Genomic DNA, 63,238 nt, shown 5'->3' on the forward strand with positions numbered 1-63,238 from the left:
CAATGATCCACAATTTTAGTAGGAGCGACGAGTAATTACCAACGAGATTAGATCAATATACGTACTCGGCCCCCCCTATACTCGAATCCTGGCTCCGCCACTGACCTCGGCGGCATTCCGACCACCACACGAGGAGAGGGAGATGACCGCCGCCCCCTGGCCACGGCCACGACCTCCCAGGAAGATGAGCCCCCGCAGGGTAGGGGGTGCAAAATGGTGCACCACCAGGATCCAGTGGCCGATGCATACGCAGCCGGGGCCTCCGCCCGCCGGGACGGCCGGATTTGGATCCGCGCAACACATCGAGGGAGAAAGAACCGGAGATTGAAAGACGAGATGAACATCTTACAATTGTGGCAATCAAGAAAAGTACTCCTACAAGATGTAATAGTAGCTTCAAGGAATAACATTAATATATTACGTAGTAAACAAAGAAGAAGCAAGCCAGCCATGCCATCCTAGACTACTCTTCGCGCTGGGAGTAGATGACGGTGTACATAGTCTTGGCCAGGCTTTGCACGACAGAGTAGGAAAGACTGCCTCGACGTGCAATAATCATCAGCGCACTCCCGATCAGATCCCACGGGTATGACCATCCTCATCTCCACCACGAACTCCAAGTCCCCCGATCGCAGTTCCGACGCCAAGCGGCGGCGCAACGTGTCGGTCAGCAGCACGTCCGTGTGAGACAGCTTGACATTCACGTCCGTCGATGACCGCTTGCCGACGCAGAAGTCCGGCACATCCGCCCATCCGACAACCATGTCGCCATAGAACACGGTGACCGTGATCTCCTCCTTGCAGGTCCTGTCGACGCCCTTGTTGTCGACACGCAGCTCGAGGTTGAAGTCGGGGCGGATCACCGGGCTGCGCGCTGGGTCGAGGCCGTGCACCTCCGTCAGTCTGACGGAATAACTGGGATCAAGGTGAATGCTTGAGTCCCACTTTTGAAGCCCTACTATCAGAACGCCGACGCATAGTGTGATGATGATCGCAAGGATCGCAGCTCGTAGCAGCTTAGGCTTGGACTCCGGCTCCTCGCTGCCTGCTGCAGTGGCCATGACGGCGCCGCCGCGAGTCGCAACTTACAAGATGTGCCGTAAGAATCTAGTCTAGCTAGGCAAACAGTTGTGTAGCAGAACAAGGCAAGGGCCAAATATAAAAGTCGTAAGAATCCTTTGAGTTAGACTAGAATTCGGCTCAGAACGTAAGAATCCAAGTCGGTTTTTACATGGAGTTTGAGAGGAAGTCGGTTCGCACACGTTACATGGAGTTTGAGAGAAAGTCGGTTCAGCTCAGAAACGTAACACGAATCCAAATATAAGTCGGCTTTTACATGGAGTTTGAGAGGAAGTCGGTTCACACACGTTGCATTGGGTACCTCGTCAGGTCCTACAAATAAATATACCCCGCCGTTAGTCCAACCGTCTGCCTAATAAACCACAAAACAAACCAGGGGTTCCTGATGAAGGTCCTTGGCCTAGACATGGATCCCGAAGCTGCTCCTTCGAAGCCCCCGTCCAAGCACAGAGACAGAGGCCACCAATGCCAATGTGTCATTCTAATAATTGTCGCATGTCTGACCTTGGCAGCTTTTGTCTATGTCGCCGTTCGCCAGCTCATCGTCGATCCCGACCTGAATTTCGGGAGCGCAAAGTTCAGCATGGAGCCCGTGTCCCACGCCGGGATATATCGCAACGACTCGTCGCCGGCTTTCAACGTCACGCTGCACGCCAGGAGCTCCTACAAGCACAGCTTCTGCAGCGACGACAGAGGCGGGGACGTGCAGGCGGTGTACTCGGGCATCACCGTCGCCATGGGCCACGTGCCGCCCTTCTGCGTGGAGCCCAAAGGTTCGATCGCCATGACGGCGGCTGCCTCGTCAGGCTGGCTGGCTATGCCAGCTTCGCTGCAAGAGCGTATCGACCATGACAGGAGGAACGGCGGGGTGGAACTGGAGGTCGATCTCAGCTTCGCCAACGATATCAAGGGCTTAGTATGGGTGCGCTGCCGTGCCAAGTTGGATGCCACGACCACATCACCATGCAAATCTTTTGGTCTGGGATACATTTGTTTGTGAAACATGATGAAACGCAACTAGCAGATTGACGCTCCTCCAACTCTTCTCTGTCGTACGTATTGCTGTAATAATAACAGTTTATGCTACTTTTCTCACATCTCGCATGTAAAAGTATATTTTGTTTCCTCTGTAAACTAAACTGGTTACAGATTGCGGTGAAAGTAGGCTCTGGTAAGGGAAGTTATGAGAAACTGTTTTCCTTTTCCTTCTTCTTTCGGCTCATGGAATTTGGGTTTATTTTCTGTGTTGAATTGTCTATAAAGTCTGTAATAACTTAGACTCTAATTTTGCCCTGGTTAATACATACTCCCTCCGTTTCATAATGTAGTGCGCCCGCATTTTTCGAGATTTAAATTTGATCATAAATTTAACTAACGTGGGCGACTGCGGTGGGAGCAAAAGCTATATCATTTTTTTAGGGTCTCTCTAAGGCTCATCTAGGTGACGTCATCTGTTTGGTGAGGCCGGTTCCCCTTTGTTGGCCGACCTCATCTTCATGTGTACTCCGTCCGGGTTTTTTTCTTCGCATATAAGATTTGTCTTAAGTCAAATTTTATAAAGTTTGGCCAAGTTTATATATAAAATTATCAAAATCTACAATACTAGATATATGCAATATGAAAGTTAATTCAATGATGCATCTAATGATATCGATTTTATATTGTGAGTGTTGATATTTTTTCCTATAATCTTAGTCAAACTCTACAATGTTTGGCTTAATACAAATTTTATATGCGGACTAAAAAGAAATGGAAGGAGTCACCTGTGTGCTCCACACCGCTACATGTTTAAGATCAGAAAAATACCGGGAAATTTCAGAAAAAACTGGGATTTGGGGATATGAAACTTGGGTGCCCAATTTACTTTTGTGTGAAATTTCAGCAAAAAAATACCAGGAAACGTACCGTGGCTAAAAAATACAAAATTCCTATGTATAGAACAAAAATGGTTTGGATGGATTTTAGTTCGGACTGTATTTTCTTCGCCATGGATATATTTTTTGGCATTTTTCTACGAAACTTCATATGGAGGTAGGTTAAGCACCCAAGTTTGATATCCCAATATTTCAGATTTTTTAAATATTCCTGGTATTTTTTGGATTTTATTTTCGCAAAGGGGGGTGGAGCCCTGACTGTATCCCCATTGAGGTGTGGAAAGGCCTCAAGGACATAGCGATAGTATGGCTAACCAAACTTTTCAACCTCAGTTTTCGGGCAAACAAGATGCCAGAAGAATGGAGACGGAGTGTATTAGTACCAATCTTCAAGACCAAGGGGCATGTTCAAAAATTGTACTAATTACTGTAATTAAGCTGATGAGCCATACAATCCCTGTTCAAGAATTCATCCGATTAACCAGTTAACTTGCCGATTAATCCCGACTCGTAGGGTCACCAAGTAGTGTGAAATTGTAGGATGCCTAGAATTATGTGTTGTATTGATCTGACCCTTGTATAGGGTATATATAGGAGTACAAGAGGGGTAGTGACTTGGAGTACAAGACAAGTTACACGTGGTTTAAACTAATTCTATCTCTATCTCCTTATCTCTAACTTAAACCCAATTATATTTCTAACATTCCCCCTCAGTCGTAGCGGGAGTGAAGCGGACTAGTACGACTGGATTTGAAGTCTTGCGCTTTCGTCGTCTTCTCTGTTGCGCCATCATCAACTACGTCTCTGATGGGTTGGCACCTAGGGCGGTGACTGCGTCCCTTTCTGGTGCCTTCATGCCTTCTCCTCTATTCCCTCCCGCAGTCACAGCGGAAGTGGCGTGGACGCTAGTGACGACGCGGATGCTGTTGACTGGAGTTGTTGCCGATGAGTTGCTGTAGACGTAGCCGTGTGGTCGATGTCGAGGTAGCCGGTCAGGGTGATGTAGCCATGGTCGATGGTGTGGTCGTCGTGGATGATGAAGCCGCACAAAGCTGGAGGCGCAAAAAAATGCGCTATGACGGGGCTGCAGACGTGACGGTGCACCTTGCGGATGTCAGAGGATGTCGTCGGCGATGAGTCCACCAGTTTTGCCAAGACCGAAGGAAGCCCATCGAGCACACATCGTTTTTGCCAGAACCGTGTGGCCGTGTAGGGTCGTCACTGTAGTGACGCCGTGTCGATGCAGTCGTGCCGTCGTGGATGACGCGGTCGATGCCGTCGTCGTGACGCGGTCATTGCCGTCGTCGAGGTTGCGTCTTGCAGAAAAGTCTGTCAGAGGACGCCAGGTGTCCATCTTGTGGACTAGGCGGCGGCGGTGTGTTTTGACGAGGATGTTTAGTGAAGACCACGTTGATGAAGACCTTGACGATGAAGTGTCGGTAATGACATTGCAGCGACGTGTCAACGATGATGCCGCTTCTCGTGTATTTGCTCGACGATGATCCTAACTCGTAGTCTGTTGTGGCCGTACAGCTTGATGTCGTGGTTCGGCCTGGTGTAGTTCGGCTTGACGCAGTGCAGATCGGTCGATGTAGATGGCATGTCGGCGCAGGTACATGCGATGCAAGAGGTGGTGTAGCTCCGCTCGGTGTAGTTCATCGTTCGTACGAGGCGCTGGACGGCTGGAGTCGATGGAGTTTGGGAGTCTGCCCTCCCGTGATCCAAGTCGTGCACCTCGGCAGACCTGGGAAGACGCATGGACGCGCATGTGTGCAAGCCATGCACGCAGATATGTCATGCGGCACGTATGAACATGCGATTGATCTCCTTGGATCCATCCGATGCATGCACGGGTGCCGATCTGGCTGGCCGCACGGGTGCAAATCATACACCCGCTGGAGGGCTTGAGGCGATCGTGCTTCTAGCGGTGACTGTGTCGCATGGCTAGGTAGATTGTCGATGTAGAACCCGTGCTCACATGCCGCTGGTTGTCCTTGGGGGCTGGAATCCCGCACGGCGACGCTGACGATCTAGCGATGTCCCTCGCGCCCCGCGCTTGCCGTAGCGGCGCACCACAGATGTACGTCGATCTGATGTCGAGTATGCACTGCTTTTCACCGGAATTGGATCTGATCATGGAGTTTATTTGTGCCTAATAAGATCGATCTACTGGATGGACAATGGAATTTCGAAAACTGGAATTTATGGAATTTGATCTAATCTAAAAAAAAATCTATCTAATATCACGCCCCCGGGGAGAGAAGATTAATCTCTCCGGGGGCGGCACGCTGCGGAGGTGGTGAAGGAACCTAGGATCGACGTCGTGAGACTAACCGCTCTAATACCATGTGAAATTGTAGGATGCCTAGAATTATGTGTTGTATTGATCTGACCCTTGTGTAGGGTATATATAGGAGTACAAGAGGGGTAGAGACTTGGAGTACAAGACAAGTTACATGTGGTTTAAACTAATTCTATCTCTATCTCCTTATCTCTAACTTAAACCCAATTATATTTCTAACAAGTAGCCGATTAACTGATTAATCACCCGAGTAATTGATTAAATGGCCAATTAACTTGCCGATTAGCCTATTAATCCCCTACCCGTCAGCCAACCGAGCAGCTACCAGTTAACGATTTCCTCAACAATGCATACAATGAAGCTATGTAGAGAGTCATTGAGCACCACTTAAGAAGAATGACAAGCGTGACCAAAAGTCGGTTCGGTTTCATGCTTGGGAGGTCGACCATGAAAGCCATTTTTTTTGATACGACAACTTATGGAGAGATACAGGGAGCAAAAGAAGGACTTACATATGATGTCCATTGTGGCGTTATGTGTGTCTTGGTTATTTTCCTTTTTTTTTCTTTTGTGTTATTGAGAAAAGGTTGTATGAAAAGAAGATGCCAAAAAGTTTATGTATTAAAAAAATCTTAATCTTGTATTTGAAAAATGTTAATTAGGCATTTGAAGATGTTTGAAATATGTATAGAAAAAATATTGACCACGTATTAGAACAATGTTAATCCTCTATTTGAAAAATGCTAAACGTCTTTTAGGAAAATGTTATTAATGTATACGAAAATAGAATGAAAACCAAAATAAATAAGCAAAAACAGAAAAACCAGCAAAATGGAAAAAGAAACCATAGGAAAAAGAATACGAAAATAATGCAAAAAGAATTGAAAACTATGAAAACCAATAAAGGAACAAAGGAAAACAAAAAAACACTGAAGACCAAGAACGAAAACAAAATCAAAGAAAATTGATAAATAAAAGAAGAACGGATAAAAATATGAAAGAAACAAAAAAACAAAAAACAAAGTATAACGACCAAATAACCAGAGAAGAAATAAGAAAATCAAACAAAAAACAAAAAGGGAAAGAAACTAGAGAAAACAAAAAATTGCATGTTTTACCTCAAATTGTTCGCGCCTCCTTTCTTGACATGAACCTAACCTTGCGCAATGTCCAGAAGCACCAGGCATCACCTGGGCACCTGGGATCGATTTCGTGGGAGCTCCTTTTTTTTTGAGCCTGTAAACCACACTTTATTGAAATATAACAAGATTTACATGAATAATTAAAGGATCATGGGGATCCCCAAGCCAAACATGGCGACCAGTTTCAAGAGAACTAGCAAATTTTGCTAAATTATGAGCCTCCCAGTTTGAAGACCGACCCTCGAAAATAAATTCACTTTTGGAGAAATCAGCTGAGCGCCTAATAATCTCCTTCACAATCACTGCATTTCTTCCTTCTGTCCCCCTTTCAATATCTTTAACAACTGACTTCGAGTCGCATGCGATAACCAGCTTATCCACCATAAGATCAAGTGCTAGCGAAAGGCCTTCCCGGCAGGCCAAGGTTTCCAACACTGCCACGTCCGTTATATCCTCGAACACCAGTGCTGAAGATCCCAGAAATAGACCAGTATGATCTCTACATACAGCAACAGCTGCACTTCTCTCCCCGTTCCTTGAGAAGCCACCGTCCACATGGATTTTCACTGCATCAGCTCCTGGGGGATTCCAAGACTGGCGGTTGACAGTTTGTCCACCCCTTGCGTCTTGAGGGTGTGCACTAGCGTGAGCTTCTCCTGATCTCAGCGTGTTCAGCTCGGCAATGAAGTTCGTGACGAACGAGTGTGTTGCATGTGGACTTTGCAGTATACCCTCATTGCAAGGATCCAGCTTTTTGCACTAGGCTCTCTAGTGGTCTCCAGATGATCTACGATTTCTCCGTCCACTAGAGCCCAAACACACCTTGATGCCGAACATTCCAGGAGGGAGTGCCTCCACGAATCTCGAGCTCCACATAAGTGGCATCTGTCATTATCGGCCATGTTTCGATTGTGTCGCACATCTTTTGTCGGAATAGAACATCTAGCAAGTCTCCACAAAAAGTTTTTTATTTTCCCCGGCACCTCAACAGACCACAAAGATGTCCATTCTCTGGATTCCTCTTCATAGTTTGATCTAGCAGCATTGTTCTCAAGCCAGTCTTCCCTCCTCCTCTTTGTATCCGCAAGCATACGGTATGCCGATCTTACTGTAAAGAGACCATTTTTTCATAGTTCCAGGCCCAAGTGTCCTCCAAATTACAAGTGCTTAGGGGAATGCTGAGGATACTATTTATGTCCGGCATCAGGAACGTTTGCTGCAACAAATTTCTGCGCCAAGTAGCACTAGTTACATCTATTAGTTCCTCAACTAGTCTCGGAGGGTCATTTGACAGGCACGCTATATGCCTCATCATAACATTATTGGGGAGCCAATTATGTTCCCAAATTAGTGTTGAATTTCCATTCCCTATTCTGCGGATTAGACCTTGTGCTAGAACATCTCTTCCTTCAATTATAGCCCGCCATACCTGCGACGGCCTTCCTCCCAATTCTGCCAACAAAATGGTTCCATCCGGGTAATAAATTGCTTTGAGCATACGAGAACTCAACGAATCTGTATTTTGTAACAAACGCCATGCCTGTTTTGCAAGAAGAGACAAATTGAAAAGTTCAAAGTCTCGGAATCCTAGACCTCCCATGAATTTGGGTTGGGTCATAGTCTTCCAAGATACCCAGTGAGGTTTACGTTTCCCTTCCTTGCTCCTCCACCAAAACTGCCTGATCAACTTGTTCAAATGTTCACATAGTCCCCTAGGAAGTTTAAAACATGACATTGAGAACACCGGCACTGACTGCGCAACAGATTTGACTAGAACTTCCTTTCCTTGGAAGGATAAGGTTCTCTGTATCCACCCCTTCACCTTACTCCATAATCCGTCTTTCAAGTACTTAAAAGCCCCAGATTTTGATGTGCCTACATCACTTGGCATACCCAAGTACTTTTCATTCAGTGTCTCATTGGGGACATGCAAGATACCTTTGATTTCCTCCTTTATATCTGCTGGGCAGCCCTTGCTAAAAAAATAGATGATTTACTTGGATTTACTCGCTGGCCGGATGCTTGACAGTACCTTTCTAACAGGTTTGATACCTCTCTTGCCCCATCACCACATGCTTTGAAGAACAGTAGGCTATCATCAGCAAACAAAATATGATTAACAGCTGGTGCCGATGGCGCCACTTGTAACCCACCAATTTGCGATGACTGGTCTACACTTTTTAGGAGGCACGAAAGGCCCTCCGCTGCCAAGAAAAACAAGTAAGGAGAAATCGGATCTCCCTGCCAAATGCCTCTGCTCGGCTTAAACTCATCCAGCTTCCTTCCATTGAACAGGACTGAATAAGAAACAGAAGTGACCATATTCATGATATTATTTACCCACCTCTGAGAGAATCCCATCTTGGTCATAATGGCTTTCAGATAATCCCACTCGACCCTATCATAAGCCTTCATCATATCAAGCTTTAGTGCACAATGACGATGCTTAATGGCTTTGTTCCTTTTCATGAAATGAAGACATTCATGTGCAGCAATGATGTTATCCGTTATCAGTCTTCCCGGGACAAAAGCGGACTGCTCCGCTGATATGACATCAGGTAGCACCAATTTTAGACGATTCGCAACCACCTTCGAAGCTATTTTATATAACACATTACAGAGACTTATTGGGCGAAATTGCGAGAGCGATGTCGGATTTTTTACCTTTGGGATCAGTACCAAATGGGTCTTGTTTAGAATTTCAGCACTTTCTCGTCCCTCAATAATTTTTAGGACCACAGCTGTCACCTCTTCTCCACAAACAGCCCAATGTTTCTGAAAAAAATGAGCGGGGAATCCATCGGGGCCAGGTGTTTTAGTCGGAAACATTTGGTATAGGGCTGTTTTAACCTCTGCCTCCGTATAAGTAGCATCAAGAAGTGACTGCATGTCTTCTGTTAACTTTCTGGGTACTGCATCAATCACATGCTGCATATTGTTGCACCCCTCTGAGGTGTACAGATTCTTATAGAAGTTCGTCACCATCTCTTCCAGTTCAGCCACTTCCTCGATCACTTGCCCGTCCTCTCTGGTCAGGGCTTTGATTCTGTTCTTCCTGCGTCGCATCGAAGCTCTCATCTGAAAATAGTGAGTGTTTTTATCCCCGTAGGTGAGCCAGTCTACCCTGCAAAATTTCTTCTCTGTGACATAGCTCGACTAGGCGATCCGTTATTTTAATCTCCAGCCTACTCGGGCCAGTACGTCCCTGAGTATTTTTCAGAGCATCTAGCTGTCGTTTCAATTGCTTAATCTCCCTCTTCACGTTACCAAAAGTGTGCTTATCCCAATGCATCAGATTTTCACCCAAAGCTTTTAGCTTGTCATGTATATCATGAACAGAGGCTGCCCGAGGTCCTTCCTCCCATTCTGAATGAACAAAGGGTTCGAAATCAGTGTGTCGTTCCCACATCATCTCATATTTGAACTTTCTAGTACCTTGAGTACTCTCCCCATCTGCTAGTTTGAGCAATATCGGGCCGTGGTCCGAGCACACCGATGATAAGTTTTCTACCTCTGCAAACGGAAATATCGTGTTCCAAACCACATCAGCAACTGCACGGTCTAGACGAACTCTTGTGTAAGACCCTCCAGCAACTCTCTTTTCAAATGTCCACATTCTTCCCTTATATCCCAGGTCCGCCAACCCGCACGTATCCAGAGCATCTCTGAACCCCTGCATTTGAATGGGCGCCCTTTGGTTCACTCCTTCATGTTCAGCTTGTACCAAGACTTCATTAAAATCTCCTAGCGCCACCCAAGGTAGGCCAGAAGTACCTGCAATAGAGCATAGGGTGTCCCACGTTTTGTACGGATCGGCCACCCGGGCCTCGCCATATATGCAGGTTAGTCTCCAAGGTGAGGTACCTAAGTTACTTATTGTGCAGTCAATATGATACCTAGAATACCCAATAACTTCCAATTTTATTTCATCATTCCAGTAGATTACAAGACCCCCGCTCCTACCAGAGCTAGCAACTGCAAAAACCTTATCATACCCGAAAGATTGAGCCAGAAGTTCGGCACGCGCCCTCGGAAGTTGTGTTTCAACCAGGCATAGCACGGCCGGGGTAAATTTGGTGGTGAATTCACGCACCTCTCGAACTGTCGCGGGGTTACCCAAACCACGACAGTTCCAACATAGTGAGTTCATTGGGACCGGCGGTCCTCCGGCATGGAGGCCGCCTCATTCATCATATCGACATCAGTATCATCTCCCTGCAGTACCACCTCACTCCCATCTTGCCGCCTCCGCTTGACCACTGGAACCTTTCCCGGTGTGACTTGGCCCGGGTTAGAGCTCGTCGAAGTTCCCTCAATCATCAGCACTGTATTGCCTACTTTGCCAAGCAAGTTTAGAACCGGCTGCCCCCTTATATTCAGCGTGCCATCAGGTGAGACCAATCTCTTCCTCACATTATTATTGCCCCTGACTCCTCCACACCTAGCTTCATAGCATCCATAGCAGCTGGTTCTTCCCACACACCTCCTCGACCACCTGGTGCTCTCCCTCCTCTTCCCCTGCCTTCCGCTGCCTGCCATCCCGATCCTCCCCCTCTCTCTCCTCTGCCCCCCATTCTTCCACGTCCCCTCCCTGTACCTCCCCTCCTACTCGCTGTCGAGCTGCCAAAAATCGGTTCAGGTTCCCATAGCAACCAGTCACCCCACTCTAGCGACGAAGGATCATGAATTCCATCGCCACATTCCTCCACTAGATGACCCATCAAGCCACAGGCAAAGCAAAAGTCAGGCAACTTCTCATAAAAGACTGGGTACTTGATCATCTCCTTCAAAGTAATTGGCACAAAACGAACTAAGGGTTTGTTAACATCCAGAAACACCCGGGCACGAAGTGTGCTCATTGGGTTTATCCTCCCTTCATTAACCAGCACTGTGAACGGCGGTTCGCCCACCTTAGCTGCAACTCTCTCTGCTAACTGTTTCCTCCTTGTAAGTCCATCTGGGAGTCCTTTTATTCTTACCCACACCGGAATCTTGTGAAGATCATAGCTGTTTACATCCGAGTAACCATCATATTCCTGAATGACTATCGGTGCTCTTCGGAAAAGCCACGGACCCCCATCCATAATTCTTCTCCAATCTCCCAAACAATGGCATTGTACCAAAAAAAGATTGGGGCCCTTGATGTTGAAGGTCACCCCCTGCGCCGCCGACCAAGCATTACGCATCTGATTTAACAGCGCCGAGTGGCTAAAAGGCCTTGTGGTATGCACTCTAAACAGCCCCGGCCACCTTACATCTTGGATAAGATCTTCCACTTCCCCTGAAAAATCCAAAGCTTCCTCTTCTTCTACCTGCAGCTTCATCCCCGCGAAACGATCAGCGAGCTCTGGCTCCGGCCCCCCATAATAGTCATACTCTTCCTCGTCTTCCGATCTGACCAGCGGATTCGGTTCTTCTTCCTCATCTACCACCGTATCAATACTTCCTCTCCCTCCGCCTGTACCTCCACTAGCCACCTCGCCCAGGGCGGGCGCGATAGTGGATCCTGCCGCTGCAGCCGCCGCCGTTCTCGCCTCTTCTCTGTTCGCCTTCTCAATCGCTTCCCCTTCCGTCTCCCTTCTCGCCTTACCATTACCCGGTTCCGCCATGCTGCCTTGCTCCCGCGCCCCAGAAAAGATAGGACTTGCTAGCGATCGTGAGGGCCACGACCACCAGCAAGGATTCAAGGTGACTCCGGCTAGGTTGCCGGAGGAGATCGGGTACCCTAGAAAACCCTAGGGGAAAACTAGAGGGTAACGTGAGAGTTGGGCTGGCTATCGGGAACAAACACAATGATGTGGGCTCCTAACGGGCGCCTTCTGCGCCGGTTACCATACCTGGCGCCTACAGGGATGGTTAGTGGGCTGCTGTTTTGAAGCCCAGTTGAAAGCTGAATGTCGAATAGAATTCAAAAAAATACGCTCCCGTTAGGAATCGAACTCGTGCCCTTCGCTACCTACAGCGTTCGGCTAACCCCTACGGCACGTCGTTACTAGTGATAGAATGCAGCTCCGACACCTTAAAAACTACCATCCCATACATGATTTTCTTTTAAAAATAATTGAAACTTCATAGATTTCGGAAAAAAGTTTGTGAACATGCAAAAAATGTTACCCCTATTCAACGAAAGTCCATTGAATTTGAAAAACGTTCATCAATTTGAAAAACGTTTTTACTAAATGTTGAATGCGTATTCAAAAATTGTTCGACACATATATTCATATTGTTTCAAAAATGTTCATCATACATTATTTAAAATGTTCAATGGATATAAAAAATGTTCAGGATACATAATTGGTTTTGGTTATTCAATGGATATAAAAAATGGTCATCGTGTATTATTTAAAATGTTCAATGGATATAAATAATGTTCATCGTGTATTCTATTTTGGTTTTGGTTATTCAATGAGTATACAATTGTTCAGTATGTTTTTTTAATTTTGTTCAGTATATATTACACAATGTTCAATGTGTATTCGCAAATTGTTCAACGTATTTTCACAAAATGTTCAGTATGTGTCCGAAAATTCTGAGTATGGTGAACAATATTCAAATACACGTAGAACATTTTTTTTAAATACGATGAACTCATTTTGAATGCACGCTGAACAAAATTTCTATACATGATGAACATTTTTTATACACACTGAATATTTTTCAAAGTTCATCAAATTTGACAATAGTTCATCAATTTTGAAAAATGTTCATCAATTTTGAAAAATGTTCATCATTTGAAAAATGGTCATCAACTTTGAAAGAAAGTTCATCGATATGAAATAAAGTTACCAAATTGGAAAATAAATCTCGCGCTTAGCAAAAAAGAAACATAGTTCATCGATTTTGATTAAAGTTCATTGAATCTGAAAAGTTCACAAATTTGATAAAGAGTTTGCACGTTTAAGGAAAGAAAGAAAAGGAAATGAGAAAAGAAAAAGGAACAAGGAACAAGAAGAAAAACATCCAGAAAATGACCAACGAACAACATAGGTAAAGATTAAATGAAAGGAAAGAAGTTTACTAGCACAAGTGTGTCGTTGTCCTGGTGGTTAGGGCGCTGCACTCTCAATCCAGCGGCCCTGTGTTCGATCCCTGCCTCTCGCACGGAGATTTTTTGCTTTGATGATATTATTGGGCGGCCCAGGGCAGCGAGAAGGTGCGGCGGGGGGTGTGCGCCCGTTTGCGCCGATGCCTGGAACGGGCGCAACGGGCGCCGTTTAGGAAATGCCCTCTTCTCCTCCCTATTTCTCATGTTTTACTATGCGCTAATGGGCCGGCCCATTACTTCGGACTCTTCAGCGAGAGCTTCTTAATACGAGATATAGCTTCCGCGCGGAACTCAGCTCGATCAAAGTTTGCACGAATATTTCAGCATTTCTATTGTATGGTAGAAACATCGAATCCAGTCGTGTGTTGAGGGTTAACTTACAACTGGAGGAAAAAAGTTGGGCCCGGTCGCAAGTTAATAGTGACCTTCCAACTGAGGCAAAAATAAAAATAATTGTTGGTCGCGGTTGAAAGTTGTGGGTGAAGTTGCCACTATAAATTTTTTTAGCAAACTTTAAAATATATTTGAATAAATAAAAAATATTAAAACTCTTGATAATTTTTCAAAAATATTAAATCTAATAACTGTTGATAAATTTTAACAATGTTCAAGAGAAACCCCAAACCCCAAACCCCAAAATTGATGGTGTCCTTTTGCAAGCAGAAAAAAATACAAAAAGAAAAAAAAATCTAGTTACACTCTCCTGTAGCTTCGACTACAGTATGTACCTTGCCTCTTTGTTTCCAAAAGGAAAATAATTCACGAATGGTCCGTTGCAAGGTGCGGGAAATAAATAGACCTGAGTTTTATTAATAATGAGGGTAAAGGTTTGAATTCCTCGTGGAGATCTAAAAGTTGGATCACTAATTTGGGGTTAGTAGCAAAAGGGCCCATGCATTGCAATGGGAGAAAAAAAATCATAATCTTCAATGGACAATATCACATTTTGTTGCATCATCGAATTTCATGAAATCATGAATATTTTTTAAAACTTGTGAACATATTTGGAATCATGAGCATTTTTTAAATTCATGAACACTATTACAAATTTTAGACATTTTCTAAAATCAAGAATATTTTTTTATTCAATAAAATTATATACTATTTGCATAAAAAAAATAAAAATTGTGAATATTTTTTTAAACAATTCTTAAATCAGTGAACATTTCTAGAATGGACGAACATTTGTTTTCTTTTTGTATTTGAGGTAGCGGCCAGGTATGGCCCAGAGTAGGCAAGGACCGATTATTTGACCATGTGAATTGTCTATTTAGGAGCGGCAGTTCAACAAGTTCAAGATGGTCAATACTGTTGTTGAAGGCATCCGCATTTTCCCTGTGAAAATTAGGGTTGTTTTTTTGCGGGAGAAGCGGATTAGGTTTAAATCTCCTGTGAGTAGCCAGGGTGTATCTATTGGTGGCTCTCAGTTTTTTAGTTCATCTAGAAATTCAGTTTCTAGTTGTCTGGATGTGGGGGGTGTGGGGGCATAGACATTGGTCACTAGGACATTTGTTTGAGGGCAGGCAGGATAGTGTCAAGCTTGAGGCAAGTCGATGATGAGTGTAGTCAAGTAGGAAGAACAAACAGGAGTTTGTAGTGGAGTAAGCCTCCTGCAGAGGCAAATTGTTTAGTTCAGAGATGATCGAGTAGGAAGCGTTTTGTCATCATCTAAATAAGAGTGCACTGATTACATTACCATAGCCCAATGACTGGATTAGAAGAACTAGCCTACCATGCAAGCTAGTGTTACATTCAGACAGAGACGGACTACACCTAGCACTAGTGACGAAACTGAAAACGGGCACCGAGCAAAAACGTGGCAACGGGAGCAGCTTGCTTGACGAATTTCGAGGATGCAGGGCACAAATATATTGTGTGATAATAGAACAAGTCAATTTTTTGGTCCGCTGAAAAACGCTGAAACTTTTCTCACGACAATAATCATCTCTCTTCATCGCTAAAACCAATTTTTAGTCGCTAAATTATCTTTCTGCTTTTAGAGATGCTTCAAGGAGCACAGTGAATTTTAGGACGGGTCACGTCTGTAACCCAGATTCATAGGGTCAGGATTTCCTGACATTGTAGTATCACAATAGCAACTTCTTTCAGGAGTTTCCTGCAACAAACTGAGAACACGATCTCGCAGAATCAAGAGAAGCAAGTCCCAAATTAAGGGCTGAAAAAACACCGATAGAATTGGAGGGATTCGTCCATGCCATTGTGGAAGTTGCAGACATGGATTTGAGTTGTGATCACATTATTTACAGGGTCTAACTTTGTTACTGGGTTTAGTTAGGTCCTTGTTATCATTATTAGGGGAGTCATTATAGGTTGGTCCCAGGGAATTATCGTACACCCATGCATATAACTACCATACCGACTCACTTGATGACGAGGTACCAGTTGTTAAAACTAGAGGTAAATACACCACTGGTGCTTGAATTTGCCATGAATGTGCACTTTAGTGTCTGAACTTGCAAAATACATTGAACTGGTTCCGTAACTTGGCATAGACGTGCATATACGGTTCAAATCTCGTTTCTATACGTTCGCGATGGTGACGAGTCGCGCCGTCATGGCATGGGACTCGCTGTCAGGGACAGGGTGTATGGCCTGGTTTTTTTTCGGAGAACCCTCTAGTAAAAATATATTAATAATTTAAAACGGGTATGGGGTTCAAAACAGCAACCTGACGCGCGCAGGTGAGTGTGGCTAGCCAGTAAGCTGGCTCAAATTTAGCGTCATAAAAGGATTCATACACTATATATATAATAAAGCTGAACAACATAAATTTAAAAATTTATTCCAGCAATATAGCCCTGTTGATTTGAACCTGCAAAATCTTGAGTTGCTCCTTTTAAAACCCAGTGACTTGCACGTACTCGCTTTCAAATTAAGGGCCTGTTCGGCAATCCTCTACTTCAGAAAAAACCAGTCGCTCCCTCAAAAAAAAAAAAAACAGTCGCTCCGCTCCGAACCGCGCACGAAGCGCTCTCCCGATCGAACGCCTTGTGAAAGGACCGTTCGGCTGGCTCTCCGGCAGAGCGTTAAATAGACTCGTACCGTTTCGTTGGTGGCACTTGGCGGTGGCACTTTCTGTAATTTCGACCAGCTCCTGATTCTGCTGAAACGAGGAGCGAGGGTTATGCTGCTCCGTGAAATTGCATTGTGCGCCGCTCCGTTCCCAGTATCAGATTTTGAGACCTGATGCGTTCGGCACCGCTCCACCCGCTTCAGTCGTGGAGTTCGGAGCTGGAGTGTTGCCGAACAGGCTCTAAGTTGCAATGAACATCACACACCTCCCACATGGCCAAGCACCTGCAATTTGCATTCGGATGACAAAATCGTTAGCTTTTTTTCTTTATAATAAAGGACATTTTTGTTGGGGCATTTGTGGCATATCTCTTATACTAAAACTGACAAAATTGCTCACCATCCTACTTTATCAATTCTTATATAATTTAACTAGTAGTTACCGGCGTGTTTTTATGTGTATGCTTTGGTGTTGGCCGTGTGCATCCCAGCTGTGTGCACATTGTCTTTGTATCCTTTTAATGCTTCACTTTAAGCGAATTCTTTTAGGAAAATCACTGTTCTGCGGCTAGCAGATGCCCTACCCTGAAAAAAATGGTTTCACAAATTTCCAAACTTAGGGAACATGAAAATGAAAAACTTGTACAAGGAAGTGCACACAATTTGAATACATAACACTTTAACGCTCTCGAACATAAACTGTTTTTTTGCGGGGAACGAACATAAACCATTTGACATGGATGGTAAGCTATCTAAAAAACCAGGAACATAAACCATTCAAATTCAAACACAACATACGTTTCAAATGAACTAAGAATTCATATAGACATGATTAAAGCACAAAAATCAAGTGCTTCGGAACCGCCAATGATGCTCAATAGGATCTTCTTGAAGTCGGTTGTAAGCTTGACTGTTCTTGATCCTTTGGTGTGCTTGGGGGAAGACTTCAATCATGTGAGGGTTACGCGTTGGCTCAACTTGTTGGCCATTGAACAGATACCAAAAGTTCTCCAAGTCCTCTCTCTCATCCTCGATGACCATGTTGTTCAAGGTAATACATGTTGTCATGATCTTTCATAGGGTCTCGGGCTTCCAATACTCAGCAGGGCCACATACAATCACAAATTATCGTTGACGCACACCAAAAGGTTTCTCAACATACTTTCTAGCAGATTCAGTGATATCTCTTGTTACCTTTTGGTTTGTGAATAGTCTTAAAAAATGTGGCCCATGGAGGATAGATGCCACTAGTAAGGTAATAGACCATGTTGTACTCATTGCCATTGACAACATAGTTGAAAGGTGAACTATCACCAGCTGAAGGAAATATGTCCTAGAGGCAATAATAAAGTTATTATTTATATTTCCTTATATCATGATAAATGTTTATTATTCATGCTAGAATTGTATTAACCGTAAACTTGATACATATGCGAATACATAGACAAAATAGAGTGTCCCTAGTATGCCTCTACTTGACTAGCTCATTAATCAAAGATGGTTAAGTTTCCTAGCCATAGACATGTGTTGTCATTTGATGAACGGGATCACATCATTAGAGAATGATGTGATGGACAAGACCCATCCGTTAGCTTAGCATAATGATCATTTAGTTTTATTGCTATTGCTTTCTTCATGACTTATACATGTCCTCTGACTATGAGATTATGCAACTCCCGAATACCGGAGGAACACCTTGTGTGCTATCAAACGTCACAACGTAACTGGGTGATTATAAAGATGCTCTACAGGTGTCTTCGAAGGTGCTTGTTGGGTTGGCATAGATCGAGATTAGGATTTGTCACTCCGTGTATCGGAGAGGTATCTCTGGGCCCTCTCGGTAATGCACATCACTATAAGCCTTGCAAGCAAAGTGACTAATGAGTTAGTCACGGGATGATGCATTACAGAACGAGTAAAGAGACTTGCCGGTAACGAGATTGAACTAGGTATGATGATACTGACGATCGAATCTCGGGCAAGTAACATATCGATGACAAAGGGAACAACGTATGTTGTTATGCGGTTTGACCGATAAAGATCTTCATAGAATATGTGGGAGCCAATATGAGCATACAGGTTCCGCTGTTGGTTATTGACCGGAGATGTGTCTCAGTCATGTTTACATAGTTCTCGAACCCGTAGGGTCCGCACGCTTAACGTTCGATGACGATTTGTATTATGAGTATGTGATTTGATGACCGAAGTTTGTTCAGAGTCCCGGACGAGATCACGGACATGACGAGGAGTCTCGAAATGGTCGAGAGGTAAAGATTCATATATTGGAAGGTTGCATTCGGACATCGGAATGGTTCCGAGTGATTCGGGCATTTTTCCAGAGTACCGGGAGGTTATCGGAACCCCCGGGGGAAAGATATGGGCCTTATGGGCCATAGGAGGGAGGCTAACCAGCCCACAAGGGGCTGGTGCACCCCCCTGCAAGGGAGGAGGCCGAATTGGACTTGGGAAGGGGGCGCCACCCCCCTTTCCTTCTCCTACTCCCTCTCCTTCCCCTTTTCCTCCTTCGGTAGAAGGAAAAACGGGTGGGGCCGAATCCTACTAGGATTGGAGTCCTAGTAGGACTCCCCTCTCCCTGGCGCGCCCCTTGTTGGTCGGCCTCCTTCCCTCCTCCTTTATATACGAGGGCAGGGGGCACCCCAAAGGCACAATAGACAATCTCTTAGCCGTGTGCGGTGCCCCCCTCCACAGTTTTACACCTCGGTCATATCGTCGTAGTGCTTAGGCAAAGCCCTACGCCGGTAACTTCATCATCATCGTCACCACACCGTCGTGCTGACGAAACTCTCCCTCGGCCTCAGTTGGATCTAGAATTTGAGGGACGTCACCGAGCTGAACGTGTGCAGATTGCGGAGGTGTCGTGCGTTCGGTACTTGAACGGTTGGATCGCGAAGACGTTCGACTACATCAACCTCGTTACTAAACGCTTCCGCTTTCGGTATACGAGGGTACGTAGAGACACTCTCCCCGCTCATTTCTATGCTTCTCCTAGATAGATCTTGCATGATCGTAGGACTTTTTTTGAAATACTACGTTCCCCAACAGTGGCATCCGAGCCAGGTCTATGCGTAGATGTTATATGCACGAGTAGACCACAAAGAGTTGTGGGCGATAATAGTCATACTTCTACCAGCATGTCATAATTTGATTCGGCGGTATTGTTGGATGAAGCGGCCCAAACCGACATTACATGACCGCGTTCATGAGACTAGCTCTACCGCCATGCTTCGCACACAGGTGTCTAGTGGGTGTATGTTTCTCCAACTTTAGTTGAATCGAGTGTGACTACTCCTGGTCCTTGTAGAAGGTTAAAACAGCACACTTGACAAAAAAATGTTGTGGTTTCTGATGCGTAGGTAAGAACGGTTCTTGCTAAGCCCGTAACAGCCACGTAAAACTTGCAACAACAAAGTAGAGGACGTCTAACTTGTTTTTGCAGGGCATGTTGTGATGTGATATGGTTAAGACGTGATGATATATAAATTATTGTATGAGATGATCATGTTTTGTAAAAGTTATCGGCAACTGGCAAGAGCCTTATAGTTGTCGCTTTATTGTATGAAATGCAATCGCGATGTAATTGATTTACTTTATCACTAAGCGGTAGCGATAGTCATAGAAGCAATAGTTGGCAAGACGACAACGATGCTACGATGGAGATCAAGGTGTCAAGCCGGTGACGATGGTGATCATGACGGTGCTTTGGAGATGGAGATCAAAGGCACAAGATGATGATGGCATATCATATCACTTATATTGATTGCATGTGATGTTTATCCTTTATGCATCTTATTTTGATTAGTATGGCGGTAGCATTATAAGATGATCTCTCACTAAATTTCAAGGTATAAGTGTTCTCCCTAAGTATGCACCGCTGCGACAGTTCGTCGTGCCGAGACACCACGTGATGATCGGGTGTGATAAGCTCTATGTTGACATACAACGGGTGCAAGCCAGTTTTGCACACGCAGAATACTCGGGTTAAACTTGACGAGCCTAGCATATGCAGATATGGCCTCGAAACACTGAGACCGAAAGGTCGAGCGTGAATCATATAGTAGATATGATCAACATAGTGATGTTCACCATTCAAAACTAGTCCATCTCACGTGATGATCGGACATGGTTTAGTTGATATGGATCATGTGATCATTTAGATCACTAGAGGGATGTCTATCTAAGTGGGAGTTCTTAAGTAATATGAATAATTGAACTTTAATTTATCATGAACTTAGTCCTGATAGTATTTGCATAACTATGTTGTATATCAATAGCTCGCGATCTAGCTCCCCATTTTTTTGATATGTTCTTAGAGAAAAATAAGTTGAAAGATGATAGTAGCAATTATGCGGACTTGGTCCGTGATCTGAGGATTATCCTCATTGCTGCATAGAAGAATTATGTTCTTGATGCACCGCTAGGTGACGGACCTATTACAGGAGCAGATGCATACATTATGAACATTTGATAAGCTCGGTATGATGACTACTTGATAGTTTAGTGCACCATGTTTTACGGCTTAGAACCAGGACTTCAAAAATGTTTTGAACGCCATGGAGCATATGAGATGTTCCAAGAGTTGAAATTTGTATTTCAGACTCATGCCCGTGTTAAGAGGTATGAGACCTCAGAAAAGTACTTTGCCTACAAGATGGAGGAGAATAGCTCAACCAGTGAGCATGTGCTCAGAATGTCTGAGTACTACAATCACTTGAATCTAGTGGGAGTTAATCTTCCAGATAAGATAGTGATTGACAGAGTTCTCTAGTCACTATCACTAAGTTACTAAAACTTCGTGATGAACACAATATGCAAGGGATAACAGAAACAATTCCCAAGCTCTTCGTGATGCTGAAATAGGCAAAGGTAGAAATCAAAAGCATCAAGTGTTGATGGTTGACAAGACCACTAGTTTCAAGTAAAAGGGCAAGGAAAAGAAAGGGAACTTCAAGAAGAATGGAAAGCAAGTTGCCACTCCCATGAAGAAGCCCAAAGCTAGACCTAAGCCTGAAACTGAGTCCTTCTACTGCAAAGGGAACGGTCACTGGAAGTGGAACTACCCTAGATACTTGGCGGATAAGAAGGATGACAAAGTGAACAAAGGTATATTCGATATACATGTTATTGATGTATACTTTACTAGTGTTTATAGCAACCCCTCAGTATTTGATACTAGTTCAGTTACTAAGAGTAGTAACTCGAAACAGGAGTTGCAAAATGAACAGAGACTAGTTAAGGACAAGGTGATGATGTGTGTTGGAAATAATTCCAAGGTTGATAAGATCACCATCGCACACTCCTTTTACCTTCGGGATTAGTGTTGAACCTAAAATAAATGTTATTTGGTGTTTGCGTTGAGCATGAATATGATTAGATCATGTTTATTGCAATATGGTTATTCATTTAAGTCAAAGAATAATTGTTGTTCTGTTTACATGAATAAAACCTTCTATGGTCATACACTTAATATAAATGGTTTATCGCATCTCGATCGTAGTGATACACATAATATTGATGCCAAAAGATGCAAAGTTGATAATGATAGTGCAACATACTTGTGGCACTGCCATTTAGGTCATATTGGTGTAAAGTGCATGAAGAAACTCCACGCGGATGGACTTTTGGAATCACTTGATTATGAATCACTTGATGCTTGCGAACCATGCCTCACGAGCAAGATGACTAAGACTCCATTCTCCGGGACAATGGAGCGAGTAACTAACTTATTGGAAATAAATACATACTGATGTATATGGTCCGATGAGTGTTGAGCAGATGTGGGTCTCCTTATTTTCTGACCTTAACAGATGATTTGAGCACATATGGGTATATCTACTTGATGAAACATAAGTCTGAAACATTTGAAAAGTTCAAAGAATTTCAGAGTGAAGTGGAGAATCATCATAACAAGAAAATAAAGTTTCTACGATCTAATCATAGAGGCGAATATTTGAGTTACGAGTTTGGCCTTCATTAAAACAATGTGGAATAGTTTCACAAACTCATGCCACCTGGAGCACCACAGCATAATGGTGTGTCCGAACATCGTAACTGTACTTTATTAAATATAGTACGATCTATGGTGTCTCTTACCGATTTACCACTATCGTTTTGGGGTTATGCATTAGAGACAGCTGAGATGATGCTACGTCTTGAGCTTGCGTTGGTTTTCCTTCAAGAGGAAAGGGTGATGCAGCAATAGTAGCGTAAGTATTTCCCTTAATTTTTGAGAACCAAGATACCAATCCAGTAGGAGGCTCCTCAAAAGTCCCACACACCTACACAAACAAATAAGAACTCGCAACCAACGCAATAAAGGGGTTGTCAATCCCTTCACGGCCACTTGTGAAAGTGAGATCTGATAGAGATAATATGATGAGATAAATATATTTTTGGTATTTTTTGATATAGATTGGAAAAGTAAAGATGCAAATAAAAGTAGATTGAAAGCGTATATGATAAAAGATAGACCCGGGGGCCATAGGTTTCACTAGTGGCTTCTCTCAAGACAGCATAAGTATTATGGTGGGTGAACAAATTACTATCGAGCAATTGATAGAAAAGCGAATAATTATGAGATTATCTAGGCATGATCATGTATATAGGCATCACGTCTATGACAAGTAGACCGACTCCTGCCTGCATCTACTACTATTACTCCACACATCGACCGCTATCCAGCATGCATCTAGAGTATTAAGTTCATAAAGAACAGAGTAACGCATTAAGAAAGATGACATGATGTAGAGGGATAAACTGATGCAATATGATATAAACCCCATCTTTTTATCCTCGATGGCAACAATACAATACGTGCCTTGCTGCCTCTGCTGTCACCGGGAAAGGACACAACAAGATTGAACCCAAAGCTAAGCACTTCTCCCATTGCAAGAAAGATCAATCTAGTAGGCCAAACCAAACTGATAATTCGAAGAGACTTGCAAAGATAACTTAATCGCACATAAAAGAATTCAGAGGAGATTCAAATATTTCTCATAGATAAACTTGATCATAAACACACAATTCGGATCTCGACAAACACACCGCAAAAAGAGTTACATCGAATAGATCTCCAAGAATATCAAGGAGAACATGGTATTGAGATCCAAAGAGAGAGAAGAAGCCATCTAGATAATAGCTATGGACCCGAAGGTCTGTGGTAAACTACTCACAACTCATCGGAGAGGCCTTGGAGATGATGTAGAGGCCCTCTGTGATTGATTCCCCCTCCGGCGGAGCACCGGCGAAGGCTCCAAGATGGGATCTCGCGGATACAGAAGGTTGCAGTGGTGGAATTAGGTTTTCGTGGTCTTTTATGATGTTCTCAGGGTACGTGGGTATATATAGGAGGAAGAAGTAGGTCGCTGGACGCCCGAGGGGCCCACGAGATAGGGGGGCGTGCCCAGTAGGGGGGGCGCCCTCCAGCCTCGTGGCCGCCTCGACTGCTTCTTGACTTGCACTCCAAGTCCTCTGGATCACGTTCGTTCCAAAAATTACGCTCCTGAAGGTTTCATTCCATTTGGACTCCGTTTGATAATCCTTTTCTTCGAAATACTGAAATAGGCAAAAAAACAGCAATACGGCCTGGGCCTCCGGTTAGTAGGTTAGTCCCAAAAATGATATAAAAGTGTAAAGTAAAGCCCATAAACATCCAAAACAGGTAGTATAATAGCATGGAACAATCAAAAATTATAGATACGTTGGAGACGTATGAAGCATCCCCAAGCTTAATTCCTGCTCGTCCTCGAGTAGGTAAATGATAAAAACAGAATTTTTGATGTGGAATGCTACCTTGCATAATTCTCAATGTAATTTTCTTTATTGTGGCATGAATGTTCAGATCCAAATGGTTCAAAATAAAAGTTCATATTGACATAAGAGATAATAATACTTCAAGCATACTTAATCAAGCAATCATGTCTTCTCAAAATAACATGGCCAAAGAAAGTTATCCCTACAAAATCATATAGTCTGGCTGTTGCTCTATCTTCATCACACAAAGTATTTAATCATGCACAACCCTGATGACAAGCCAAGAATTTTTTTCATACTTTAGTAATCTCAAACTTTTTACTTTCACGCAACACATGAGCATGAGCCATGGACATAGCACTATATGTGGAATAGAGTGGTGGTTGTGGAGAAGATAAAAAAGAAGGAAGATAGTCTCACATCAACTAGGCGTATCAACGGCTATGGAGATGCCCATTAATAGATATCAATGTGAGTGGGTAGGGATTGCCATGCAACGGATGCACTAGAGCTATAAATATATGAAAGCTCAACAAAAGAAACTAAGTGGGTGTGCATCCAACTCGCTTGCTCACGAAGACCTAGGGCATTTTTGAGGAAGCCCATCATTGGAATATACAAGACAAGTTCTATAATGAAAATTCCCACTAGTAAATGAAAGTGACAACATAGGAGACTCTCTATCATGAAGATCATGGTGCTACTTTGAAGCACAAGTGTGGTAAAAAGGATAGTAGCATTGTCCCTTCTCTCTTTTTCTCTCATTTTTTTATTTGGCCATTCTCTTTTTTTATTTGGCCTTTCTCTTTCTTTTTTTTAAAGTCCGAAGTCTCATCCCGACTTGTGGGGGAATCATAGTCTCCATCATCCTTTCCTCACTGGGACAATGCTCTAATAATGAAGATCATCACACTTTTATTTACTTACAACTCAAGATTACACCTCAATACTAGAACAAGATATGATTCTATATGAATGCCTCCGGCGGTGTACTGGGATATGCAATGAATCAAGAGTGACATGTATGAAAATTATGAAGGTGGCCTTGCCACAAATACGATGTCAACTACATGATCATGCAAAGAGCAATATGACAATAATGATGCGTGTCATATAAACGGAACGGTGGAAAGTTGCATGACAATATATCTCGGAATGGCTATGGAAATGCCATAATTGGTAGGTATGGTGGCTGTTTTGAGGAAGGTATATGGTGGGTGTATGGTACCGATGAAAGTTGTGCGGCACAAGAGAGGCTAGCAATGGTGGAAGGGTGAGAGTGCGTATAATCCATGGACTCAACATTAGTCATAAAGAACTCATGTACTTATTGCAAAAATCTACAAGTCATTGAAAACAAAGTACTACGCGCATGCTCCTAGGGGGATAGATTGGTAGGAAAAGACCATCGCTCGTACCTGACCACCACTCATAAGGAAGACAATCAATAAATAAAATTGTGCTCCAACTTCATCACAAAGCGGTTCACCATACGTGCATGCTACGGGAATCACAAACTTTAGCACAAGATTCTTTAAATTCATAATCACCCAACTAGCATGACTTTATTATTACCACCCCTATATCTCAAAACAATTATCAAGTATCAAATTGATCATAGCATCCAATTCACTTCCTATGATAGTTTTTATTATACCCAACTTGGATGCTCATCATTCTAGGACCAATTTTATAACCATAGCAAATACCATGCTGTTCTAAGAGACTCTCAAAATAATATAAGTGAAGCATGAGATATCAACAATTTCTTCAAAATTAATCCACCGCCATGCTCTAAAAGATATAAGTGAAGCACTAGAGCAAAAACTATCTAGCTCAAAAGATATAAGTGAAGCACATAGAGTATTCTAATAAATTCTAAATCAAGTGGGCTTCTCCCAAAAGGTGTGTACAGCAAGGATGATTGTGGTAAAATAAAAAGAAAATACTAATATAATACAAGACGCTCCAAGCAAAACACATATCATGTGGCGAATAAAAATATAGCTCCAAGTAAAGTTACCGATAAACGAAGACGAAAGAGGGGATGCCTTCCGGGGGCATCCCCAAGCTTAGGCTTTTGGATATTCTTGAATATCTTCGGGTGCCATGGGCATCCCCAAGCTTAGGCTCTTGCCACTTCTTATTCCATAGTCCATCAAATCTTTACCCAAAACTTGAAAACTTCACAACACAAAACTCAACAGGAAATCTCATAAGCTCCGTTAGTGAAAGAAAGAAAAATCACCACATAAGGTACTGTAATGAACTCATTATTTATTTATATTGGTGTTAAACCTACTGTATTTCAAGTTCTCTATTGTTCATACCACTTAATACTAGCCATAGATGCATCAAAATAAGCAAACAACACACGAAAGGTAGAATCTGTCAAAAACAGAACAGTCTGTAGCAATCTGTAACTCTCGAATACTTCTGGAACTCTAAAAATCCTACCAAAATAGGATGTCCAGGGCAATTTGTCTATTGATCTACAGCAAAAATAATCAACGCAAAAGCACGTTTCTGTGTATTACTAACATTATTTTTGTGCATGCAAAGTTTCTGTTTTTCAGCAGAATCAAATTAACTAACACCATAGGTTATCCTATAGGTTCTACTTGGCACAAACACTAATTAAACATAAAAACACATCTAAACAGAAGGTATATGCAAAATTTATTACTAAACAGAAACAAAAACAAAAAGCACAAATAAAATTGGGTTGCCTCCCAACTAGCGCTATCGTTTAACGCCCCTACCTAGGCATAAAAGCGAGGATTGATCTAAGTAGTGCCACAATAATAGGATAGATCTTGAAAACTCATCTCATATTCTCTACGTTCGGCATCAAGTTTTCTTTGAGGCAAGCAAAAGTAATCAAAAGGGCTAAACTTAATGGGACAAAAGTCTCCAGGATCAATCTCAGGAGGTATGGGTTCCTCCTTTGGCCCTTCATATTGCACAACTAATTCATCATTATAAGCATTTTTTGGGCAGAACTTCGTGAGCCTATACTCAAGAGAGTATCCTAGATCATTGTTTCGAAGAGCAAAATCATTATTAAGTTCAGAAATCCTATCAACTAGCACATTGGTAGAAACCTTTTTTCTAAGGTTTTCATTAAAAGCAACATAGTCCAAACATTGAAAACGCCTAATTTCCTCTTGATCAAAGAGCATCGCCTCTATGGGAGGACGACCGACGTCCACCCTATAGTGCGCAAAGATTTCTTTGGCCTCTCTTATTATAAATCTAAACTCACGAGCCAAAAAGATAGTAATGGCGCGCTTAACAGAAGAATGCTCAATATTTGAAAATTCCAGGAAAATTCTTTGTATGCAAGGATGCACATGCATAAATTGTCTTTCAAGCTCAACTACAAGCATAGCGATAGCATCCGCGAGACTACTAGTTCTATGAAGAATAGAACTACCCATAGATGGTAAAGCACCGGCACAAGTAAAGAAATCTTGAATAACCCCTTTTCCAATAATATTACCACTATCGATTCGATTTTTTTAGTATGCAAGATATGGGGTTCTTCAGCAGGAGCATCAAAATTTTCCATGTTATCATTATTGTCCATATCGACGATAATCTCCCCAATTTCAGACATAATGGCAAACAAGAGCAAGGAAAAAGAAGAGGGCAAGCAAAAGAGAGATAGGATTGGGAAAGAGAGGGCGAATAAAACGGCAAGGGTGAAGTGGGGGAGTGGAAAATGAGAGGCAAATGGCAGATAATGTAAATGCGAGGGAGATGAGTTTGTGATGGGTACTTGGTATGTCTTGACTTGAGCGAAGACCTCCCCGGCAACGGCACCAGAAATCCTTCTTGCTACGTCTTGAGCTTGTGTTGGTTTTCCTTGAAGAGGAAAGGGTGATGCAGCAATAGTAGTGTAAGTATTTCCCTCTGTTTTTGAGAACCAAGGTATCAATCCAGTAGGACGCTCCTCAAAAGTCCCACGCACCTACACAAACAAACAAGAACTCGCAACCAACGCAATAAAGGGGTTGTCAATCCCTTCACGGCCACTTGTGAAAGTGAGATCTGATAGAGATAATATGATAAGATAAATATATTTTTGGTATTTTTTGATATAGATTGGAAAAGTAAAGATGCAAATAAAAGTAGATTGAAAGCGTATATGATAAAAGATAGACCCGGGGGCCATAGGTTTCACTAGTGGCTTCTCTCAAAATAGCATAAGTATTACGGTGGGTGAACAAATTACTGTCGAGCAATTGATAGAAAAGCGAATAATTATGAGATTATCTAGGCATAATCATGTATATAGGTATCACGTCTGTGACAAGTAGACCGACTCCTGCCTGCATCTACTACTATTACTCCACACATCGACCGCTATCCAGCATGCATCTAGAGTATTAAGTTCATAAAGAGCAGAGTAACGCATTAAGAAAGATGCCATGATGTAGAGGGATAAACTCATGCAATATGATATAAACCCCATCTTTTTATCCTTGATGGCAACAATACAATACGTGCCTTGCTACCCTTGCTGTCACTGGGAAAGGACACCGCAAGATTGAACCCAAAGCTAAGCTCTTCTCCCATTGCAAGAAAGATCAATCTAGTATGCCAAACCAAACTGATAATTCGAAGAGACTTGCAAATATAACTTAATCACACATAAAAGAATTCAGAGAAGATTCAAATATTTCTCATAGATAAACTTGATCATAAACCCACAATTCATCGGATCTCAACAAACACACCGCAAAAAGAGTTACATCGAATAGATCTCCAAGAAGATCAAGGAGAACATGGTATTGAGATCCAAAGAGAGAGAAGAAGCCATCTAGCTAATAACTATGGACCCGAAGGTCTGTGGTAAACTACTCACAACTCATCGGAGAGGCCTTGGAGATGATGTAGAGGTCCTCCTGATTGATTCCCCCTCCGGCGGAGCGCCGACGAAGGCTCTAAGATGGGACCTCGCAGATACAGAAGGTTGCGGCGGTGGAATTAGGTTTTCATGGCCTGTTCTGATGTTCTCGGGGTACGTGGGTATATCTAGGAGGAAGAAGTAGGTCGGTGGACGCCCGAGGGGCCCACGAGATAGGGGGCACGCCCGGTAGGGGGGGAGGGCTGTAAGTGCATCTAGTGCCCCTTAGTGATTTTGGTGTATTGAAGACTTATAGGTTAAGGGACTAATGCGTTTGTGAGTGTACACAGGTCTATAAGTCTATGAGGAGTTTGATATTTACAGAGAAAGTCGACCCCTAAAAATGAAGTTCTTCAACTGAAGACTTTGATATTCTGAAGACTTTCTGAAGACTTTGAAAGTGAAGAAATTGGTGTGACCTTGAATACTTGGTATTCATTTGTGGAACATGAAGCGTGAATACTTTTGTTTTCGTAGTTTCATTTTCTCCTTCTTGAGTCATAGGAAACACCGTACTGTTAAAGGGGGTCGAGGAAATACTAAGGAAAAATTTCCATGTGATGCTCAACTCAAAATCCTACACCTACCAATCCCTTCGAGTGAAGCCTTTGGAAATCTCATACAGTTCAGTCACTTTCTTCAGTGACAGAGACGAAGTTCTTCTGGTCGCTGATGAATTTGTTCTGACTGAGGAGTTAGGAATTCGTCAGTGCGAATTACCTACACAGTGAGGAACATGATAGCCCTGAGGAATTTGAGAGTCAAATTTCTGACCGTTGCTGTGCTGCGCGCCAGCTGTCCCAAAATATCTTATCCACCTAACGGTCATATCATTGAGGGGCATTTATGTCTTATCATGTCGGGCTGCTCCCTAGGCTATAAATAGCCCCCCCTACAACCACTAGCTGGTTGGCTGCTCCGAGAGAACTTGACACTTGTCATTCGAGAGCAACCCATCCTCCGAGGACTTTGAGCGAAAATCATCAAGTGAGGAAAATCCCAAACCCAAACACCTACAAAACCCAAAGTGATTGAGCATCACTGAAGAAATTGATCCCGCGTGGATCCGACTCTTGTTACCTTTGAAGACTGTGCTTCTTCCAGACGGTTAGGCGTCAAGGTCTAGAGCATCCAAGAGGAATTGTGGATCGCCGAGTGACCAAGTCTGTGAAGGTTTGGAAGTCGCCTGAAGACTTACCACGAGTGATTGGACGAGGTCTGCGTGACCTTAGTTCAAGGAGAATACGGTGAGGACTGGGTGTCCTGAGCTGCGTGCTCAGCGACTGGGTGTCCGGGACTGCGTGTCCGGGACTGCGTGTCCTCGAGTTTAAATACTTAGCCGCTCCAACCAGATGTACAACTGAGACAGCAGTTGGAACTGGTCTACCAAATCATTGTCTTCACCAACCTAACTGGTTCTATTTCCTCAACCCTTTCATTTCCTCATTACTGTGTCGAGTGTTTGTTCATATCTGTGTTTGAAGACTTTGACTAAAGACTTTCTCAATTTCCTCAGTTCAGTTTCTTCAGTCTGTTTGTCTTCATCTTGTGTTATCCTGTGATTACGCTTTCTGTACTCTGTGCTAGTCTTCATTTCATCATGATGACTATGCGTGTACTCTGTTATGCTTACTTCTGAGTACTTATTCCGTTGCTAATAGTTCTTCGCTAAGGAATTTCCTCACCGGCAAATTCCTCAGTGAAGAATTCATAAAAATCGCCTATTCACCCCCCCTCTAGTCGACATAACGCACTTTTAATTGGTATCAGAGCCAGGTACTCCCTTGTTCTGTGTGATTTTGGTTTAACCGCCTGGAGTTTACTTATGTCGACCGCAGGTATGAAGAAAGTGACATGCCCTATCTTTGACGGTCATGACTATCCCAAGTGGAAGGCCATGATGAGGAAGCGCCTCATGGCAAGGGACAACGAGCTGTGGACCGTCACTGAGATTGGTCTTACTGATCTATGCAAGTCGGCGAATGCATATGATATTCGCAAATACACTCAACTTGACTGCATGGCGAAGGATATCATCTGTTCCTGCCTATCCAGAGATCAAATCAGGCACATTATGCATCTTTGCAATGCAAAGCTTATCTGGGACCGAATCTCTGATGTCTATGAAGGTCATTGAACCCGTCATGATCCCTGGTTTGAGGACTTCAAGGAATCTCTCAAAACGATGACTTTCGAGCCAGAATCATCATCGTCTGCATCATGTCTCATGGCAAAGGGTGACGAGGTAACCGAATGTTCCTCATCTGAATTTAGTGACTGTGAATCTGATGATGATGAATCTGATGATGATATTGAACCTTGCTATACCAAACTTGTTTGCATTGCCACCAAACAACAACATGCCATGGAAAAGGTTCAAAACATGCTAGCTAAGAGTGATGATATGTTATGTGAAGAAATGGATCGCACTAAAGCCCTGACTGAAAATCTTCAGAGACTTCAGTCTAGGCTTGATAACCTTCAAAGTCATCATAACACTCTCTTATCTGATCATGAGAAACTTTCTTATGAATTTCTTCAAAGAAAGCAAGATCTTGAGAAGCTAAGAGTGAGTTATGAAGATCTTCAGAAGGAGCGCGATTCATTACTTGCTCAACAAATCAGCGCTTCTCAGGAAGAATTTATTCCTCCATGCTTAAAGTGCATTGAACGTGAATCTGCTAGTTCTTCACCTGAATGTTCAAATGCTTCAACTGTTACAAATTCTTCACCTGCCTCTGCTATCACTAATTCCTCATCTGAGGACAATGCTAGTATCACTGACGATGCAGGGCTGAAGGAACTGTACACTACAGGCATGTACAAAAGCCTCAAAGGGCATCAGATTCTTTGTGATGTGCTCAAAAAGCAGATCCTCAACAGAAACCCTAGGAAAGAGGGTATTGCCTTTGAGAGGAAACTCAATGCTGATGGAACATATTGGAAGCCTGATCAGTACCCCAAAACCTCATGGGTTGCTGCAAAGGGACCTCCAGTTGATCCATCCAACTTATCTGGCTTTACATGTGGATCTCCTCATTCTTCTGATGAGTCATTTGACTCCAACTATAAACTGTTCAAAAATCAGAATGGTGAAGTATTTGCTAGATATGTTGGGACTAACTGCAGGAACGGTTCACCTATGAAGAAAATCTGGGTTCCCAAAAGTTATGTTGAAAGTCTTCAGGTGAATGTCCTCATGACACCACCTGTGAAGAATAGGAACCCCAGATCAAACTCTTCATATGGACCAAATTATTCATATGGATCCAAATCCTCTTACGAACAAAATTCCTCACGTGGATCAAATTCCTCAACTGGATCAAAGTCCTCTTATGATCATCTTCGTGCTAACAACTTTGTTTCGCAGGGTAGAGCTAAGGGCTACGAATATGCACATTATTCTTCAAATCATTATGTTCATAAGTCCTCGAAGAATTTCTATGCTTATTCATATGTTTACCCTAAACCCTCTTATGTGAAACGAAATGGTTTGGCTTCTATGCCACCATTCTCGTATGGTGCTCGCAGAGTGATGAACTCTTTGCCACCCCTTCAGATGTGGGTGGTGAAGAAAAAGAACTAATCTCTTCTGCAGGGTCAGGTCTCCAGATGTGCCTTAACGTCTGAAGAATTTGCTGGGGACCTGACAAAATGCCTGAAAGGACGCAGGCTAACCATGATGAAATGAATCTTCATTTCACACGTCCTCCTACTGCTATATCTGTTTACCGCTTGATGAAATTCATCTGATGAACTTGATATCATATTCTTCACTGATGAAGCATATGATATTGTAAGTTACACTAATTCATCTGCAGGATGATCAACCCAAAACCACTGAATGGGTCCTCGATAGTGGATGTACAAATCACATGACTGGTGACAAGAATCTTTTGATGGATGCTCCCTTATCACCGTCACATCTGAAGCATATCAGCTTTGCTGACAAAGGCAAAAGTCAGGTATTGGGTCTTGGTAAGGTTGCGATCTCTAAGGATAAACACATGGACAAAGTCATGCTTGTTGAGTCCTTAGGATACAACCTCATGTCAGTCTCAATGCTTTGTGATCTTGATATGGTTGTTGTCTTTGGCATGTATCGCTGTGTTGTGATTATGGAAGCTGACAATTCCAAAGTCTTCGAAGGCTTTAGGAGAGGAGATTTGTATATTGTGGATTTCTCTACAGGACCACAACCAGTCATGTGTCTACTTGCGAAAGCTTCAGAAGGCTGGCTATGGCATCGACGACTTGGTCACGCAGGCATGAGGAATTTGCACACGCTTGCGAAGAAGAAGCATGTCATTGGCATTGAGAATGTCAAATTCCTCAAGGATCACTTATGCGGAGCCTGTGAAGCTGGAAAAATGACCAAGGCCAAGCATCCAGCGAAGACTATCATGACCACTACTCGTCCATTCGAATTGCTTCACATGGACCTCTTCGGACCAAATCATTACTCAGCATTCTCTAATGCTGCATCTCTATATGGTTTTGTCATTGTTGATGATTATTCTCGATACACATGGGTACACATTGTTACTTACAAACATGAAGTGCAGGAAGTCTTCAAACGATTTTCCTCGAGGGCTTCAACCAACTTTGGTGTGAAGATCAAGCACATCAGAAGTGACAATGGAACTGAGTTCAAGAATTCCGGTCTTGATGACTATGTTGATGAACTTGGTATTACTCATGAGTTATCTGCTCCTTATACTCCTCAGCAAAATGGCGTCGTGGAGCGCAAGAACAGAACTCTTGTTGAGATGGCTCGCACCATGCTTGATGAATACAAAATGCCTCATCGTTTTTGGATTGATGCAATTGATACTGTGTGCCACATCATCAACAGAGTATATTTTCACAAATTCTTCAAGAAGACTGCCTATGAACTCCTCACTGACAAGAAACCCAATGTGAGTTATTTCAAAGTCTTCGGCGCAAAATGTTGGATTAGAGATCCTCACCACAATTCTAAATTTGCACCGAAAGCACATGAAGGTTTTATGCTTGGTTACGGAAAGGACTCGCACACCTACAGAGTCTTCAACATCGCTCTTCACAAGATTGTTGAAACCGTAGATGTGCGGTTCGATGAAACTAATGGCTCGCAAAGAGAGAACCTACCTTCTATGTTAGATGAACCATCACCTGAGGATTCTATCAAGTTCAAGGCAACTGAGGATGTCATTCCTACTGAAGAACTTGCTGAAGAATTCATTCCAGTACGCGAAGAACGTCGAGCTGACGCACCTGAAGATAATGATGAAGACAATGGTGCTGAGGAAAATGATCAAATAGCTCGACGTCAACCAGCTCATCCTCGCGTTGCAAAAGAAGTACAAGTTGACAAGATCATCGATGACATTGAAGCGCCAGGTCCTCTCACATGCTCAAAAGCTTCACATTTATCTAACTTTTGTGAGCACTATGCTTTTGTCTGTATCACAGAGCCCACTAAGGTAGATGAAGCATTTTAGGAGCCGGAGTGGATTCAGGCTATGCAAGAAGAATTACATCAGTTCGAGCTCAACAATGTCTGGGAACTGGTCAAATGTCCAAATCCTCGCAAGCATAATATCATTGGCACAAAGTGGATCTACCGCAACAAGCAAGACGAAAATGGCCTTGTGGTAAGGAATAAGGCACGACTAGTAGCTCAAGGCTACACACAGGTTGCAGGAATTGATTTCGATGAAACTTTTGCACCTGTTGCTAGACTTGAGGCTATTCGCATATTACTTGCTTATGCTAATCATCATGATATCATCTTATATCAAATGGATGTGAAAAGTTCATTCCTCAATGGTAAGCTTGAGGAAGAAGTATATGTTGCTCAACCCCCAGGTTTTGAAGATCCAAAGAATCCTGACAAAGTCTTCAGACTTAATAAGGCCCTCTATGGCCTCAAGCAAGCCCCTCGGGCGTGGTATGATACATTGAAGGAATTCTTCGTGAAGAATGGCTTCACACCCGGTTCACTCGACCCTACTCTCTTTACTAAATCTTACGATGGTGAACTATTTGTGTGCCAAATATATGTTGATGATATTATCTTTGGCTGTAGTGACCAACGTTATAGTGATGAATTTGCCTATATGATTAGTGAAGAATATCAAATGTCTATGATGGGAGAGTTGAAATTCTTCTTAGGTCTTCAAATTCATCAACAACGCAATGGTATATTCATATCTCAGGAGAAATACCTCAAAGATGTACTGAGGAAATTCGGCATGCAAGATTGCAAAGGCGTCAAAATTCCTATGCCCAAAAAAGGCCATCTATGCACCGATGAAAATGGTATTGACTTCGATCACAAGGTATACCGCTCCATGATTGGTTCTTTATTGTACTTATGTGCATCTAGGCCAGATATAATGCTTAGTGTTTGCATGTGTGCCCGATTTCAAGCTGCACCGAAGGAATCACACCATAAGGCTGTGAAGCATATTCTTCGATATCTAGCTCACACACCAACACTAGGATTATGGTACCCCAAGGGCTCTGTCTTTGATCTCATTGGATATTCTGACTCTGACTATGCTGGTGATCGTGTGGACCGCTAGTCAACCTCTGGCACTTGTCATTTCCTCGGACGATCTTTGGTCTGTTGGTCCTTGAAGAAACAGAACTGCGTATCACTATCTACTGCGGAAGCTGAATACATTGCTGCTGGCTCTTGCTGTGCTCAACTGCTTTGGATGAAGCAAACACTCAAGGACTATGGAGTCAACGTGAAGAATGTGCCTCTCCTCTGCGACAATGAGAGTGCCATCAAGATTGCTCACAACCCAGTTCAGCACTCGAAGACAAAGCACATTCAGATTCGTCATCATTTTCTTCATGATCATGTGTTGAAGGGCGACATCTCTATCGAGCACGTGAAGACTGAAGAACAGCTAGCTGATATCTTCACTAAGCCCTTGGATGAGAAGAGATTTAGCAAGTTGCGGTGTGAGCTAAATATCTTAGAATCTTCGAATGTTCTTTGAAAAGAACACACATCCTAACACTTATGCAAAATTGATGACTTAGATGTGCAACACATGAAGAAACGTTTTTCTTCAATCAATGAAGAATAACACTCTAAGTGTGAAGAAATTAATGAAGAATTTGATTCTCAGAACCCTACGACAATTGTATGCGGTGTCTGAAATCATCATTCTTATACGGTGGGTCACGCCACCACAAAAAGTTGAAAATCTTCAATTTAAGTTTTTCCTCAGTTTTGAAATTCTTCAATTTTTCAAATTCTTCAACTTTTCAAAATCTTCACTGGTTCCTTCGTTTTTCTTCATTGGCTATATATATGTATGAGTTTATGTCCTCTACAGCATTCACTTATAGCTATTTCTTCAGGTTGTTTTTTTTTCTGCTAAGTGAATGTGATCGGACCCTTCCCCCTCTATGCTATACTCAACCTAATCTATTCAAAAATTCTTCATGTGCGTTCTATTTGAAACTCGTTCAAAATCTTCGCTGTGTCCTTGTCAGCTGAAGAAATTGCGAACGAAACTATAAAACAAATCTTATCCAAATTTTCGGTTTTGCCGCTCAAATTGTTCCGCATCTCACGATGCATTATTCTATTCACCCACGATCGTACACGATCTCCACTACACAGTACGTGGGTGACACATGTCGCGTGAAGGAGAAAGGGCAGGGGCACGTTCGTCCCAAATCTTCGGGCGAACAGTTTTTCCCGTGTCTATAAATACCCCTCTCCCCTTCCTCACTTCATTTACTCCGCTCGACCATCTCTCTCCCGCTCGAGCTCCTCAAACCCTAGCGCCACCGCTACTCCATCGTCGCCGGTGAGGAAGAGCTTCGCTGCCTCGACCTCGTCGCTGCCGTACTCACGCCGACCGCGGAAATCTTCACTCCGCCGCCGCCGTAGCTGTCTTCCTCCGCCGAGTTAGGGCAAGGAAGATCTAACCTGACGAACTTCCCATCTGTTCTTCTCAGTTTGTTGTGTTCTTCATTTTGGGTAATTAAAAGTTACTTTTATTACTCGTTTTGATTCTCAAGCTTTCCTGAAAATCTTCAAAAGTGTTTATTCTTCAAATCTTCACACATATGAACACCTCAAACAAACTATGCTCTTGATTTGTTTTTCTAAGCAATGATTTTCCTCAAGATTCCTCAATTGTGTGGATCCTCGATCTATACAACTCTTGAACCTAAGACAAAGATCGCTTAGTGAAATTCTTCAAGGTTCATCTGGTCAAATTCCTCAAAACTTGTTCTTTTCGAAAAACCTTCTCAGAATGCATATGACCTCTCCAAATTCCTCGCACCTGTACTCTGTTCACAGGTACTCATGTCTGCTGCTGAATCACTAGGTTCTCATCAACATAACTCATTTGCAGCGTTCCTCGAAGAAAAACTGCATACTTCTTCAGAGAACTCAATTTTTCAAATTCCTCAACTGAAGAATATGGTAGACGGTAAGAAGCCGCAGAAAGGAGGAAAGAAACCTGAGGTTATGACTGCGTTTGAAATCCCTGAGGAAATTTATGCTGACTATTGCACACCTGATGAAGCAAAGTATGGCAAGGAAAAAAAATCAGCGCAAGGTGCGCATTCAGAAGATTGAACGGAGATGGGCAAGGGAATGGAGGGAATACAGATATGTGACTCTAAAGTACATGAAGAAATTCGCCCTCAATCCTTCGTGCCCAAGAGCTCCATTGGCACCTGGCCAAGTAGCTGATCCCACAAGCATCAAACGTGGTGAGGACTTTCCTGAAGAATGGGCTAAGCGCCAAGCCAAATTGGCAAGACAAGCCAAGGAGGCAGTGAAGAAATTCAATGAGGATTCTGCCACTGCTACTGCTACTGAGGCCTCGGTCCAACCGAGGAAATCCATGCCAAAGAAGCCCGCTCATAAGCCAAGTGCTTCACCATCAGCGCCCTCACAGCCAAGTTCCTCAGCAGCGCCCTCACGGCAAATTCCTCACACTGCTCCTACTCCACCCAAGTCCTCAACAGTTCCGACAAAGTCCTTAGCTCCTGTGCATTTGACTACATGTCAAAGGACTGCTGGTTTCTCGATTGCCTCTGGTGTCTCAGCAAGTTCCTCAGCTGCACCAATTTCATCATCTGGCCCGACTCTGCTGAAGACCAAAGCAACAGCTGGACGAGGTCCTCGGCCAAGTCCAAAGAAGAAGCAGGTCGCATTCCATGTGCCTTCTGATGATGAAGCTTCTGATGATGAACTTGCGAAAATCATCAGAGATCGCCAAGAAGGGGACGCTAGAGCCAAAGGCACATCTGTGCCACTGCTGTTGGATCCGAGGAAAATCCTCGATTATATTGATCTCTGGCACAAGGATCCAAACACCCCCATGCCTGATTTTCATCTGACCGCTGGTCAAAATCACATGCTGACCCATTTCATCACTGAAGAGAAATGGAAGTTTAAAAAGGTAAGAGAGATCAAGAAAGCTCAATACAGAAAGGAGAAGTTTCTGAAGAAAAACGTTGTCAAAATGACACCTGAAGAACTTCTCAAGGTCCAGACTGAAATTCAAGACCCCAGCAAAAACTTTGATGCTTATTATGCTGATTGGCAAGGGGCCAAAGTCAGATTCGTCAACCTAACGAAGAAATTCACAAATGTTGCAGCCTCAACACAACATGAAATTCCTCAGGCTGAAGCCTCAGCTCAGCCGACTGAAGAACATGCCAGCACCGCTGATGAAGTTCAGGCTGCTGATGAAAATGCTAGTTCCAGGGCTGATGATCCCATTCCAGCTGCTGAAGAAGTCAGGGCAACTGCACCAGTTGCACCTGAAGAAATTCAACCAGATTCCTTAGCTCCTCCTGCGCCTACACCAACTCCAATTCTTCCATGTGCATTTGATGTGAAGAAAACCAAGGCTGCAGAGCGAGCTGCAGTGAAGAAAAGGAAGGCATCAGCTGTGTCAAATTCTTCGGCTGCGAAGAAAATGAAGCCAATGACCAGCTCACTTGAAAATCCAATTGATGTTGTTCCAATTTCCTCCATGCCGTCAAAGGACCTTGTTCCTTTTGGAGAAGACTATGAGATCCCCATCGGATCTGATGAAGAACATCATTCTGCTGCTTCGTTAGAGCAGATTGATGAAGAAATTGAGGTGGACGCAATCCCCTCAACGCCAGTCATTTCCTCACCTATGCCTCAGTTCACAGCTGAAGAGGCTGGTGTTGAGGAAATTGAAGATGAAGATGTGGATATAGGATGCACCACACCTGTGATGAATGATGACTTTTGGGAAAGTCAGCATCCCAATACTCCTCTCTTCACCCCGCTCCAATAGATACCTCAGTCCCCTGCACCAACAGTTCAATTGGGCTCTGAAGAAACTCAACCCACTCTCTCTGTGCATGAAGAAATTCCAGCCACTAGTGCTGATGAACCTACTGCTGCTGATCCTCAGACTGCACCTGTTGAGGAACAAGAAATTCCTCAGCCTGAAGAACCTGAGCTCGCAATTCCTGAGGTGGTGATGCAACTCACTGACACCCCTCTGCCAAAGCAAAAGAATCCATTCTCAAGCAAACAGAAGTTCAAGGCTGAAGATTTCTTTGCCGAGCACGTATTCTTCACTGATTATAATCCATATGTTCTGCTCGCATAAGGAAGAGGTGTTTCTGGACTGCCAGCCAAGCCAATTTCTATTCCTCAGTGCTCTTCAACAAAGACAAAGTCTTCGATCATGCACATATTCCTCATGTGGACATGGAGTCTCTGCCCGGCTTTGAGCCAGTCCTCAGTGTTCTTCACGATGCAGGACTTCTGAATTTCTGCACTGATATCTGTGACTGGAATGAAGAACTCATTCTTCAATTTTATGCAACCCTGCACATCACCGGAAACGCTGAAGACGTGAACACATGGGTATTAGACTGAATGTCTGCAAATACTCACTACAAGGCACCCGCAACTGAATTGCTTCGTGCTCTACCACTCAGTCCTCCAGTTGATGATGCTCGTTGTATCTACAACGAACCAGAACTTTCAAATCACTATATGCAAGTGCTGATGAAGCCTTTGAAGCCAAGGCAGGCCCCAAGAACCAAATTCCTCGTCAAGGAATTATTGTATGTGCCTCGGACTGTCTATCGAATTCTAACGAAGACAATGAGTCCTATCAAAGGCCACGACTCAAATGATGAAGAAGTCGTTGGCATCATGAAGAATATGCTTTTCAACATCATTCATGGCGTTCCCGTCAACTTCCATGATTTCTTCATGAGGACTCTGGCCAATATTGCTATGTCACCGTTCAAGCTGAAGCCCTATGCTCCTTGGATTATGAGATTCATCAGGGCAAGATCTTCACTGAATTACAAAGCTGACACTCTGAATCACGGTAGCTACTTGCCTCCCATTGAAGTCCTCAAACGGACAGTTTCATCAGCTGATGATAAAGGCAAGGCCGCTGCTGTGATCGATGAAGGCATTCGTCCATTGGATGGTCAATTTCGCAAAGCTGCATCTTACTCTACCAATGACGATTCTGCCACACATGACTCTGCCGCAAATACCTCAGCCAAGCAAACTCCTCAAGCCACAGCACCCAGGGTGATGACTGATCGTGAGTTACTCCTCAGTCTTCATCAGAAGATTGATCGCAATCATAAATGGGTCAAGCGTCAGTTTGGTTCAATTCTTCACAACATGACCTCAACACACAATGCAGTGAAGAAGAACCACTACTACCTCCATGAAACCCTCAACCGCACCTGGGTTGTTCTCTCTCATGTCTACAGCGCTGCAGATCTGAAGAATATGGGTCTCAAGGAAGACTTTGACTGGTCTGCACCTCCACTGAAGAAATTCAAGAAGGTCAAAGTTCCTTCCTTGGTGGCCAGCTCTTATTCTTCATCGCGTGACACTGATGAGTATGAAGATTTGGACGACACTGCGGCAGGCCCTGCTACAACAAACAACCCCGACACCGCTGGCGCTCCTCCATCATCTTGAAATTCTTTAGGGGCGTTAGTCCTCAGTTTCAATCCTTTTGGTCATTTGATGACAAAGGGGGAGAAATCTGAGTTAGTCTTCAAGCGGGTCTATATTAAGGGCATTTTTTTAAGTTACAACTCTCGTTCTTCTGAAACTTTTATTTGGATCGAGTTGTAATCTTAAACCCGATGGTGCGCTGATACTTTTGTTGCATTATGCTCTGCATGCTTATTCCTCGTTAATGACTTTGCATGCATGCTGAATCTCATCAGGCACCATATTTCATCATGCATTTCAAATTCTTCATATTATATATCAAATGCGTGTATGAATTACAAGATATAGGGGGAGATCTCCATGATTCAACTCTTCAAATGTGCATTGCCTCAAAAGCAAATTCCTCACTATGCACATCTTCAGGGGGAGTTCAACTATATCTTGTAATCAAATTCCTCAATATCAGTGTATACACTTCATATGTTTATCCCCGTTGAAAACTTAACCTATGTTGTCATCAATCACCAAAAAGGGGGAGATTGTAAGTGCATCTAGTGCCCCTTAGTGATTTTGGTGTATTGAAGACTTATAGGTTAAGGGACTAATGTGTTTGTGAGTGTACACAGGTCTATAAGTCTATGAGGAGTTTGATATTTACAGAGAAAGTCGACCCCTAAAAATGAAGTTCTTCAACTGAAGACTTTGATATTCTGAAGACTTTCTGAAGACTTTGAAAGTGAAGAAATTGGTGTGACCTTGAAGACTTGGTATTCATTTGTGGAACATGAAGCGTGAAGACTTTTGTTTTCATAGTTTCATTTTCTCCTTCTTGAGTCATAGGAAACACCGTACTGTTAAAGGGGGTCGAGGAAATACTAAGGAAAAATTTCCATGTGATGCTCAACTCAAAATCCTACACCTACCAATCCCTTCGAGTGAAGCCTTTGGAAATCTCATATAGTTCAGTCACTTTCTTCAGTGACAGAGACGAAGTTCTTCTGGTCGCTGATGAATTTGTTCTGACTGAGGAGTTAGGAATTCGTCAATGCGAATTACCTACACAGTGAGGAACATGATAGCCCTGAGGAATTTGAGAGTCAAATTTCCGACCGTTGCTGTGCTGCGTGCCAGCTGTCCCAAAATATCTTATCCACCTAACGGTCATATCATTGAGGGGCATTTATGTCTTATCATGTCGGGCTGCTCCCTAGGCTATAAATAGCCGCCCCCTACAACCACTAGCTGGTTGGCTGCTCCGAGAGAACTTAACACTTGTCATTTGAGAGCAACCCATCCTCCGAGGACTTTGAGCGAAAATCATCAAGTGAGGAAAATCCCAAACCCAAACACCTACAAAACCCAAAGTGATTGAGCATCACTGAAGAAATTGATCCCGCGTGGATCCGACGCTTGTTACCTTTGAAGACTGTGCTTCTTCCAGACGGTTAGGCGTCAAGGTCTAGAGCATCCAAGAGGAATTGTGGATCGCCGAGTGACCAAGTCTGTGAAGGTTTGGAAGTCGCCTGAAGACTTACCACGAGTGATTGGACGAGGTCTGCGCGACCTTAGTTCAAGGAGAATACGGTGAGGACTGGGTGTCCTGAGCTGCGTGCTCAGTGACTGGGTGTCCGGGACTGCGTGTCCTCGAGTTTAAATACTCAGCCGCTCCAACCAGACGTACAACCGAGACAGCAGTTGGAACTGGTCTACCAAATCATTGTCTTCACCAACCTAACTGGTTCTATTTCCTCAACCCTTTCATTTCCTCATTACTGTGTTGAGTGTTTGTTCATATCTGTGTTTGAACACTTTGACTGAAGACTTTCTCAATTTCCTCAGTTCAATTTCTTCAGTCTGTTTGTCTTCATCTTGTGTTATCCTGTGATTACGCTTTCTGTACTCTGTGCTAGTCTTCATTTCATCATGATGACTATGCGTGTACTCTGTTATGCTTACTTCTGAGTACTTATTCCGCTGCTAATAGTTCTTCGCTAAGGAATTTCCTCACCGGCAAATTCCTCAGTGAAGAATTCATAAAAATCGCCTATTCACCCCCCCTCTAGTCGACATAACGCACTTTCAAGGGAGCCCTCCACCCTCGTGGCCGCCTCGACTGCTTCTTGACTTGCACTCCAAGTCCTTTGGATCACGTTCGTTCGAAAAATCACGCTCCCGAAGGTTTCATTCCATTTGGACTCCGTTTGATAATCCTTTTCTTCGAAATACTGAAATAGGCAAAAAACAGCAATACGGACTGGGCCTCCGGTTAGTAGGTTAGTCCCAAAAATGATATAAAAGTGTAAAGTAAAGCCCATAAACATCCAAAACAGGTAATATAATAGCATGGAATAATCAAAAATTATAGATACGTTGGAGACGTATCTGACGACACAGTATGAACTGTGGTTTAGCAAGAAACCTGAGATGTCGTTTCTTAAAGTTTGGCGTTGCGATGCTTATGTGAAAAAGTTTCAACCTGATAAGCTCAAACCCAAATCGGAGAAATGCGTCTTCACGGGATACCCAAAGGGGATTGTCGGGTACACCTTCTATCACAGATCCAAAGGGAAGATATTCGTTGCTAAGAATGAATCCTTTCTAGAGAAGGAGTTTCTCTCGAAAGAAGTGAGTGGGAGGAAAGTATAATTTGATGAGGTAATTGTACCTTCTCCCGAATTGGAAAGTAGCTTATCATAGAAAACTATTCCCGTGATGCGTACACCAACTAGTGAGGAAGCTAATGATAATGATCACAAAACTTCGGATCAAGTTACTATCAAACCTCGTAGGTCAACCAAAGCACGTTCCGCACTAGAGTGGTATGGTAATCCTATTCTGGAGGTCATGTTACTTGACCATGAAGAACCTACAAATTATGAGGAAGCGATGATGAGCCCAGATTTCGCAAAATGGCTTGAGGCCATGAAATCTGAGATGGGATCCATGTATAAGAACAAAGTGTGGACTTTGGTTGACTGTCCCGATGATCGGCAAACATAGAGAATAAATGGATCTTGAAGAGGAAGACGGACGCTGTTAGTAGTGTTACTATCTACAAAGCTCGAATTGTCGTAAAAATGTTTTTCGACAAGTTCAAGGTGTTGACTACAATGAGATTTTCTCACTTGTATCGATGCTTAAAAGTCTGTCCGAATCATGTTAGCAATTGCCACATTTTATGAATTTTGGCAAATGGATGTCAAACCTGCATTCCTTAATGGATTTCTTAAATAAGAGTTGTATATGATGCAACCAGAAGGGTTTTTTCGATCCTAAAGGTGCTAAAAAAGTGTGCAAAGCTCCAGCGATCCATCTATGGACTGGTGCAAGCATCTCGAAGTTGGAATATATGCTTTGATGAGTTGATCAAAGCATATAGTTTTAAACAGACTTGCGGTGAAGCCTGTATTTACAAGAAAGGGAGTGGGAGCACTACAGCCTTTCTGATAAGTATATGTGAATGACATATTGTCGATCGGAAATGATGTAGAATTTTCTAGAAAGCATAAAGGAGTGTTTGAAAGGAGTTTTTCAAAGAAAGACCTCGGTGAAGCTGCTTACATATTGAGCATCAAGATCTATAGAGATAGATCAAGACGCTTGATAAGTTTTTTCAATGAGTACATACCTTGACAAGTTTTTGAAGTAGTTCAAAATGGAACAGTCAAAGAAAGAGTTCTTGCCTGTGTTGCAAGGTGTGAAGTTGAGTAAAACTCACAGCCCGACCACGGCAGAAGATAGAGAGAGAATGAAAGTCATTCCCTATACCTCAGCTATAGGTTCTATAAAGTATGCCATGATGTGTACCAGACCTGTTTTATACCCTGCCCTGAGTTTGGCAAGGGAGTACAATTTTGATCTAGGAGTAGATCACTGGACATCGGTCAAAATTATCCTTAGAGGACTAAGGAAATATTTCTCGGTTATGGAGGTGATAAAGAGTTCACTGTAAAGAGTTATGTTGATACAAACTTTGACACCGATCTGTATGACTCTAAGTCACAATCCGGATACATATTGAAAGTGGGAGCAATTAGCTAAAGTAGCTCCGTGCAGAGCATTGTAAACATAGAAATTTGCAAAATACATACAGATCTGAATGTGGCAGACCCGTTAACTAAACTTATCTCACAAGCAAAACCTGATCACACCTTGGTACTCTTTAGGTGTTAATCACATGGCGATGTGAACTAGATTATTGACTCTAGTAAACCCTTTGGGTAATGGTCACATGGCGATGTGAACTATAGAGTGTTAAATCACATGACGATGTGAACTATTTGTGTGAAATCACATGGCGATGTGAACTAGATTATTGACTCTAGTGCAAGTGGGAGACTGAAGGAAATATGCCCTAGAGGCAATAATAAAGTTGTTATTTATATTTACTTATATCATGATAAATGTTATTCATGCGAATTGTATTAACCGAAAACTTGATACATGTGGAATACATAGACAAAACAGAGTGTCCCTAGTATGCCTCTAGTTGACTAGCTCGTTAATCGGAGATGGTTAAGTTTCCTAGGCATAAACATGTGTTGTCATTTGATGAACGGGATCACATCATTAGAGAATGATGTGATGGACAAGACCCATCTGTTAGCTTAGCATAATGATCATTTAGTTTTATTGCTATTGCTTTCTTCATGACTTATACATGTTCCTCTGACTATGAGATTATACAACTCCCGAATACCGGAGGAACACCTTGTGTGCTATAAAACGTCACAACATAACTGGGTGATTATAAATATGCCCTACAGGTGTCTCCGAAGGTGCTTGTTGAGTTGGCATAGATCGAGATTAGGATTTGTCACTCCGTGTATCGGAGAGGTATCTTTGGGCCCTCTCGGTAATGCACATCACTATAAGCCTTGCAAGCAATGTGACTAATGAGTTAGTCACGAGATGATGCATTATGGAACGAGTAAAGAGACTTGCCGGTAACGAGATTGAACTAGGTATGATGATACCGACCATCGAATCTCGGGCAAGTAACATACCGATGACAAAGGGAATAATATATGTTGTTATGCGGTTTGACCGATAAAGATCTTCGTAGAATATGTAGGAGCCAATATGAGCATCCAGGTTCCGCTATTGGTTATTGGCCGGAGATGTGTATCGGTCATGTCTACATAGTTCTTGAACTCGTAGGGTCCGCACGCTTAACGTTCGATGATGATTTATATTATGAGTTATGTGATTTGATGACCGAAGTTTGTTCGGAGTCCCGAATGAGATCACGGACATGACGAGGAGTCTCGAAATGGTCGAGAGGTAAATATTCATATATTGGAAGGTTGCATTTGGACATCGGAATGGTTCCGGGTGATCCGGGCATTTTTCCGGAGTACCGGGAGGTTACCGGAATCCCCCGAGGAAAGATATGGGCCTTATGGGCCATAGGAGGGAGGCTAACCAGCCCACAAGGGGCTGGTGCTCCCCCCCACAAGGGAGGAGGCCGAATTGGACTTGGGAAGGGGGCGCCACCCCCCTTTCCTTCTCCTACTCCCTCTCCCTCCCCTTTTCCCCCTCCGGTAGAAGGAAAAAAAGGGTGGGGCCGAATCCTACTATTACTGGATTCCTAGTAGGACTCCCCTCTCCCTGGCGCGCCCCTTGTTGGCTGGCCTCCTCCTCCCCTCCTTTATATACGGGGGCAGGAGGCACCCCAAAGGCACAATAGACAATATCTTAGACGTGTGCGGTGCCCTCCTCCACAGTTTTACACCTCGATCATATCGTCGTAGTGCTTAGGCGAAGCCCTGCGCCGGTAACTTCGTCATCATCGGCACCACGCCGTCGTGCTGATGAAACTATCCCTCGGCCTCAGCTGGATCTAGAGCTCGAGGGACGTCACCGAACTTAACGTGTGCAGATGGGGAGGTGTCATACGTTCGGTACTTGGTCGATTGGATCGCGAAGACGTTCGATTACATTAACCGCGTCACTAAACGCTTTCACTTTCGGTCTACGAGGGTACGTTGACACACTCTCCCCGCTCGTTGCTATGCTTCTCCTAGATAGATCTTGCGTGATCGTAGGATTTTTTTTAAAATACTACGTTCCCAACACCAACAATACACATTACAAAAAGAGGAGCTCGCTGGAGGACATTGATACCATTGTGAGGCGAGACATATCAAAGTATGCATGCCAAACGATGGATCATGTCTCTCCACATCCTTTGCAATGGTGTTGAGGAGAGACCGACGCATCATGATCGGCGCAGAAAATAGCATAGAGAATAAACTTCATCCGGCGAAAAATAATCTCTCACAAGACCATCATGACCTATGACATAGTGTCGAAGAAGAAACCATCAACCTAACCGAGAAATCACGTCGCGAGCTCTTGAAATCCTCCTCCGTTGCAACCACGACACCTGCAAAATCAAAATAATCATCTTCTTCCTCATCCAACGAAGAATCGTCGAAAATCATCTCCCACAACCGCTCATCTAAACATGGAGAAATGCAATGGATGTTTTTTTGATGAAATATGAAGAAAAAAATGTACAGGGGGATCTTGACAAACACCTTCTGTGCGGCGGCGGCCGTAGCGACGATGTCTGACGACGGAGCTTCAGCTTGGGCCCCAAGGCGGCAGAGGAGACTACCGATACAACATAGGTGCCTGTGCACGTGGTTCGTGAGTGAAGATGCGATGAACAATGCCAGGAAAGAAGGCAGCGGCGGTGACCGCAACGACCGGCTTCTTCTGTGGATCAACAGCGTCTGCCGACATTGGCTTGGGTTGAACCTTCCTACGACATCTCCGCAGCCGGGCGCTCCGATTCATGAAGGAATTCGACTTCGGTGGTGACCTTGCGGAGCTGTAGTGATGGCGGGCTCACCTGCGACGGAACTGACGATTCTGACAGCCTCGACTCCATGGAATCTGCGTGTGAGACCGGCGGGGCTGCGAGATGGTATTGCCGGTTGATCCCGCCAGCGAGGAGTCGATGACACCGATTGTGGCGACGACGGCGAGGGTCGAGTGGACGAAACGAGGTGGGTACGGCAGCCGAGCAAATATACTCAGCAGCCCCGCGTCCTGACTACATTTGGTTGGTGCGGCTGCTTTTTAGGGAGTGAAAAGCTATATCTTTTTAGGGATTATATGCTTTAGGGGATGTGCTAGCTAATGCTTAACTCCATAAAACACACATTTGCTCCCCAAATATAGAGTTTAGGGGATTTGCTAAAGATGCCCCTAGTAATGCATAATGTAACATCTACTCCTTCTACATCAAAATCGAATACGCTTTTGATACAAATGGAGTATCTTTTTTTTTGCGGCTTTCAAATTGAGTATCAAACGCCTTAAATTTTGATACAAATGGAGTACTTATAAAAAAAATTATAATATGACATCAAAAACTCGTACAGTAAGTTTGGTAGGGAGTACTAGTAGAATGTCCGTGTCATCTTGTAAGGAAATCAATCAATGGCCAACAATGGAACGATTATCGATACTACTACTAGTAGCGGAATGTCGTGTTAATTCATCAACTGCGCGACGCCTTGATCATCAGGGATGGTTTTCTTGATCCAACGGCTAGGAGCATCCAATGCAGCCAGCTCCCTTCAAACTCTACCAAAGATTCTGGCCTTCCACAAGTACATATAGGCACTAGCCACGTCCATCTATCACTCAGTCTCACACTCGGTCTTTGGCAGTGGAGTCGTGTCGTCCACATCACAATGTCACCCTTGTATTACCACGGGAAACCAAGGCCTCTCCTCGTCCTCCTCGCAGTCACCCTCACACTACTCGCCGCCGCAGCCACAGCCGACGATGTCTCCTCCGGCACGGCCCCCTTCTACCCCTCCGCGGAGGCGGCCGCGGCGGCGCACTGCGACGGCACGCTGTACCCGGAGCTGTGCCTGTCGACGCTCGCCGACATCCCGGACCTCCACAAGAAGCCGCTCCCGGACGTCATCTGCGCGGCCGTCAACCGCACCGAGACCGAGGTGACCACCATGTCCGCCAACTGCTCCGCCTACCTCCGGGGGAGGCCCCTCACCGCGCGCGACCACCTCGCCGTCACGGACTGCATGGAGCTCCTGGAGACCACCATGGACGAGCTGGTGGCCACCACGGCCGACCTGCAGTCGCCGTCCGCGGCCAGGCGGCCGACCATGGACCACGCCATGACGGTGCTCTCGGCGGCCATCACCAACCAGCAGACCTGCCTGGAGGGCTTCTCGTACCAGAAGGGCGGCGAGGTGCGGCGCTACATGGAGCCCGGCATCCGCCACATCGCCCGGATGGTCAGCAACTCGCTGGCCATGGCCAAGAAGATGCCCGGTGCCGGGGCTGGCGGTTCAAATCCTTCACCGTCGACGGAGGAAACAGAGAGCGTCGCGCGGCAGCCGTTCACGGGGTACGGGCAGGTGGTGAAGGGCGGCTTCCCGCGGTGGGTGAGGCCCGGGGACCGGCGGCTGCTGCAGGCGCCGGCGTCGGGCATCACGGCGAACGCGGTGGTGGCCAAGGACGGGAGCGGGGGGTTCACGACGGTGTCGGCCGCGGTGGCCGCGGCGCCTACCAACTCGCAGAGCAGGTACGTGATCTACATCAAGGCCGGGGCGTACATGGAGAATGTGGAGGTGGGGAAGAGCCACAAGAACCTCATGTTCATCGGCGACGGCATGGGAAAGACGGTGATCAAGGCCAGCCTCAACGTCGTCGATGGCTCCACCACCTTCCGCTCCGCCACAGTCGGTAAGTAGTGTACATTGCACTTTCGCGAATGACTAAATACTGCTTGCTACTAGAATACAGTACTAGTAGATAGAGTAAATCAAAGCGGGTTACACTTGCTATTCTGGGTGGCGTCAACGACAAACTCATCCGTGTGCACTTGCTAGCAGAGAGAGAAGCGCGTGGTGTACAGATCGATCCATTATTCAGTCCCGGCCGGTCCCATGCATGTCAAGTCATGTTTATCTATCCGAGAGCTAGCGTACGTAACGTAGCTAAATGCTGGGCAGCCGCTGTGGGAATTTACGAACACCAACTGCACCGCACGTGGTCCGGTCCGGCCGGTCCTGTATAGTGGTGCAGCGTCGAACGGACACACTGTTACGCCGGCAATAGTCTGTGGATAATGGCGTTCCGACGATCGAATGTGCTACGTAGCTTTTAAGCTGAGATCCGGTGAGAGAGATAGTAGATGCCTTCACCATTGGCAGTGCATGGCGAAAGCGCGTGCATGCATGCACTCTTCCTGTAGCTACTAGCTAGTGGCCATGCATGCGAATGCGACCCGTGCGTTGCAGATCAGGCGGCGGCATGCCGCACACCTGTGCGCACGCGGCCGGCAAGACTGCTGGGTCGGTAGATAAGATCAAAGCTAGCTGGGCCTGCACCGTCGTCGTCCCACCTCACCTCTAACTAGCTAGCTAGCTCCAAGTGCATTGATGTGCGTACAGTGCGTCCGTGATCGATGTCGGTGGAACCATAACTTGCCTCCTCCTTGTATGCGTCGCGTCGGTGCTTGCATGCAGTCAGTGCAGGGCACACTACTAGCTACTCTACTACGACCACAATTAAGCCACATCCCACAGGCCCACGCGGTAGCTTCCGCGCGCACCGCGCACTGGGCAGTGCCAAGACCACCACTAGGGCACTACACGAGTAGAGTTATTACCGCCAAGTGAAGCGCGGAACAAACGGAGCATGCGCGATGCTTGGTCTCGATCGGTCTCATTTCGGTGGTACGTCGTGGCTGTACATCAGCGGTAGGCCGGTAGCGGCGGTAGGGGACCTGGAACTAAAACGTGCTCTGTGTACACACTACACGGAGTGGCCATGCATACCGGAGGACACAAGTCGTGCAAAACTGCGAGTCCACATCCCCCGCTCCGCTAGGTACATCACCACAGATTCAGGAATTCAATCATGTACGTACTGTGACGGAAATCTATCCGTCCATGCATCTATCCAGTGCTAGTACTATCTCACTAGCTGTCTGGCCAGTACGTACGTATTATTGCTGGCACATGGCTGCTTGTACAAATGGACTGCAATGCCGCAACTACCTCCAACCAATCAACCGCGCATAATGGGGTATTATGCCATATAAACGGGCCCCGTATATGTGCCCCTCGCTATTTATGTTCCTTTTGAAGTTGTGTCCCTTGGGGCTTGGATTCATTATGTGAAGAGAGTTGTCCGGTTAATTTACAAAAAAACCCAACGAAAATAGTTACGAGCACGGCCATATATGATATAAGGTACCCCGGCTATGGCAACCCACATGACCCACACACATCATCGAAAGAGTGAAGCGCTGTCGAGGTTTTCTGCAAAGTAAGAGCTCCATCAAGCGTCTATGGCTTTTTTTAGGTGACCCATCGATCGGTAGCCCCTAAAATGATCCAGCACAGAAAAACTATGCCAAACAATCAGCCAAAAAGCGTGGCATCTTATCTCGTCGTAACAAGAAGAAAGTGACGCCTCAGAAACCAAGCATCCTGTTAACCGGACGCGCCCGTGATTACTACTGCTTGTTAGCAGGCTGCAGCAAAGGCAACACGGAGTCAAGGACAAGAGCACAAGAGGATCGAATCCAACTAACAGCAGCAGCCGGCAAACGCACGCCCCTGCGACTGTTCCAAACGTACCCCGCCAAGCCAAGGATATATTAATCATACGTACGTTTCCGATCAGCGCCACGAATTCAAGCTGCTGCTGTTCCCTTTGTTCCGATCTGCAACGCACACTGCACACTGCACACTGCACACTACAGAGATGAGAGACGCGCGGAAGTCGGTGTCGATTTGTCCCTGTCGTCGGTGGAAGTGGAACAACAGGGTAGGACGAGCGCCGCGGTGACCACACGGGCGGCCGGGCGGGCCTCGCCGTGATTGTTGCGTTGCGCGTGGTCACATGCTGCATGACATGCATGTGCATGTGAGGCGACGCTCTCCATGCAGCTACCGTCGGTTCATCCATCCTATTCGCCCGTTCTGGCCGGACGTGAACGTGGATGGGTGGCCCAAAACCCAATTAAGCTGAGGAAAGAGACGGTCTGTTCATGCGTTGTTGGTTTTGCACCTAGTGGAAACTTTCAGTCATGTAATAGCGTAACCGTTCAATCATGTACGACGGTCAGTCTTATCTTCAACGGTCACGTGAATAGGAGCAGACAGTAAAAATAAAGTTACAACGGGAAGCCTAAATATGTGGCCAGAGATATTATTGCTAAGTGATCATCTCTTAACTAGGACAGAGGAAGCTTTTTCTTATGGTTTTCCTTTGCTCCACATCATAATTTATTCTTTTTTAGATTAAATTTATCTCACGTTAGTGGTGGAGCTACAACAAGGTCGAATGGGCCGTGGTCCGTCCAACTCATGATTTTCTTTTTCTTTTGTATACCTTCTTTTTGGCCACGAGAAAACAAGCCTAGTACTTATTTTCTTCAGTCGGCCTGCCCAACTATTTGGGCCAAGCTGCGCCACTATCCTATGTGTCACTCATAAGATATAAGCATATAATATTTGATTCAAAAGGTTTTTCAAATGATTTCTCAAGGATTAGAGTTCATAAGATTTTTTTCACATATTTATTTATTTATCCATAGGTAGAAAATTTTTCTCAAGACTCCTTTGCAATACATTTCATTGAAAATTCATGTTGTGCTTTGTAATGATGCAGCTGTGGTGGGTAACAACTTCCTGGCCCGCGACCTGACCATCGAGAACGCGGCAGGCCCGTCCAAGCACCAGGCGGTGGCGCTCCGCGTCGGCGCCGACCTCTCGGCCTTCTACCGGTGCAGCTTCGTGGGCTACCAAGACACCCTCTACGTGCACTCCCTCCGACAGTTCTTCCGCGAGTGCGACATCTACGGCACCATCGACTTCGTCTTCGGCAACTCCGCCGCCGTGCTCCAGAGCTGCAACCTCTACGCCCGTCGGCCCCTCCCCAACCAGAGCAACATCTACACGGCGCAGGGCCGGACCGACCCCAACCAGAATACCGGTATCTCCATCCAGAAGTGCAAGGTGGCTGCCGCCTCCGACCTCGCCGCGGTGCAGTCGAGCTTCAAGACTTACCTGGGCCGGCCGTGGAAGCAGTACTCGCGCACCGTTTTCATGCAGTCGGAGCTCGACAGCGTCGTCGACCCCGCCGGATGGCTCGCGTGGGACGGCACCTTCGCGCTCGACACACTCTACTACGCCGAGTACCAGAACACGGGGCCCGGCGCGGGCACATCCGCCCGGGTGGCGTGGAAGGGGTACCGCGGCATCATTAGCGCGTCCGAGGCCAGCACTTTCACGGTGGGGTCCTTCATCGACGGTGACGTCTGGCTCGCCGGCACATCCATCCCGTTCTCCGGCGGGTTGTGACCAACCAAATCTATCAAAAACATTGAATACCCCAGTGGAGAGACACCTGCCTGATTCTTCCATTAGTTTTGTGGCATTTTTTTCACCACTATAATTTGTGGCTTTTGTGTTTGGTTATTGTTTATGTGGTCTGGTTAACTAGCCAGGTGCCTCGGGCAATTGTACGGGAAATGTCACCATTCTGTTTATTTTAGTTTAAGTATAAATGTATACTATTGTGCTATCTAAGAAATAATATATCCAAAAATGTATATTACTGGGCTATTTTATTGGGGCTTCACAATACTTTTTTGGCGCATTGGGACTCGGGTTAAGAAGGTTTTTTTTAACACAATATAGATGTAAACGCTCATATATACGAGTATACATTCACTCCATGGACGCACACATGCAAACCCTGTCCCTATGAGCACCTATGAAAGAATGATCTAGCGTATCATGAGACTTGAACCCTATTGGGCTGGGATAACACTGTCCACCTAACCATCCAACTACAGGTTGGTTAGCATTTGTTGGCACAACTCTTTTAATATCAATTTTTTTATTGGAAAAAGGTGCTTGGGCTAGAAATGCTCTTGTATTTAAATTTCTTTGCAACATCTTTAACGGCACATATCTCTTGTGGTTCTTGGTGCACTATACGTTTGCCCCAATCAGGACAACATCATGGCTAATTTTTACGTCCGCTTGTGATGGAACACATCACTGACAATTATTAAGACAACACAGACACTAGAAGAACAGGCGCGCTTTGCCGCGCTCGGTTATAGCTTATTACTTTGCAGTGTTTTTTTTTTCTTTTGAACACAAGGAAGGCGCATTCAGGCGCCAAATTTCATTCAACTCATTTGTAAAATACAGCGTGTATTACAAATCCTTCAACCTGAAAGTTTTGAAGAGAAAGCATAGAAGGACAAGGAGAATGAGCTGAATTTGTACAACTAAAACAGGTTCTATTCTTGAATTGAGAACCCGGTGAGCACAGTTGTGAGCAATGCTATTGATATTCCTGGGAATGTGATAGATAGCATCAAGTTCAGTAGAAGAGTCCTGCAGGAAACTACTTATTTGAGGTCGACATCTCCAAGCAATAGAGTTATCCTTAATATTCCTGAAAACCACCATCTTTGCCAAAGAAAGGTTGTCTGTCAGGAATGACACTTTGTGGAGTTGTAACCTGCAATCCTCCTTGGCAGCAAATTGAAGGGCCAAGGCTTCAGCCACAAGAGGGGAATGTGTAGAGTTAGCAGAAGCTTGTATGTCAAAGTCATCTTTAGGAACAAAAATGAAAATTCCAATTCCTGTAGCTTAAAAATCACTTCTTCCTGGAATGTTTTTGTTCTTCCATGAAGCATCAGAATAAACTTTTGTGCTTGAAATTACCGCATCAGACTTTATAGTCGACCCTTGAAGAGGCTGTCCCATTTGTTCAGAACCTGTATCAAGAGTAGGAGAGGAAGGATTGACTTCCTGCAATTTTTGTTCATGAAAAACCTGCAGAGAAAAGATAACTAGTGCTGCATGTTGCACTTGATGAGGTAGTGAAAACTTCCTACAAAAAAGAACATCATTTCTAGCTTTCCACAAGCACCACATGCATGTAAAAATATTAGGAATAGTGGCATGCAGATGATTAGAGGTAGAAAGGGCAATAATGATATCTGCAACAGAAGTATGATTTGCAGCTAAAAACTCAGATCTGATGTACCATGGATGAGCAAACCAAGCAGCCTTTGCAAAAGAACAAAGAAAAAAGAGATGCATATCATCCTCTTCAATATTACATCTAGCACATAATGTACTAATGTGAACAGAAAATCTACCAGCTTTGGCACCTGATGGAAGAGCTCCCCTGAGAAGTCTCCAAGCAAAAGTTTGGACCCGAGGGGCCACCAATTTTTGCTTCCATACCTATTGAAGAATAGACTGAATAGCTGGGTATACATGTCTTGGTTGATTGTCCTGCACAGTGTGAATTTGTTGTAAACAAAGCTTGTATGTGCTCTTGAATTTGCATTTTCCTGAAGGGGTTAAGTCCCAACAAAGAATGTCTCTGCAATAATCAAGAAGAATAGGAGTAGCAATAATAGTCGAAGCACTAGGGGGAACTCCAAACATAAACATTCCCTTGGGAAATTTGATAAAAGGAGTGGGCTTTGAGCATAGGCATGACTTTGAGAATGGATGCCTAGAAAGCAGATTTTGGGATGTTGGAATTTGCTCTTCAAATGGAAGAACCTGGAAAATATTTAGCATGGAGTACTTGATAGATGTGACTATCAGGATTATCAGCCAATCTCCAAGCAGCCGAAAGCAGCAACCCCTGATTCATTGCAAGCATGTTTTTGATACCCAACCCCCCTCCTTTTTAGGTGTGCAAATGTCTTTCCAGGCCCTTACGAATAAAGCTTTTGAACCAGCCTCCTCTCTGACTCCTACCCACCAAAAATTATGAATGACAACAGTGAGCTTTGTAAGGATTTTTTTAGAAAAAAGTATGTTGGACATATAGTAGATAGGGATGGATGCAAACACAGAAGTGATAAGCTCAAGTCTGGCGGCATGGGATAGTTTATCTGCCTTCTAAGTGGGAAGCTTGTTCTTAAATTTATCAAAAACAAAGTTATAAGCGGAAGCATGATCATTAGATGGGAGGATTAATGGGTGGCCAAGATGAGTAGATGCACCATCAACAAGAGGAACATGGAATATATGAGTGATTTGTTGAGCTAAAGGTTGGGAAACGTTGGCGCTAAACAAAAGAAAAGACTTGTCCCAGTTTGGAGTCTGCCTGGAAAGATAGCAGAAACGGTTGATGAGATTGGCCATCTGGTTAGCGTCCTGCACCGTAGCATTGCCATAGACCAACAAATCATCAGCAAAAAGCATTGAGTGAATAGGAGGACAGTCTGGACCAAGAGAGATCCCGAACAAGCAATTCTGGACCATAGCATCATGTAAGCTTAAAGAAAGTTCATTAATAGCAAGGACAAAAAGATAAGGCGATAAAGGACATCCTTGTCTTATACCTCTGTTACTACGAAAGTTGGTGAAAGGTTGACATTGATAATGACAGAGAAACTTGGGGAAGAGATGCAAGCGTAAACCAAGTTTATAAAATGACCATGCAACCCTTTGAGAGAAAGAGCAGAGACTATGAAGTTCCATTCAAGGTGATCAAAAGCCCTGTCCAAGTCAATTTTAAGCAAGAACGCTTGTTGTTTCCAAGATTTAAGGGCAAAAGTGTGAGTGATCTCTTAGGCTAAGATGATATTATTGGATATGTGTCTACCCTCAATGAAGGCTTGTTGGGAAGGATCAATATAGTCAGGAAGGTGAGGCTTCAATCTGTTGGCCAAGGTTTTGGAAATGATCTTATAAACGACATTGCAAAGGCTGATAGGTCGATAGCCAGAAGGGATTTTTGAGACCAATTTCTTAGGAATAAGAGCAATGTGAGTATCACTAATATGTGCTGGCATTATACCTGTCTGGTAAAAATTTCTCACCATAGCAATGACATCATCACCAATCCAACTCCAGGTAGCAATATAGAATTCAACATTGAAACCATCAGGCCCCGGAGAGGCGTTTATAGCTTCATGTCCTTGAGAGTGTTAAAAATTTCCTCCTTGTCCGGAACACTATAGGTGTAACCTTGGCAGTCAAGAGGAAGACTGGATGCAAGAAAAGGCCTACCAACATTCACATTAGGAGAAGCAAATATGTATTTAAAATAGTTCACAAAAGTATTCGCAATGTCTTGAGGATTAAAGTGGATGTTGTCATTCTCATCTTTTATGGAAACAATAGTATTCCTCTTTCTTCTTTTAAGAACAACATGGTGAAAAAATTTAGTAACCGGACGGAGGGAGTATGGTGTAAGAGCTAGGGATACGACAGGACGACACAATAAAAAACACTAGTTGAATGTAAAATGTATGCTAGCGGAATACGTACAGAAAAAACTAAGGTAACATACACATGTATGATTGGAAAACTAAGATGGCATTGCAACAGAGCACTAGAACAACACTTGAATGTAAAAAACATGGTATGGTAGACAAATGAAGTACATACTGATGAATAACAATGCATAAGATATTCAAGAGCATGATGTCCAAATTAAGAAGATGGCATTGCGATAGAGTAGAATGACAGTACTTGAATTTGGAAACATGTTATCATGAATGGAATAGGTATTGAAAAACAGGAAGGCATGACATATTTACATGCATGATCAGCATGCTAAGCACATGGCATTGCAACATAGTAGATATACTCTAGGACATTATATGCATGTTGTACCCATTTCACGGGCCAAGTTAGAGCAAGGACCTTGTGGGTGAAGAGGATTCATCATCTTTCTGCAAGTCTTCTGAAGAACTGCCTTTACATGTTCCATCATATTAGGTATCATTGAGATCAAGTTTATTGGCCTTTACATTGCCCCATGAGGTTCTTGTGGATATATCTGTGTGTGCAATTATATCTGACATGCATGGAAGACAACTAGTAGTTAGATTTATGTAATGAGTGCCGGTAGGAGACGACATAAATAGTAGGACCGGGGTTAACTAGTAGCAACAGGTCTCAAAAACTAAAGGGAGAACACAGATGAAAGCTACAAAATATGTATCATTTGTACTCGAGATTAACTAGATGGGACACAAAAGTATTAAAGAGTAATACTAGAAGTGGTATAATTCTATAATCACCAGCCTGTGGGATAACATTGGCTGATGGATGATAACTATGGAACAACGTTACCTAAAGAACAAGTAACTTAGCTGAACTTTGGAAAGTGTTAACTCCTGAACAAGACCCGTAAGAGATCAACATGAATATACAGTGAAATGTGATAATCTATTTTCCATACTTAGATGAATAACAAAGTCATAAATGTTGTACACAAGTAAGATGATGATAGAACCTATCTGTCCGCCATCCATAGGAGTGAGCATCATGTGCTAACTTGTCGATGGCCCTGCAGTTGTTGTGGCTGTCCATGTCGGGCACGCGTATTCGATGCAGGGAACTATTGAGTGGGGACTATAGCTCCCTTCTGGTGTATGCTTCCCTTGTTGGAGCAGCTGCGGTGAGTCAGAAGAAAGTGTGGCTGAAGATGCAGATAACGCATAATGGTAAGAATGACACATTGATACGTCTCCAACGTATCTACTTTTCCAAACACTTTTGCCCTTGTTTTGGACCCTAATTTGCATGATTTGAATGGAACTAACCCGGACTGACGCTGTTTTCAGCAGAACTGCCATGGTGTTATTTTTGTGCAGAAACAGAAGTTCTCGGAATGACCTGAAAATCCATGGAGATAACTTTTGGAAAATATAAGAAATACCGGCAAAAGATGAAGGCCAGGGGGCACACACCCTGTCCACGAGGGTGGGGGGCGCGCCCCCTCCCCCTGGGCGCGCCCCCTGTCTCGTGGGCCCCCTGATGCTCCACCGACCTCAACTCCAACTCCATATATTCCGTTTCGAGGAGAAAAAAAATCAGAGAGGAAGTTTCATCGCGTTTTACGGTACGGAGCCGCCGCCAAGCCCTAAAACCTCTCAGGAGGGCTGATCTAGAGTCCGTTCGAGGCTCCGGAGAGGGGGATTCATCGCTGTCGTCATCATCAACCATCCTCCATCACCAATTTCATGATGCTCACCGCCGTGCATGAGTAATTCCATCGTAGGCTTGCTGGACGGTGACGGGTTGGATGAGATTTACCATGTAATCAAGTTAGTTTTGTTAGGGTTTGATCCCTAGTATCCACTATGTTCTGAGATTGATGTTGCTATGACTTTGCTATGCTTAATGCTTGTCACTAGGGCCCGAGTGCCATGATTTCAGATCTGAACCTATTATGTTTTCATGAATATATGTGAGTTCTTGATCCTATCTTGCAAGTCTATAGTGACCTATTATGTGTTATGATCCGACAACCCCGAAGTGACAATAATCGGGATACTTCTCGGTGATGACCGTAGTTTGAGGAGTTCATGTATTCACTAAGTGCTAATGCTTTGGTCCGGTTCTCTATTAGAAGGAGGCCTTAATATCCCTTAGTTTCCATTAGGACCCCGCTACCACGGGAGCGTAGGACAAAAGATGTCATGTAAGTTCTTTTCCATAAGCACGTATGACTATATTTGGAATACATGCCTACATTACATTGATGAACTGGAGCTAGTTCTGTGTCACCGTATGTTATAACTATTACATGAGGAATCGCATCCGACATAATTATCCATCATTGATCCAATGCCTACGAGCTTTTCACATATTGTGCTTCGCTTATTTACTTTACCGTTGCTACTGTTACAATTACTACAAAACTGCTATCGTTACTTTTGCCACTGTTACCATTACTATCATACTACTTTGCTACTAAATACTTTGCTGCAGATACTAAGTTATCCAGGTGTGGTTGAATTGACAACTCAACTGCTAATACTTAAGAATATTCTTTGGATCCCCTTGTGTCGAATCAATAAATTTGGGTTGAATACTCTACCCTCGAAAGCTGTTGCGATCCCCTGCACTTGTGGGTTATCAAGACTAATTTCTGGCGCCGTTGTTGGGGAGCATAGCTCTATTCTTTGAGTCACTTGGGATTTATATCTGCTGATCACTATGAAGAACTTGAAAGACGCAAGAACTAAGATTTTTCCCTCAACTACGAGGGGAGGTAAGGAACTGCCATCTAGCTCTGCACTTGATTCTCCTTCTTTTATGAGTAAGCTTGCGACACCTAAACCTGCTACTGCTATTAATTCTGATATGTCGCATGTTATTGATGATGCCACTTCTGCTATGCATGATACTTATGATGAAACTACTTCTATGCTTGATACTATTGTGCCAGTAGGTGAATTTCTTGATAAACAACTTACTAGGGCTAGGGAGAATGAAATTATTGAAACTAAGTATATTTAAGATAGTGATGATGAAGGTTCCCCCCCTAAATATGAACTGCCTGTTGTTCCTGAGGGTTATGTTATGGATGAATAAGCTGCTAGAGCTATTTTTGCTTGCAATGATAGATATGATCTTAAGAAGTTATTAGCCAAATGGAAGCAGCAATCCCTTAATGCTAGAATGAAACCTGACCCTGCTTTTGCTACTTCACCTATCCGTGTTACTGATAAGTATTATGAATTCTCTATTGATCCTGAGATAATTACTTTAGTTGAATCTGATCCTTTTTATGGCAATGAATCTGAAACTGTTGTGGCACATCTTACCAAGTTGAATGATATAGCCACCCTATTTACTAATGATGAGAAGTCTCGCTATTATTATATCCTTAAGATATTTCTGTTCTCAGTAAAGGGTGATGCTAACACTTGGTTTAATTCTCTTGATCCTGGTTGTGTGCGTAGTCCCCAGGATATGATTTATTACTTCTCTTCTAAATATTTCCCTGCTCATAAGAAACAAGTTGCCTTGTGGGAAATATATAATTTTGTGCAAATTAAAGAAGAGAGTCTCCCACAAGCTTGGGGGAGGCTTCTCCGATTACTTAACGCTTTGCCTGATCACCCTCTTAAGAAAAATGAAATACTTGATATCTTTTATAATGGACTAACCGATGCTTCCAAGGACTACTTGGATAGTTGTGCTGGTTGTGTTTTCAGGGAAAGAACAGTCGACCAAGCTGAATTGTTATTGAACAATATGTTGACAAATGAAAATAATTGGACTCTTCCTGAGCCAATTCCTGAGGCAATTCCTGAACCAATTGAGCCAACTCCTGAGCCTATTCCTAAACCTACTCCGAAGAAGAGAAGTGTTCTATTTCTCAGTCCTGAAGATATGCAAGAGGCAAAGAAATCAATGAAAGAAAAAGGTATTAAAGCTGAAGATGTTAAGAGTTTACCTCCTATTGAAGAAATACATGGTCTTAATATACCGCCTGCTGAAGAAACACATTGTCTTGATAACCCGACACAGGTAGTAGAGGTAAATTCTCTCTATAGATATGATAAAGTTGAAATCCCGTCTACTAAATTTGCTAGCCAATGCTTAGATGAATTTGATGATTTATGGATAAACAAGCAAATTTCAATGATTATGTTAGTAGACAATTGAAGAATAATGCTTATATGATAGGATGTTTGAGTGATTATATGTCTAGAGTTAAGGGTGAACTTAAACTCACTAGTAAACATGTTTCTATGGTCACCACTCAAGCTGAACAAGTACTTAAGGCTCAGAATGAATTGCTAGATGAATTAAATAATAAACATGATTTTGCTGTTAGAGTGGCTACTAGAACTAGTAAAATGACTCAGGAACCTTTGTATCCTGAAGGCCACCCTAAGAGAATTGAACAAGATTCTCAGAATAATAATCTAGATGCTCCTAGTTCTTCTAAGAAGAAGAAAAAGAAAGATTATAGGACTTTGCATGCTTCTAGTGAATCTAATGTAGAAACACCTGAGAATCCTAATGATATTTCTGTCTCTGATGCTGAAACACAATTAGGTGATGAACATGAACCTAGTGATAATGTTAATAATGATGTTCATGTTGATGCTCAATCTAGCAATAATAATGATGTAGAGATTGAACCTGCTGTTGATCTTGATAACCCACAATCAAAGAATCAACGTTATGATAAGAGAGACTTTGTTGCTAGGAAGCATGGTAGAAAAAGAGAACCATGGGTTCAGAAACCCATGCCTTTTCCTCCTAAGCCATCCAAGAAAAAAGATGATGAGGATTTTGAGTGCTTTGCTAAAATGATTAGACCTATTTTCTTACGCATGCGCTTAACCGATATGCTTAAAACAAACCCTTATGCTAATACATGAAAGATATCATTACAAATAAAAGAAAAATACCCGAAGCTGAGATTTCCACCATGCTTGCCAACTATACCTTTAAGGGTGGAATACCTAAGAAACTTGGTGATCCCGGAGTACCCACTATACCATGCTCCATCAAAAGAAATTATGTTAAAACTGCCTTATGTGATTTAGGAGTCGGTGTTAGTGTTATGCCTCTTTCCTTATACCGTAGACTTGAATTAAGTAAGTTGACACCTACTGATATATCCTTGCAAATGGCTGATAAATCAACTGCCATACTTGTCGGCATTTGTGAGGATGTGCCTGTCGTTGTTGCGAATGTTACTATCTTAATAGACTTTGTCATTCTTGATATTTCTGAGGACGACAATATGTCGATTATCCTTGGTAGACCATTTTTAAACACTGCAGGTGCTGTTATTGATTGCAACAAAGGCAATTTCACCTTTCATGTTAATGGAAATGAGCACATGATACATTTTCCGAGGAAACAACCTCAAGTTCACAGCATAAATTCTATTGGGAAAATTCCATCAATTATATTTGGAGGTTTTGAATTTCCTATTCCTACTTCAAAGAAAAAGTATGATATTCTTATTATTGGGGATGTTCATATCCCCGTTGAGGTAACCTAGTGTGACTTCAAAATTTCTCCGGTTTCATGCGATTCGGAATGAGTTTGTTAACACGACTTGATCAACCTTGTTAGTGGATTCATTTTGATGATCATGAGATGGATGAAACTAGAAGGCAAAACCTTCTGTACCCTCTCTTTACTTCTGTTACTTAGAATAAATAAAGTAGAAATAAAATATTTTGTCTATTTTCTGAATTATCCATGCAATAAAAAAATATCCTGAAAATAAAAGTGCTCCAAATGCCCTGCAAATTTAGTATGATTTTTTATGGAATATTCGAGGATTTTAGGCACTGAGAACACTGC

The 63,238-nt window shown here is 43.6% G+C and overlaps 1 protein-coding gene across 1 annotated transcript; it reads left to right on the plus strand.

Annotated features, from left to right (window-relative positions):
* Positions 1-48,760: 48,760 nt before the first annotated feature.
* Positions 48,761-53,724, plus strand: LOC119307351 (pectinesterase-like). The gene is made up of 2 exons (XM_037583428.1): positions 48,761-49,841; positions 52,782-53,724. The coding sequence occupies exons 1-2, from the start codon at positions 48,821-48,823 to the stop codon at positions 53,471-53,473; spliced, it is 1,713 nt and encodes a 570-aa protein (XP_037439325.1). The 5' UTR covers positions 48,761-48,820; the 3' UTR covers positions 53,474-53,724.
* The last annotated feature ends 9,514 nt before the right edge of the window (positions 53,725-63,238 follow it).

This window comes from Triticum dicoccoides, chromosome 5B (assembly GCF_002162155.2).
Source record: "Triticum dicoccoides isolate Atlit2015 ecotype Zavitan chromosome 5B, WEW_v2.0, whole genome shotgun sequence".
NCBI classification, from domain to species: domain Eukaryota; kingdom Viridiplantae; phylum Streptophyta; class Magnoliopsida; order Poales; family Poaceae; genus Triticum; species Triticum dicoccoides.

Excerpts from the sequence above, each read along its gene's own strand:
- LOC119307351 (XM_037583428.1), top strand. The coding sequence starts at position 48,821 with ATGTCACCCTTGTATTACCACGGGAAACCAAGGCCTCTCCTCGTCCTC. Across the intron at positions 49,842-52,781 it reads CTTCCGCTCCGCCACAGTCG|CTGTGGTGGGTAACAACTTC; the intron begins GTAAGTAGTGTA and ends GTAATGATGCAG.